The 72089-nt window shown below is 36.7% G+C and overlaps 3 protein-coding genes across 3 annotated transcripts; 2 read left to right on the top strand and 1 right to left on the bottom strand.

Moving 5' to 3' along the window:
- Positions 1-13383: 13383 nt before the first annotated feature.
- Positions 13384-21468, top strand: LOC145103115 (putative methyltransferase PMT2). The gene is made up of 7 exons (XM_079040656.1): positions 13384-13671; positions 14196-14844; positions 16136-16346; positions 17409-17697; positions 19286-19675; positions 20852-20929; positions 21034-21468. The coding sequence occupies exons 2-7, from the start codon at positions 14203-14205 to the stop codon at positions 21263-21265; spliced, it is 1842 nt and encodes a 613-aa protein (XP_078896782.1). The 5' UTR covers positions 13384-13671; positions 14196-14202; the 3' UTR covers positions 21266-21468.
- A 24483-nt stretch (positions 21469-45951) lies between these two features.
- On the bottom strand, positions 45952-46839 carry LOC145099106 (uncharacterized). Its single transcript, XM_079036693.1, has one exon. The coding sequence runs from the start codon at positions 46837-46839 to the stop codon at positions 45952-45954; it is 888 nt and encodes a 295-aa protein (XP_078892819.1).
- Positions 46840-67149: 20310 nt separating this feature from the next.
- On the top strand, positions 67150-68064 carry LOC145099105 (protein PHYTOCHROME KINASE SUBSTRATE 3-like). Its single transcript, XM_079036691.1, has one exon. It carries the CDS (start codon positions 67150-67152, stop codon positions 68062-68064), a length of 915 nt encoding a protein of 304 aa, XP_078892817.1.
- The last annotated feature ends 4025 nt before the right edge of the window (positions 68065-72089 follow it).

The following is a 72089-nucleotide window of genomic DNA, read 5'->3' as shown; positions in this document are numbered from 1 at the left end:
TCCCAAACCTTTGAGTATAAATAAAACACCTTTTATTTATCACCATATCGATTACTCATTATTTGTAGTTTCGGTTAATTAACTTATTACTTGAATTATTACTGCAGTTGTCCCATGCTCTTAGCATGCACACAATGTTTACTTATGGTCCTTAGTTTGTGAAATAGATCAAATGAACACATTTCCAATCATACTCATTTCACAACTCCCAATCCTTATCATAAGTATAAGAATATCAAATTCTTGAGAATATGTTAGATTCTAACATTTTATGCAATGATCCTTTTGTAAAGTCATAGCTCAAAATCATCAAGACTTGGCCAATCTCTATCAGAAACAATTCTATAGATATGATGTCTCTCACTCATAGTACATTCGTTTGAACATCCTTCTTGCATAAAAGTTTCTAATCAAGACATAGATTCTCAATATCCAACTCCCAATATGGAAACATTTCCATATTTACCATATGACAACTCATTCTTAATAGAATCTTATCTATTCATAATAATGTCGATATGGTCCATCCAATACCATACTTCTAACTACTCACAAGCAACCAATCTTCAGCGAACTTTGGATCGTCCTTTGATAGTTGTTTAATTATTTTAGTCAAAACCGATTCTAGTCCTTTTTCCCTCTTAATGCGCTAGACATTTGGAAAATTTTAGAATGGTCAAATATTATAGCATTTGCAATTGATCCTATACCTGAAGCGTATGGGACACGATGCATAATGTCTTACATAAAGATACGATACTCTATCAATCTTCTGCCATAATATTTTATGTGTCACGTTCTTATAATTCGAACTAGGAAGAGGGATGTCGTAATCATAATCGAAATTTAAGAACACACTATGTATCCTTTGACTAAATTTATTAAAATTTCTCAATCTAAGCTTTTAGATTTCGAAACGAAGTACAATATTATCTTCCTTAATTATAGCAAAACAACTTTTCAACCCTTGCGACTTTGCAAAGTATAACTCTTGTTTTCTATAATTAATATTGCTACCTTGCAATACTTGCCTTAATAATCATACAAGCATAACATTTATGCTCCCACTATCATGATGATTATTATCATATAAGCATAACATTTATGCTCCCACTAGCTTTGACATGTATTTAGAAAACAGTTGAACTTCCAGAAAACAATACCTATTGAATTTTTTAAGTTCATATTTCTAATACCTAATGTTTTGATAAGCCTTTATCCAAGCTTCTTAAACTCATACACCTTTGTCTTAGAAAGCTCACATGTGTGTCTAAAGAAAATCAGAACTTATGTTACTAAGTCCCAGATGTTCAGACCAATTGCCAAATCTCACAATTCGAACTATGGAAAGGGATGCCGTAACCATAATCGAACTCGAGAATATAATTTTCACAATTGCTATCTTCTTAAAATCTCTCTTAGTGAAAGCATTTCCTCACAGTCATTTTCACGAAGGATGGAATCTTATGACACTTAGATTTTATGGTGTATATGTTCCTATCCATGTGAATTTTCCAAAACCAAGTTTGCGACAAATCCAAACTCATATGGATTGAACTTACTTAATCTTGATTTCTTGCCTTATGGTAACACGAGTTCCCACCATGTCTTCCAAGTAGTTTAGCAACTTATCCTTACATATCAATGTACTTTCCATCGATCAAGATGCTTTGTCTTTATGAATTCAAATGAGAACTCATAGAACTCACATACATAATTAACTCAATTGGAATGGCACAGAAACAAAATAATGTCAACACGATAGGTTGTAAACCTCAAGTCATGTGCTAGTGATGATCGATAAGGTTTATTCTTGATTTGTTCTTGAAACCTTTCAAGACCATTAAGACTCCCACTGACTCCTTGACATATAAGATTCTCTTGTCAAGAAACATTCCTTGACAAAACAAATATTCAAGAGTTAGTGTAGTTCTTATCAAGACAAAACACCTCACATAATTGGTCCTAGTTGGTCTTTGTCTTATCCAAGACAACACAACTTACCAATTTCAAATGTGCAAGAATAAGAAAACTTTTCCAAATTCCACATTTGTTGAGTGTTATAAACCTTCTTAAGACTTGTCACTCAATTCACAATCTTGGAGTATAACTCTAAGACTTGATATTGGAACAAAGTATGATTGACTTCTTGATTTATCCATTTCCACAATTCTCGATTCCTTTTCTTAGACATACAAATGTATTAAGACTCACTTAGAGGATCAATTGAGATATGGTTCTTAATCATTAAGAATTATCATAAAACACAATAAAAGGTACTCTCCCTTCTTTTTAGAATAGAGAAACTTTTATTTTTCTGCCTACTTGATTCTTCTTTATTAGTTTTGCTATTTATTGAAAGTCTTTCAATCAACTTAGAATTACACTTAATCTTATAATTATAATCATATTTACTAAACCTTAGTAAATCATGACAAATATCTTTGTTACTCTTGTGGTGGACTTGATCAACACACAACCTTGTGTACTCGATTTCCTAGTCCTTCACTTGACACTTTGTTAACGAATTAGTCTAATTTCCAAATATGAAATTTCTCATTCATCACGCAACCAAGTTGTATGGCTCCAAGTTTCTGTCCAATTGAAACTTGGGAAATGAGAAACTCTCCCTATTTGGTAAATTCTTGACATTTCCACAAATAACATAATTAAGAATCAAATCCATTATTGATAATAATAGAAACCTTCAAACATCAATTTTTCATACACGCCATTGCAAGGATAAATAATTAATATAAAATCAAAATTTATTTTATTGCGGAAAAATTTGTCCTTACAATGAAATTTAATTGAAAAACTATGTTAATACATATTTCTTAGCAATCTATTCTAACTCCAAGTAGTAGCTCAATAATCCAATCTTCAATCAATGCGATCGAAATCCATTTCTTCACGATTAGATTCAACTCACTTCTTCCCTTAAGATTCCTCTCTTTTTCTTCGATCCTACAAAACATCAAAATGTAATCTTATCACATCATGTATTAAGAATCTAGAATAGGAACTTAAAAGAGTTAGTTAATGGATTTTACCTGAAGTAGAGTCATACATCTTGACTCTCCCATCTCTTAGATCTCTCAGGTAAATATGGCAGCTTCGTCTCCAATGCCCCTTCTCTTGGAAATAAAAGCAAATGGGCTCTTTTGGAATGACACAAGGAACTATCTCAGAATTTACCTTTTCTGGATCTCCATTGTCATCATTTTCAATGTCCATTGAAGTTTGGGAGTTTTATTCACCAGACAAATTTACTTGACCAGCTCGCCAAATCATTGATGATTCAGCAGCTATAAGCAAATAGGTCAAATCAATGAGGGTCACATCATGATCCATCATATAATACTCTCTAACGAACTCACTATATGATTCAGGAAGCGACTGAAGAATCCAGTCAACAGTCAACTCACCTGAATTCTCGACACCCTACATCCTTAACCTATCAATGTGTGACTCCATCTCTAAGACATGTACACACACAGGTTTCCCATCTTCATGTTTACTTGCCAAAAGGGCTTGAGTGAGCTTGAACTTTTCAAGCCTTCGAACTTGTGGGTTAGGGAGAATAATTGGAGGAGGTGGAGGTAGTGAAGCATGATCTCTTGTTCCTCGATCATATCGTGGAATATCATCTTCATGTGGAAAGTTTGTTCCACGGGATTTGGGAAGACCATAGTTGTCATACTTTGACATCTACAAAACGGGAGGAAAAATTCAAGTTAGTTGATTGATTGAGTCCTAAATAAATCACCCAAATGAGATATTAAGGCTAGGTCCCAACACAATATTCCACAACTTGGGAGAGGGATGTCGTAACCCAAATTGCAGAACATTTGAAGGTAAGTGAATGACGATTCACTAATTTTCCACCATGAAAAACGAAAAAGAGATTAGGTTTTAAATGTATTGAAAATTCCTAGATCCTTTGAGATTCATTGAACTTTTCAATGGCATGTTTAAATCTCGATATGCCCCTCGATTTGTGACTGGGATGCCGAGGATCACAAAACAGGGTGTGAATAACCATGCAAGCTTACATGGTGCCCCCAATGTTACAGTCACCTATTCGATGTGCCGGTTAACCACACACGCTCCACCGAACTATGACAAACATTGAGTCGCCCTTTGCTACCTTTGCTTAGAACCATTTAGTGTGCCGGTTAACCACACACGCTCCACTAACGTCTTCGCAAGGGCACAAAGTGTAATTTCATAGAATTGCATCAATTCACTTTTGCCTAAAGTAACTAAGATTGGGAATTTCGTAAAACATTCAGTTACTTTATACTTCATTATACTTTTAATGAAAAAGGTTTGTCCTATCCTACCCGTTCGGCTAACGACCCTCCACCAATCAAGGAAGCGGTGGGTGAGAGTGGACACCCATTAAACGGCCATTTTATAGGCCATAACCTTATACCCCCCTTATAGATCGACTTCGTGAATGAGACATACTAATGGTAAGACTAGCAGTTTAAGTTATACATATATAATATTAGACTTTTAATGTTATATATAGTATAAGGGTGTATTTTATGCTTTTAAAATACTATGTGGTTTAATTTAATAAATTACACCTTTAATTTGATTAAATATAAACCATATGATTATGGATTTATTAACTCTCTTTTAATTATACTTTTAATTAACTTAACAAAACCATAAGGGTGTAATTTGAACTTTTCAAAACTACGGGTTTTAGAATTTAGACTTTCAAAATTAAACCTTTTAATCAAACAATTTAAATTCCAAAACTTGAGGGCAAGTTTTGAAACTTTTCAAAACATAAGCAAGAACATTCTAGATCAAATTACAAATAATAATAATTAACCAATTAATTAGTATTTATCTAAATATGACCTAATACAATTTCTTGCAAGATAATCTATCAAATAATTCAAATAAATCAAGTTTATCACATAAGGAAATGATTATCTAATTAATTTGACAATTATCTTTTATTTTGGTAAGGATATCTTTTAAATTAAACAATTAATTTAACCTAATCCCTTAAATCTCCTAGAATTCGAAATTTTGGGATGGGATAATTCAAAATCTTTAATTACCAAATTTAAACATTTAAAGGATAATTACAAGATATGACATTATCCAAATCCCTAAGATTTAGGATCTAATCTTTGGGAAGGAGGAAATTTCGAAATTCTAGGGTTAGACAACCCTAAAACCGAAATCTTCGGGACAAAGAAAAAGGTTTAGGAAATCTTACCAAAAATTTCGAAATCTAGGGTTTAGAAACCCTAATTTCAAAAATCAAGCCTCTAGGGTTTATTAGCCATAAACCCTAATATGTCAAGTTCATACATTTGAATAAAGCTAATTGAAAACAAAAACCAATGTCTCTGATACCACTGATGGGTTTTATACAAACAATCCTATGTGTGCATGCAACCCTAGAGTTGGATCTATGTTTTCACTATTAGTTATACAACTTTATGAACACAAAAAGAAACCTGGCATGCTAGTACTATTTTTGAAATCGACATAGAAGAATAGAATACATACCTTTTGTTGTTATATAGTAATACTAACTAGTTCCTTGAATCTCCTTAGCTTTGAAAGCAAGTACCACAAGTGTAGTACCTCTAATGGCTCACAAACACACTAGGTGAAAGGATGAATATGGGAGAGAGGAGAGAAGGGTATCTTGCCCTAGAATTCGTCCCTTTTAGGGTTTCCCAAAGCTTGGACGGAATCTTAGTGCCTTAGGGTGCTATTTATACTTAAGGCTAATTACGGTGCCTTAGGACGAAATCTTAGTGCCTTAGGACGAAATCTTAGTGCCTTAGGGTGCCTTAGCAAGTCCATGGACTCCTTTCCTTAAGCCCTTGGACGAAAACTCCTAGATCCTTCTAGGATTTTCATTCAAGCCTTAATAAAGGTGATCCAATGTCCCAAAGCCTCAACTATTAAATAATTACAAAATAGCCCCTACACTTTCAGTCAGTTCCTTTAAACCCAAATTTAATTCTAAATTAATTTTTGATTAAATACTAATTAATAATATGATTCCAAATTAATATATCATTCATATAATATATTAACAAATCATATTTATACCCTAATTTATTATTCTTAACAATAAACCAGCCTCTCTCCTCAACAATCATCATATCTAGTCACCAGTGTGAAGGCAACCCAAAAGGACCATGCAAAATCGGGTCAAGTACATACCAAAATAGTTATGGACTTAGACACTAATCCAACAGCTGCCACCATCTGCCGCCGCCGGCCACCTCAGGGTGGTTGTGTGTGTGTGCGTGTGTGTTTATTAGTGTTTGTGTCTGTGTTAATCGGATGGTATTGTAAATTGTAACAAGTGGAATAATGAAAGAAAAACTCAAACCACCGCCATAGGGTGGTGGTTGTCGCCTCCTGCCGCCATGTCGGGTGGCGGTGTGCTTTGATTACGTTTAGACCTTGTTTGGAGGATGTTTGGACAATGTGGGATCAATGAAATCCTAATGGGCCCAATAAGGCCCAATGTGACCTAAAAGTCCAACCAATGGACTAATGGGTTAGTATTGGGTTGGAAAACCTTAATTAGGGTTTGGAAAACCCTAATGGCATAAAACCCTAATTTTGAGAATTTATCGGGACACAAGAGATTATTTAATAACTTGAAATATTAAATAATAATCATTGGCAAACTAACTTAAGGCAATAATGGACTTAATGGATTAAGTCCTTAATGGGTTAAGTAAGAAACACTTAACCCTAATCATCATTTCATGTGAAAACCCTAATTTTGGGATTATGGGCTTGGACTTATCGAGACCCACATTTGGGCCATTGGAATGGAATCGTGTATTAAGCCCAATCATAACATATGACTTATTTAGTAAAGTAAGGGACTTAATGGATTAAATCCTTAATGGGTTAAGTGAGAAACAATTAACCCTAATTGTCACCTTATATGAAAGCCTAATTTCTTTTGGGCCTTTCTATTGGGCTTTGGTAATTGGATTATTAATGGGCCATCCAAGAATAATCATAAGGACTAGAATACGTTGATGGGCTTAGGGTAAGGCCTATATGAGGGTGTGGGCCCAATTTGGAAAATTGGGCCATATGTTGGGCTGTGGCCCATTACTTGACTATTGAGCCTTTAGTGTGTGAGTTGGACTTTGGGCTTGGAACCCAATTATTAATTGGGTGTTGTTTGATGTTGATAGTTTGGGAATCTGTCAACCAGCGGCTGGAGTTTTATCGGCGGGACTTCAGCAGTACCAGGTGATGTTGATAGTTTTGGGCCATATGTTATGCTTACTGATTTATATCCTGGTAGTTAGGATGGTGATATGCTATGCTTTAGTGACCTGTTAGGTTGATATCCTGGTTATAGGATTGTTGCTATGCTTTGTGATCTGTTAGATCGGTTTGACTGTTATATATATACATGCTAGTGTTATATGATGTCTATGTGCACACGATTGTCCTGGTTATAGGATGATGCTATGTTAGTGACCGGTTAGGTATGTATCCCAGTTATTGGGATGTTGCTATGATTGGTGATATGTTAGATCAGTTTGACTGTTATATGCAATAAGCTAGCGTATGATATTTATATGCACATGTTTGTTTGATTGGGGGTTGGGTTGAGGCGGTCCTGCTTTGTGCTATAGGCCAACATACCCGGCGAGCGGTCCGGATAGGTTGTAGGCCTTGCGTGGCGGTCCAGACATGCTGAAGGCTCAGAGAGCAGTCCATATAGACTGAAGGTCTGTGAGGCAGTCTAGTCAGGATGATGAATCATTATACATGTTGTTTTGTATTGGTTATATGATATGGTTATGTTTGTATAGCGTTGGTATTTTGGGGAAACTCACTAAGCTTCGGGCTTACAATTGTTGATTTTATTTCAGGTATTTCTTATGATCGCGGGAAGGAGAAGGCATGATCGTGCACCTCCTTATATTTTCATGATTGATTCTGGGGATACTCTGATGTCTAAACTATTCTGAAAACAAATTGTAATGACTTAATGGTTTTAAATGTTTTAAAAAGTTTTAAATTGGATTGAATTTTTGGGATGTTACACTTGTTCCCATCCATGTGAATCTATAATTACCAACCTTTAATCATAAGATAACTTTGAGGACAAAACAAAAATCAAATTTATTTTTCCTTTCATGGACTCAACTTTTCTTATTCTTAATTTCTTGCCTTCTTGTAGTACAAGGGCCTACCAGTGCTTCCATGTTGTTAAGCGGATCACCCATATTGATCAATATACTATCACTAACTAACGTGATCTGCCTTTTGCAGTCAAATGAGAACCATAAAACTCATAAGCATTGCCAACCCAACTGGAAGGTACACAGAAACAAGAATGTGTCAACTTAACATGATAGGTTATCAACCTCAGGTCGTGTGCTAGTGATAACTAAAAGGTTATTCTCGATTGACTCCTAAAAATTTTCAAGATCAATAAGACTTCCACTAACTTCTTGACATATAAGTTTCTCTCTCAAGGAGCATTCCTTGATGAGAAAAAAACAAATATTCAAAAGGTAGTGTGGAATCTCGACAAGAAAAACACTTCATATAATTGGTCTTAGTTTATCCTTTGTTTTAACCAAAACATCATAACTTCCAATTCCAAATGTCCTAGAGTAAGAAAACATTATTACTCCATATTTCAGGAGGTGTTATAATCCTACTTAGTATGAAATAATTTTCAAGATGCGATGTATAGTAACTAGAGCATGGCTCAAAAACTTGATTTGTTTCGAAGTATGGCTCATCTCTTGATTGAACCATTCAACAGTATGTGATTCCTCTTCTTAGTCAAAACAATTGCACTAAGATGTTCTTCGATGATCAATTGTGATATAGTTCCACAATAATGTAGATGATCACAAAACACGATACTAGAGTACTCTCCTTCCTTTCAGATTGGAGAAACTTCTATATTTCTGTCTAATAGATTCTTCTTATTTGTTCTGCTACTCTTTTAAACGTTTTCAAAGCGTCAGAATTATGTTTAATCTTATAAACACAACCATATTTATTGAAACATCAGCAAATCATGACGAATAGAGTTATTGTACTTTGTGGTGGATCTAAATAGTTCATATCAACATGTACTAGATCCATTAGTCCTTCATGTTGACTCACATAAACATGTGATCAATGAATTAATCATAATCTTTCAATGACAAAGATTCTCATACATCACGCAATTCAAATTGCATGACTCCAAATTTCTATCTAATTGAAATTGGGTGATGAGAACTCTTAATCACTTAGTTAATTATGACATTTCCATAAATGAAACAACAAGAATCAAATCCATAATTAATATTGCTAACAATCGAAATCCAACACTTTCATAAATGTCATTGTAAGGAAAGGTAAAGTAAACGAACTAGATAAATCAAAATTTCACTTTTATTAATAATAAAAGAAATTTTTTGAACTTGTCCTTACAGTGCAGAAATGAAAAACAATGTTTCTAGACATTTCCTAAGTAATATATCATAACTCCTAAGCAATAACTCAAAAATCTGATCATCGAACCATGCAACATAAATCCATCTCCCACGATCATATTCAACTTACTCCTCTCAAGCTTCTTTCTTTCTCCTAGATTATGCAAAACATCACAATGTGATCATCACATGATGTATTAAGAATAAATGAATAAGAACTTATTTACAATAATGGAGTTAGATAATGGATGTAGCTGAAGTGGAGTCACACGATTTGACTTTACCATCTCTAAGATCTTTCAGGTAATCAGGGCAGCTTCACAACCATTGCCCCTCCAATTGGCAATAGAAAGATATATAACTTTTTGGATTAGCGCATGGAACTATCTCATAACTAGCCTTTCTCTTTAACGTATGGTCAAACGGTTTGACCTTGGCCGATCCTTTTCCATTAGGAAGAGAAACCTTTTATGGACTACCATTGTTGTCATCGTCAATGTCCATGGAAATATGGGAGGCAGATCCTTCAAACACTTTTTCTTGACTTGTGCTCTTAAGCATTTCTTCTTCAGCAACAATCAACATATGTGTCATATCAATTAGGGTCACGTCGTGGTCGCTCATATAATAGTCCTTAATGAACTGACTATATGACTCATGAAGCGAAAGTAGAACCAAGTCAATGGCTAGCTCCCTTAGGAAAACAACACCCAACATACCCAATCTTTCAATGCATGATTTCATTTTCAAAACATACGCACACACAGATTTTCCATCTTGATGTTTACATACCAACAAGGCTTGAGTAACTTCATATTTTCCAGCTTGAAGAAAACATGACTTAAGGAGAGTCACTCGAGGTGGAGGAGGAAGAGTTGAAGAAGCATGACTTCCAGTTCCACCATTGCTTGAAGAAGGGAACATATTTTCACCTTGATTAGAATGTGGAAGATCATCTTCAGAACGAAGAGGAAAACCACTTCCCAAAGAACGAGGAAGACTATTTTTGTCTTGACTTGACATCTATAATAGGAAAAGAAGAGAATGAAAATAATAAAAAAGTCTATAGTACCCTTATAGACAATTTAATTAGTGAGAATGCGTGATAATGAAAATAGTTATATGAGGTTGAACGTATTCACAATATCAAAAAATATATTCTCTTATTTATTCTCACATAGTATCACTATCTACACATCCGCACAATAAATGTCTATCCACATATGAACCAAAAACTCAAAAAGAAAACTTTCAAAATGTTGGTCGAGCCCTCAGTGTGTAACTAAATCTAGCTCTATTAATCACAGGAAACATACACAATGTGAAATTTACTCTTAAAAATCAATAAAGAAACTATTAAAGCGTTATGCTCATCGGGTGTTGCGCCATACAATGGTGATACTATTAAAGCTTTGGAGGACAAACACCCTTTCAGGCCACCTCCATCCCTATCGAGCCCCATAATTTCCAAACCTCCCATTATAGCAAACTATGATTGTGTATTTGGCTGCATTAAATCTTTCTCTAAATGAACTTCATGCGGAAGAGATGGTTTGAGGGTTCAACACATTCTGGATGCCTTTTGTGGAGAAGGGCCTGCTATAGCCACATATCTTATATGTGCTATCACTGAAGTGGTTAATTTATGGTTAGCGAGAAGATGCCCGCCCATTTTGGCAGAGTTTGTTGCATCTGCTCCTCTCATGACTCTGATTAAACCAGGCAATGGGATCCATCTAATTTTAGTAGGCACTATATGGAGACGCCTAATCTCCAAGGTTTCCATGAAAGGTGTGGGTAAAGAAATGACCAAGTACCTTAATGATTTTCAGTTTGGGGTTGGTGTGTCTGGGGGTGCTGAGGTTGTGTTACACAATGCCAATAGGGTGTTGAGTGAACACTACACTGATGGATCTCTTGCAATGCTTACAATGGATTTCTCAAACGCCTTTAACCTGGTTGATAGATCAGCCTTGCTCCACGAGGTTAGGAGGATGTTCCCTTCTATTTCTCTGTGGGTGAATTTCTTATAAGGGCAAGCAGCGAGACTTTATATAGGAGACCAACATATATGGTCTGCCACTGGGGTGCAACAAGGCGACCCTTTTGGGCCCTCTTCTTTTTTCCCTCGTTTTGCATCCGCTTGTGCACAAGACTAAAGACAATTGTAAGCTCCTTTTCCATGCTTGGTATCTAGATGATGGGACTGTCATTGGGGATTCAGAGGAGGTGGCTAGAGTGTTGAACATTATTCGAGTGAATGGTCCAGGTTTGGGTCTTGAGATGAACATTAAGAAAACGGAAATTTTTTGGCCCTCTTGTGATGGTAGGAAGCTTTGTGCCGATTTATTCCCATCGGATATAGGGAGACCGTCTTTGGGGGTGAAGCTCCTTGGGGGGGGGGGGGGAGGGGAGGGGGGCTGTTAGCAGAGATGCAAGGTTTATTAGCAGACTGGCCATGAAGAGAGCGGTCAATGCTATTGATTTGATGGGTCTTCTTCCACAACTATGTGACCCGCATAGTGAGCTCCTTTTGCTTCGATCATGTATGGGCATTGCAAAACTTCTTTGGTTTAAGGACATGCCAATCGGTGCACATAGAAGAGGCGACTTTGTTCTTTGACAAAGGATTGCACGGGTCTGTCGAGGATATGGTGGTATGTGGAGGCCCCTTTTTTGGAGACATCCAGTGGCGTCTGGTTTCCTTACCTATTCGTTTCGGTGGTTTGGGTTTGTACTCAACATACATGGTTTCCTCCTACATATTTGTAGCCTCGAGGGCCTAATCTTGGACATTACAAGACCACATCTTACGTGACAATGACATATGTGATATGGACTCTGATTACCTATGTGCTTTGACTTGTCTTCGCGATACGATTCCGGGATTCGACTGTAGCGGTTTCACTAATAAGGACACCGCCCCCTAAATCCCAAAAACCATTGGCGTGTGCCCTTTTTAGCAAAATCGTCAAAGATATGGAAGTCGACTTCGGCATGACTGTTAGACAGAAAGCAGTTTTTGAGTGTCTTCGAGCACCTCATGCACAAGATTTTCTGCTAACTATCCCTATTGATGGCCTCGACCAACATATGTCTCCTGTGGAGTACCGAATCATCCTTCATTACCGCCTCATGATTCCTCTATTCCCAATTGACGAGATATGCTCAGTTTGCCGCAAGGCATGTTTGGACACTTTTGGGGAACATGCGGTTCATTGTAGAGAGCCCCCTGATTTCAAGTACCGATATGATGTGGTTAGGGATGTTCTCTTTGATGCCTGTCGGTGTGCTGGTATTTCTGTAAAGAAAGAAGCGCCGATGAACTTTTTGACGGACCTGCAGAATGGAAGATCCATACTCAGACCGACTGACATTTTGGTCTTTGGATGGGTAGGAGGGAAGCACGATTGTGTGGATCTTAGTGGGGTCTCTCCTCTTGTCGGTTTGAGGAGCGGGGGTTTTACAGCAGGACATGCCGATTTGAAAGCCGCTGCGTGCAAAGTGGCAAAGCACGAGAATGCGTGTATAAAAAATCAACATGTTTTTGTACCCTTTGCATTTGATATATTTGGTTTTCTCGCACAAGAGGCGGTGAAGCTCATCAACAGAGTTCAACAGGTCATGCATTCTAATATTATATCTCTTAGATTCGTAGATGTTGTTTTCAAAAAAAATGATTTTGCCATCCAGAGAGGACTAACGATGCACCTTGTTGCTCGGTTGCTTGCCGTTGATACGTATTATCGTCTTTTATGTTATATATTAAATAGAGAAAGAATTCGAACTAAAAAAAAATAAACTTAGAAACATGTATAAAGAAATCTTAATGACCAAAACTATTATTTTAGCTCTTGATTTAACGAATGATATTCGCTATAAAATGAACATGATCTTTATCAATTTAAGGATGATATTGAATCAGAATTGGAGAGAGAAAAAGGCTATCCATGGCCAATCACAACTGGGGTTAAAGAATCCAACAAACGGGTCACCCAGGCCATCATCACCTTCGTAATCATAATCTTCATCAAAAACCCAAATTCCTCTTCATTTATTGAACACCCATCTCATATCCCCTCTGCATACCCCACCGACATCACCATAATCGCTAATCATATGTCACACGAATCTACACTGCCTCAGTCCATGTTTTGATCCAACGAAGTCCTCAAGATCTCCACTATCGTCTTCAAGATCCGTAAGATTCTTCTCACTTCGATCCGCTTTTCTGGTCAATCTATTTCCATATACGTCATACCTAATTGGGTTCAACTTTGTTTTATTCTTAAACGAGTGAATACTTCAATCGGTTCGAAAATGTTTTTATCTGCTTTACACTCCATTCAGTGTGTGGTTGACTGGTCTGTTTACTTGGTTCCAGATCCTTAAGGTAATCATGGATGATGGAGTATTTTCCGAGGTTTACGGGATCGTTTATTTGTGTAGTAGCGCTAGAATGCTTTCAATCACAGAACTTGATCAGCTTCTTCGCTGCTCTGAACACAAAGATCTCGCCTTTCTACACCTTTGTCTCTCTATCCACCTACAAATTCTCTTCTAAATTGCTAAACATAACACAATGAGATATCTAGTACATCATAACAGTAATGAAAACATGCTTACAACGTGTTTGATTAAACGTCTAGTCCTGCAAAGTCGCTTCTTTTTCAGTCGATTTGATATGTATCAATGGCGTTTTGATTTCTCGAATCAATGTTTCAGGTCATTCATGGCAACCAAAGGGAATCCAGGAGACAATAGAACACGAAGATCCTTTTCGATATTCATAGTCGTGGGTCTCTGTTGCTTCTTCTATCTACTTGGAGCATGGCAAAAGAGCGGATTTGGTAAAGGAGACAGCATAGCACAAGAAGTAACAAAAACAGCAGATTGCAGTGTTCTTTCAAATCTAAACATTGAAACACACCATGGAGATGGAATCAAAAACCTCCATGATCTACAACAAACCAAGGTTTTCCAACCATGTGCTGATAGATTCATTGACTACACACCTTGCCATGATCAAATGCGTGCCATGACTTTCCCTAGAGACTTCATGAACTACAGAGAAAGACATTGTCCCCCTGAAAATGAGAAGCTTCATTGTCTGATTCCAGCTCCTAAAGGGTATGTGACTCCATTCCCATGGCCTAAAAGCAGGGATTTTGTCCCTTTTGCTAATGCACCTTACAAGAGCTTGACAGTTGAAAAGGCGATTCAGAATTGGATTCAATATGAAGGCGATGTGTTTAGATTCCCAGGTGGAGGGACTCAGTTTCCTCATGGAGCAGATGCTTATATTGATCAATTGGCATCTGTGATTCCAATTGGAAATGGAATGGTTAGAACTGCATTGGACACTGGTTGTGGTGTAAGTATCTTTAATAATCCTTATTGTTTTCTAGGGACAATTACATGAAATAGATATGTACTTTACTCTTTTTACCAAGGGTTAATCTTGTAAAAGAGTAAAAGACCTTATATTTTGTGTTTTTTCATGATAAAGACCTTGTATTTTTTCAATTTTTCTGATCTGGCCCTTTTAGTCATTTTTTTTTTCTGAAATAAAGGGTTTTATGCAGAGAAGTCCCATTATTTTGGGAAATTTTTTGATAAAGTCCTAATTTTTTTTTCAACAACAAAGTCCCGATAATTTAATATTTTGCCCAAATTAACGAAAAAAATCCTTATTTTTATTTTAACAGGATATGACAGATTATTGTGTAAAATTAAATAATTGAGACTATTCTGCTAAAAAAAAAGGACTTTATCAAAATTTTTCCCAAAATAATAAAACCCCAAAATAAATTGTAAAGCGTCAGGGTTTCTTGGGAAAAACTAAAAAAGTTGAGGATTTATTTGGAAACATTTAGAAGGTTGTTGGTTTTTTTCGAAAAAAATACAAAGTTGAGGGCTTTTTCGGAAAAAATGAAAAAATACAAGGTCTTTTTCAAGCAAAAAATAAAGTTGAGGTTTAATCCGGAAAAAAACACAAAATGTAAGGTCTTTTATGAGATTAACCCTTTTATCAACCATAATTGCAATGTACCGACATGTTTTTATCTATGCATACTAGCATTTTTATTTGAGTAATAAATTACACGAATAGTCCCTATGGTTTGGGGTAATTTGCACGTTTGGTCCCTAACTTATTTTTTTAACTCGAAGGTCCTTATTGTTTGTTTTTTTTTTCACGCTTGGTCCCTGTCTTAACTAAAAAGACTATTTTGCCCTTGATTTTTTGATTTATTTAAATAAACACATCTCCAGCCACACTTCCACCTCACATTACTTTACCTTGCCTACCCTATCTTATTTAAATAAATTAAAAAATCAAGGGCAAAATAGTTTTTTTAGGTAAGACAGGGACCTAGCACGCAACAAAAACAAACTGTAGGGACCTTCCGAGTTAAAAAAATAAGTTAGGGACCAAATGTGCAAATTACCCTAAACCATAAGGACCATTCGTGTAATTTACTCTTTTTAGTTTTTACCCCCATAAATAGAAACTCCTTTTACCACGACTATAAGTCAATAAATTATGCTTCTATTATGGCTAAAACTTAAAAGATAAAGTATTTTCTGCAATTTGCTCTTTAATTCTCTATGGTTGTAATTTGTAAATAAAACTTGTATTTTTTGTAAAATATTTTGGAATATAGGTTGCGAGTTGGGGTGCATACTTATTCAAAAGAAATGTTATAGCCATGTCTTTTGCTCCAAGAGATTCACATGAAGCACAAGTCCAATTTGCCCTTGAAAGAGGTGTCCCTGCAATTATTGGTGTTCTTGGAACTATAAAGCTTCCATACCCTTCAAGGTCTTTTGACATGGCTCATTGTTCTAGGTGCTTGATTCCATGGGGTGGAAATGGTAATTTCATAAAGTCTAAATCTTTATTATTATATGTTTTCCTGTTTTGTGATTTAGCCACTTATACTTTATTATTTTCAATCACTCCATAAAAGTATCAAGTTTCACACATTGTTCCAAATCAACAATTTTCACTTGTTATATTATGTTTCATAGGTAATTTTGTTATATCAAGTTGCACCACTAGTTTACCAAGTGAACCATTTTGAGTTATATCAAATCAAAATGGTTAAATTGGGAAAATGTCTGAAAGTTTTATGGTTTGATCGAGTGTTAATCTCATAAAAGACCTTATATTTTGTGTATTTTCTGGATTAAACCTCAACTTTATTTTTTTCCCTGAAAAAGACCTTGTATTTTTTCATTTTTTCTGAAAAAACCCTCAACTTTTTTAGTTTTTCCTGAAAAGACCCTCACATTTTACAAGTTTTTTTGGAAAAAATAACTAAAAGGGCCAGATTGGAAAAAGGGTTAATCGCATAAAAGACCTTATATTTTATTTTTTTTGCCCGAAAAAGACATTGTAAAGAGTTTTTTTGTAAAGAGTTTTTTTTGCCAGATTGTAAAATGTGAGGGTTTTTTCGAGAAAAACTAAAAAATTTGAGGGTTTTTGGAAGCAGTTAGAAGGTTGAGGGTTTTTTTTCGAAAAAAAAAAACAAAGTTGAGGGTTTTTTCAAAAAAATACAAGCTCTTTTTCAGGAAAAAAATAAAGCCGAGGTTTAATCCAGTCAAAACACAAAATATAAAGTCTTTTATGAGAATAACCCTTTTTTCCCCGAAAAAACCCTCACCTTTTACAAGTTTTTCGAAAAAAAAAAAAGACTAAAAGGGCCAGATCGAGAAAAATGAAAAAAATACAAGGTCTTTTTCAGGAAAAAAATAAATCTCAGGTTTAATCCAAAACAAAACACAAAATATAAGGTCTTTTATGAGATTAACAAAAAATAAACTACAAGTGGTTAAACCACATAATCACCCAATATATAATGATTTTTATATAATTTCCCTTAAAAAATGGTATCAAATCAAACTTTTAATAAAGTAAAATGATATTGGTGTTAGATGGAAAGTACATGATGGAAGTTGACCGGGTATTGAGACCGGGTGGGTATTGGGTTCTTTCTGGGCCTCCAATTAATTGGAAAGTTAATTTCAAGTCATGGCAAAGACCAAAAGAAGAATTGGAAAAGGAACAAAGGAATATTGAGGAAATGGCTAAACTTCTTTGTTGGGAGAAGAAATATGAGAAAGGTGAAACTGCAATTTGGAGGAAAAGAGTCAATCAAGGATATTGTCAAGAACGAGACTCTCGTGTTAATTTGTGTCAATCCACAAATCCTGATGATGTTTGGTACTACATAACTTCTTACTAAATTTAAATGGGAAATCTACAGAAAAAGTCCCAATCTTTTGGGAAAAGCTTCAATAAAGTCCTAAAAGTTTTCTTTTTGAACAGAAAAGTCCCGATTATTTAACATTTTGCCCAAGTTAACGAAAAAGTCATTTTTTTTTTTTATATTTGAACAGCAAATGACAGATTATATGATTTTCTCAAAGTAATAGGACTTTTCTGTTCAAAAAAAATTTAGGACTTTTTTGGAACTTTTCCCAAAAGTTTTGGGACTTTTCTGTAGATTTCCCAATTTAAAATTTTAAAGCTTTAAGTTTTAACAACCAAACACACACACATGGAGATGATGGTTGTTTGAGTTGAAGTAGTTTAGGGATTGTTAGAAGAAGGAAAAAAAGGGTTAATCTGATAAAAGACCTTATATTTTGTGTGTGTGTGTGTGTGTGTTTTTTTTTTTTTTTTTTTTTCCCGGATTAAAACTTGTTTTTCATGAAAAAGACATTATATTTTTTCATTTTTTTACGAAAAACAGTCAACTTTTTTTTTTTTTTTCCAAAAAAAAACAAAATTTTCCAAATAAATCCTCAACTTTTGTAGTTTTTCATGAAAAAACCTTTGCATTTTACAACGTTTTTTAGAGAAAAGTGACTAAAAGGGACGGATAGGAAAAAATGAAAAACTGCAAGGTCTTTTTCAATAAAATAAATAATGTTGAGGTTTAATCCGGAAAGAACACAAAATATCAGGTCTTTTATTAGATTAACCCTAGAAATAAAACGAAAAGAAAAAGCTTGTGGTGGGCCATCAGAAGGATAAGTTAGCTTACTTAGACTAACTTTTCATGAGCTTTTTAAAATTTTTCCATATTTACCCTTAATTATCTATAAAAAAAACATGCTTTTAATTCATTTTGGCTGTGTTTGGCGCGCCACAGCTAGCTGATAAATTTATCTTATTTTTTGAGCTTTTTTAAGTTGTCATGGCTTTTCAAGACCTTTTTTACAATTTTCCAAATATAACCCTTAATTAATTATAAAAAAACAAAATTTTTAAATGCCCTTTTATGCCATTTTATATCTTTCACCTACTTTTTACCAAACGTCATTTTTTTTACCAACTAGCTTTTCAGCTATCAACTAACAAAATTTTTTATCAGCCAGCTTTTCAACTAACAACTATCAGCTAGCTTCTCAACTACCAGCTAGTCTGCCAAACATAGCCTATGGGTAGTCGGAATAACAACCTTTCGGGAAATCTACAGAAAAGTCCCAAACTTTTGGGAAAAGTTTCAATAAACTCCCAAAAGTTTTTTTTGAATAGAAAACTCCCAATTACTTAACATTTTGCCCAAATTAACAAAAAAACCCTTTTTATATTTGAACATCAAATGACAGATTATATAATTTTCTCAAAATAACAAGCCCCTTTTCCGTTCAATTTTTTTTTTTACGACTTTATTGAAACTTTTCCCAAAAGTTTGAGACTTTCCTGTAGATTTCCCTAACCTTTTTACATTATCAGCTCATTAGTTGTTAGAAGAATAACCTTTTTTTTACACACAGTGTAATGAACAAACATTTTTATTTAGGTACAAGGAAATGGAAGCTTGTGTGACTCCTTACATGGAAACAAACAACACAGATGAAGTTTCTGGTGGCGAATTAAAACCGTTTCCAGAACGACTTAATGACATCCCTCCAAGAATCAGTAGTGGCTCCATTGATGGAGTCTCCATTCAGTCATTCCAAGAAGACAATAAATTGTGGCAAAAACATCTTAATGCTTACAAGAGAGTGAATAAGATTATTGACTCGGGGCGATATCGTAATATCATGGATATGAATGCAGGGTTTGGAAGCTTTGCTGCTGCTCTTGAGTCTCCAAAGTCTTGGGTGATGAATGTGATGCCGACTGTTGCTAAAAGGGATACTCTTGGTGTGGTTTTTGAACGTGGATTGATTGGAATCTATCATGATTGGTAATTTATGTCACCTGAAGTCGTGTCTTGTTTTTTAGACTGAAAAATGACCGTTTTACCCTTTGTTTTTTTTTTTTTAAATAATAAGGTCAAATTATTGAAAAAACCTTTATATTTTGGTAAAAAGTCATTTTATTTTGACCAAAATATATCATGACTGGTAATTTATGTACCTAAAGTGCAGTCTCTTCTTTAGACTGCAAAATGACCGTTTTACCCTTTTGGTTTTTTTAAATATAATAAGGTCAAATTATGGAATAAACCATTATATTTTGACCTAATATATATGACTGGTAATTTCTAAAGTCCACTCTTTTTTAGACTGCAAAATGACCTTTTTACCCTTTGGTTTTTTTAAATAATAAGGTCAAATTATAGAAAAAACCATTATATTTTGGTAAAAAGTCATTGTATTTTGAACAAAATATATATCATGACTGGTAATTTCTATACCTATAGTCCAATCTCTTTTTTAGACTGCAAAATGACCGTTTTACCCTTTGGTTTTTTTAAATAATAAGGTCAAATTATAGAAAAAACCATTATATTTTGGTAAAAGATCATTATGTTTTGACCAAAATATATCATGTCTGGTAATTTCTGTACCTAAAGTGCAGTCTCTTTTTTAGACTGCAAAATGACCGTTTTACCCTTGGTTTTTTTTTTTTTTTTTAAATAATAAGGTCAAATTATCGAAAAAATCGTTATATTTTGGTAAAATATCATTATGTTTTGACCAAAATATATCATGACTGGTAATTTCTATACCTAAAGTCCAGTTTCTTTTTTTGGCTACAAAAATGACCGTTTTACCCTTTGTTTTTAGATAAATAAAGTCAACTTTCATGGAGTGATTGGAAATAATAAAGTATTAGTGTTTAACTGCCGAACCACCTAAATATATAATTTTTTTTATTGTAATGTTCCCTACTAATAACTGAAACAAAAATAAAAATTCACATGCTGTCTACATCAAAATATTTTGAGAAAGTAAATTTTTGCAAAATGAATCTGAAAAAGTTAAGAGACTTGATCATAAAAAAGTAAAATTTTGTATTGTTAAGGTAGTTTTTACAACATTTTATAACTCATTCATTCTTGCAAAAACTATAGTATAAAATAAAATAAATAAACTAAACATAAATAAATAAACTCCTATTTCTCTATTTTTTTTAGGTGTGAAGCCTTCTCAACATACCCAAGAACATACGACCTTATCCATGCAAATGGTCTTTTCACCTTGTACAAAGACAAGTAAGTTTATATGCACTTAATTTAATTTAATTTATTTTTGTTAATTCTACATAACTAAACAAACATGTTGTAATATAATAACACTCATTATATATACTTTACAGGTGTAGTTATGAAGACATTCTTTTGGAAATGGATAGAATTTTAAGGCCAGAAGGAACTGTTATAATACGTGACAATGAAAGAGAAGTGATGAAGGTGAAAAGAATTGTTTCAGGAATGAGATGGGATACAAAAATGGTGGATCATGAAGATGGGCCTCTTGTCCCTGAAAAAATATTGTTTGTAGTCAAACAATATTGGGTTGCTGGTCAAAATTTGACTTCTTGGAGATGATGATGATGATGAAGAAGAAAGATTGATTAAGTTGGGTTGTTTTGATCTTTTGATTAGATGTAACAAGATGTTGAATTTTAGTTTGAGATTTAGAGGTGAGCATAGTGTAAAATTAAGAGTGGCCTTGTGTATTTTAATTTTTTTTTTGTTCAATTTGTAGTTTTGATTTAACATTTTATTAATGTTGGCCATGAAAGTTTTAACGGTTTTGTTTGGTTTGATTTTTTATTTAAATCATGAATTGCAAATGGAACCGGCGAAAATTGATCTAACTTGATATTTTTGGATTATTTTAATTAATGGATAAGCCCAATTGGTGTGTTTATTTGAAGAGTAAATTCGAGAAATGACCAAAAAGTGGGGTCGTTTGAAGAAAATAACCAAGAAAAAACACATTTCGGAAAATGACTAAAGGATCCGCAAAACACCTTTTATGGATCTATTAAGTCCTCTGCGGATTTGCTACACCTCTGCGGAATTGAGTTTTTTTTTTTTTTTTTCTTTTTTAATTTGTTTTCGTTTTTTTTTTTGCCTTAATTTTAGTTTATTAATATAACTTTTTGTTAAATACACTAATATAAATTTTTTTGAATGAGGTCTAACTCGGGGATCCATTAAAGGTTAAAAATAATGAACTTATGTTTAATCCGCAGAGCACCATCTGCGGATCCATTAATGGCTCTGTAGATCCTCTACAGCTCTGCGGAATCTTTGATTTCTGATTTTTTTTTATTTTTTTTTCGTTTTCTTTGCGTTCATTTTCGTTTATTAATATTATTTTTTTAAATACACTAATATTTTATGTAATTATGTAAAAAATTTGACAAAAAAAGTTAAAAATAATGAACTTATGTTTAATATCTAACACAGAATTGTTTGGGAATCCACAGAACTGTTATCAGCGGATTAGTGTACATACGTATTCTCTTCTTGGAATCACCTCTACGGATTAGTGTACACCTCTGCATAAGGGAATACGCAGAACTGTTAGAGAATAAAAAAATGACTGACAAACAGCTCTGCGGATCACCAAACAATTTTGCGGAATAAGTAATATAAAATCACTTTACCATGTGTATCCTTTCATCGATTTTGTACCATTTCTTTTTCATTTCATTTTTTTTTGAAAAATTAACCCTCATATTTTCTGTCATAATGGCTTCCATACCATGGAACGCCGAGGATAACCTCCGTCTAACTCGTGCATATATTAATATCCACGAGACCACCAGGGTAAATGATCCAAGTTATTGGACCCGTTTAACTGCCTTCAACGCTGACCCTCAAAAAATATGGAATATTTGTACAGTTTTAATTAGATTATTTATATGCACCGATTTGTATTACATTATTATGTATTTGATTGTATTAGGTTATTTACGAAATAGTTGAGTTAACTTTTACTTTATTCCATAGAACATAAAATACAAAACAACACAAATACATTGAAAACATACATCATTAGCAAACGTATTACATAAAACAATTCATTATTTTTAACATTTTTTGTAAATTTTTTTACATAATAATCACATAACGTATTAGTGTATTTAAAAAATATATATATTTTTAACTTTTTTTTGTCAATTTTTACATAATAATCACATAACGTATTATTGTATTTAAAAAAAGTTATATTAATAAACTAAAATTAACGCAAAAAAAAAAAAAACGAAAAAAAAAAACTTTTTTTCTCAATTTTTTTACATAATAATCACATAACGTATTAATATATTTTTTAAAAAATAATATTAATAAACTAAAATTAACACAAAAAAAATGAAAAAAAAATTAAAAAAAACTCAATTCCGCATAGGTGTAGCAAATTCGTAGAGGACTTAATAGATCCGCAGAGGGTGCTCTACGGATCCTTTGGTCATTTTCTGAAATGTGTTTTTCCTTGGTTATTTTCTTCAAACCACCCCTCATTTTGGTCATTTCTCGAATTTTCTCTTATTTGAATGTGTTGGGTTGTTGAAATATCTTAAGCCCATTGTTATAAAATCCTAAAATCTTTAAACATATTACTGTTTAGGGTGTCTGTTCATAAACTTTTGTTTTTGCTTTTAAATGGTTTATAAACTAAATTTTGTAAGTATAAAATAATGAAATGACCCTTTAATAAAGGGAAAAGTAAGATATTTTTTCCTTGTTAGCAAGTTATTCCAAATAGATGACGTGGAGTCTTTTATGTCAATGTAGGTGCCACCCATAGTTTGTCAGTATAAGCCACTCTTACTGCAACCTCTCTCCTACGCTTCCTCACAACCTCCATTCTTCTTTGGATGTCTCCTCCATGGCCGTGGTTGGTGTCATCTTACTAATCCTCTTCATACACTCACTCGTGATCATATCCAACTTCCTATCGCTCCCTTATCATTCCCTTCCTTGTTCTTTCAGTGTCTCTTTATCTTATGTATTCAACTTATTCTCCTTTGTTGTTTGGCGACTTCTTGGGTGCCATCTTCAAAGAGATGGAGAATGGACTTTTCGAAGATAGATCTGAGATCCGGGTATCACCAGCTACGAGTGCTAGAAGAGGATGTCCCGAAGACAGCCTTCCGAACTCGTTACGGACACACGAGTTTGTAGTGATGCCATTCGGATTGACTAATGTCCCCGCAATATTCATGGACTTAATGAATAATGTATGCCGTCCTTACTTGGATCAGTTCGCCATCGTCTTCATCGATGACATACTTATCTACTCTCGAATTAAGGAGGAGCATAGTGACCATCTGCGACAAATCCTAGAAACACTACGAACAGAGCAACTCTACGTGAAGTTCTCTAAATGCGAATTTTGGATCCGAAGAGTTGAATTCTTAGGTCACGTGGTTAGCGAAGAAGGAATCCACGTGGACCCTTACAAAATTAAAGCCATTGAGAACTGGTCAACACCGAAGACGCCTACAGAAATTCGTCAATTTCTAGGCCTTGCTGGTTACTATCGCCGATTCATACAGAACTTCTCGCGAATTAAGAAACCTCTTACAACATTGACCCAGAAAGGCGTGGCCTTTGACTGGGAAGAGAAGCAAGAAAAAGCGTTTCAAACGCTGAAGCGAGCCTTATGCACCGCACCGATACTATCCCTCCCGGAAGGGATAGAAGACTTCGTAGTATATTGCGATGCATCCAACCAGGGGCTCGGTTGTGTTCTGATGCAACGAGGTAAGGTCATCGCCTATACCTTGAGACAGTTGAAGACGCACGAGGTAAACTACACCATACACGATCTTGAGCTCGGAGCAGTTGTGTTTGCTCTGAAGATCTGGAGACACTATCTGTATGGTGCGAAAAGCACTATCTTTATAGACCACAAAAGCTTACAACACATATTCGAACAGAAGGAGCTCAACATGAGACAATGATGGTGGGTCGAGCTACTCAGTGATTACGAATGCAAAATTTGTTATCATCCCGGCAAAGCCAACATAGTAGCCGACGCCCTAAGTCGGAAAGAATATTCTGGTCGAAGAGTCAAATCATTGACCATGACTATCCATTCGCACCTGTCCACGCAAATCAACGAGGCTCAACTGGAAGCCTTGAAACCTGAAAATGTGTTGGGTGAATCCCTGAGAGGGATGGATAAGAACTTAGAAGTCAAGGGTGGCGGAGCCTTGTATCTCATGGACTGGATCTGGACACCGAAACACGGTGGCTTCAGAGAATTGGTCATGACCAAAGCACACAACACTAGATATTCCGTCCACCCAGGTTCAGATAAGATGTATCTGGATCTTAAAAAGTTATACTGGTGGCCTAACATGAAAGCAGAGATTGCCACCTTCGTGAGTAAATGTCTTACTTGCGCGAAGGTCAAGGTTGAATACCAGAAACCCTCAGGTTTACTATAGCAACCGGAGATATCGGAATGGAAGTGGGATCGGATCACCATGGACTTCATAACCAAGTTGCCCAAGACAACGGGTGGTCTCGACACCATATGGGTGATCGTTGGTAGTTTGACCAAGTTCGCACGCTTCCTGCCTATCAAAGAGACAGGCAAGATGGAGAAACTAACAAGAACCAATATAAGGGAGATCATACGGCTGCATGGTGTTCCTATATCTATTATCTCCGATAAAGATAGTAGATTCACTTCGAGGTTCTGGCAATCGTTACAAAGTTCCCTAGGAACGAGGCTGGACATGAGTACAACCTACCATCCACAAAACGACGAACGAAGTGAGAGAACTATCCAAACCTTGGAAGATATGTTGCGAGCCTGTGTGATTTAGTTTGGAAAGGCATGGGATACTCATTTACCCCTTGTCGACTTTTCCTACAACAAAAGTTATCACACGAGCATAAAGGATGCTCAATTCGAAGCCCTCTATGGCTGGAAGTGTAGATCCCCTCTGTGTTGGGCTGAGATGGGTGGCACACAGTTAGCGTAAGGACGAGTTCCTGATAGCACTCTCACAGGTCCAAAGATCATTTGGGAAATGACAGAGAAGATCGTTCAGATTCGTGAACGATTGAAGGCCTCTAGAGACCGACAGAAAAGCTATGCATACAAACAAAGGAAACCTTTGGAATTCCAGGTGGGAGACCGCGTTCTTTTGAAAGTCTCACCCTGGAAGGGCTTGATACGCTTTGGAAAGCGTGGAAAGCTAAATCCAAGATACATAGGGCCTTTCGACATTCTCGCTAGAATCGGCCCTATAGCTTACAAACTCAACCTACCTCGTGAACTTAGTAACGTACATTCTACTTTCCACGTCTCGAACTTGAAAAAGTGCCTATCCGACGAGACTCTTGTTATCCCACTCGAGGAAATCAAGATAGACGAGAGCCTCAACTTTGTGGAAGAACCTGTAGAGATCATGGACCGAGAGGTCAAGCAAACGAAGCAAAGCCGTATCCCGATAGTGAAGGTTCACTGGAATGCCAAGCGAGGACATGAATTCACTTTGGAGCGCGAGGATCAACTGAAACTAAAATATTCTCATCTTTTCACTTAGTTAATTGTAACCCTAATTAGTGGTGAATATGGACCATGAGTTCTTCCTAAGGCTTGGATAAGTGACTAGAACACTTCCTTATGATTGCAAGACCTTTAATCCACTCTTTGGCACTAAACTTTATGAGTTTATGGCCGTAAACTCATAGGGCCGAAAACTCTTTGGCCGTAAACTCACATAAAGCATACCATATGGCCGTAAACTCTAATGTGTGGCCATACACCCCTTAGATGCAACCCTTTGTACTTCTAGCACTTGAATCTAAGTGTTTTCCATGTCCTAGGGTGTCTTTACTTGCATAATTAGTTGTTTAAACACTAATTGTAAACATATACGTATCATTATATGATAAATAGGATCCTTGTGGGTGCCTAAGTCTTCACTTGGCACTTAGCATCCTATACCACTTGTTCATCCAAAACCACTCGCTACAGGTGAGTTCATACCCCTTAATCTACATTTTAAATGATTTTAAATGCTTTAATGGGGGGGGGGGGGGATACAAGTTGGAACATTATAGTTATTATATCAACACATGTGATTAATAACTATCAAACAAATAGATTTACTATACTTTTAACTGTTTTATCCAGAAAACTACTTCAAAATGTTTATCAAACTATTTTACATACTAAACTCTTTATCAAACTTGTTCTTATATGCCAAACCTTTTCTTTTTACTCTTTCAAACTTATATATTGTCAAAACCATGTCTAATGCATATATAGTTATATAAGTAAGGTTGCAAGGACTTAGGACTGATAACTCACTTTATTTCATGTTCCTTGTTTGGTTGTGGACTTAGAGTACCCTGTTGTTTGTCCGAGTGTCGTTTGATACTTAGTTATATAATATGTATATATGTATAGACATAAAAGCTTTTATCTTAGTTCAATACCTTTGGGTAGAAAAGGTGTGCAAACATGTTTAGTTATACGAATAACTCTACTAGTAAACTATAATAGGTATAGTTTAGGAAGTCACTACTCACTATTTATAGTACAATGAAACATACAACGAGTCAGTTCATACATAAGTCAATACATACTATAACGAGAAACAATACTCACTATAAAGAGAAACAGATAGAGAATACTATAACAAGAAACAATACATACTATACACTATACAAGAGAACATACTATGATGAGAAAAAAAAGAGAACATACTACATACTAGACAGAAAGAACATACACCACACTAGTACATACAATACATATACACGGATACTATAACATAAATGTGAGCCACTACTTCTGGGCATGGCATAACTGCTATGACTCGTTTTGTAACCAGAGTCTCCTGGAGGGAGAGCGTGAATTTGTGTGTAGATCTATACGGGACTGACCGTCCTACACCTTGCTGCTAGCTACAGTGGGACCTGCAGGTCTACGGGTGACGAATGTCATACCATTTCGACGTTTTCGAGCGTCGTGTTTTACTAAGTCGATCAAGTATGGTTACAATCATATCACATTATACCTTAATTAACAATTGGTTTAAGGTAGTTAGTACAACAGTAGTCACTATAATACAACACTACATTACTTTATTATTTTCCCATTGCATTCACATTGTGATATTCTAACATAAACGGAAATGTAAAAACTATATTTTGTTAATAATAGTCACACTTGGAAAAAATACACACTTTTACAATAAACAAACATACAGAACATATGATGCCTTGGTAGGAGGTTACTTTTAGTAGAAAATATAGGATTTTCTAGGAGATACAAACATTTATTACAAATATTTTTCAAACTTATACATCAAAAACTTACAAACATTTTCATACAAACAATGACACTAAAATGCTTATGAACTCACTAGCTTTAAAGCTGATAAACTTTTTTAAAATAGCTTGTATTCTCTGGTCATCAGTAGACAGGTACCGATGCCAGGTTTTGAGAAGACGGAGCTTTTAAGACTCGTCTCTTATTTTTGATTCATATTTTTGGTGTCTTATAAACTATACAGAACACACTTAAATTAAATTATATTATTAATGCAATGGATGATGTTGTTGCTAGTTTACTATTATGCTTTGTTGTGATACTGTACATGACGTCCTCCGCCCCAGAACGTTTCCGCCGTTCCGGTTTTGGGGTGTGATAAAATAGAGGAGCTTGATGTGATTTTGCTTTTAGATCCCCAAGTTTTGGAGTCCACTTTTATATTCGAACCCAAATCGGTTCAGATATGGAGCTTTTGGTAATGGCGAATATCAATCGAAGGCTGCCATCGGTGACTCCTTTTGATTTTATAAATTGTTTCATTTCAAAATTCCACTTTCATCTAGAACCAGTGACCTCCATTTTCAATTGAAATGTTCAAATCTCATAATCTAGACTATTTTCTGTAAACAACGAACTGACCTGATTAGTTGGTTCTTAATCACTGGATATGCATTTTTTGTAATGATGTGTTTGTTTATTGTAACACACAGCTTTTAAATGCACAATACACCCAAAATTTTCCCTTTTTAATTTATAAATATCCTCGATGTACACTAAAATTAACCATGAAGTACAAAAAGTTATCAAAATGATCATATCAGATAAATAAAAATACAATAATCTGAATCGGGCATTACTACCTCTCTTCTATAATTCTTTGTTTCTTTAATGAATTTACCTATAAGACACAACAACAAAAGGGTAAGCTACAAAGAGCTTAGTGAGCAACTTTGACAACAATCGCCAGGTGTACAACTACTCAGGATATATTTATTAATAGTTCACAACATTAATGTTATAACTGTACAATAACTAGATTTTTGTCCTTAGAGTAATGCTCGACCTTCTCCTCGGTTTGCTCGTTGTCACCCTCAGTTTACAACTTTACAGTAACTCAAATCACTATTAAACTCAATAACGGATTTACACTTATACCAACTAACATTTTTCTCTAATAACATTTTCCTCTTCAGAGTAATGTTCGACCTTCTCCTTGGTCTGCTCGTCGTCACCCTCAGCTTCCTCGTCTTCCCACTCAGAGTAGTCGACCTCTTTATTCTCAACAGGATCTGCCTCCTCTACAGTCAGGTCATTTTCCTTGGAGGCCTTAGAAGAGTTCTCAGAGGGCTCATATACTGGATTGTCCGACTCCTCAGGTACACCGAGGTCACCCAATCTATTATCTACCCGATACCAAATTATATATAGCAGTATAAACAAAGCTATTATAAAAGTAATCACCATAGTCAATGTTTTATTATAAGAAATATAGGTTTTCTTAAAAGGAACTCTCCATTAGACATAAAGGAACCATTACAAATAACTCCATGAGTAACAAGTGAATACACCATGGTTACATATGACAACGATCTAACAACCAATGGAATGTGTGCTATCCGCCTAACTCACTGTACCCCGTTGGGTTGTAAGTTGAGGGCAGATGCGCACAATCGATTGTTTGTTTACTCCAAGTATATATAACTTGTACCCACTTAGTACACATAGAAAGGCTTGTAGTGTCATTTTACTTAACTTATATTAAAGTAGGAAATATAGGATTTTCTAGAGGAACAGGCGATCATTTCAAAACAGAACTTACAACTTACATCACTTTTACATATACTTTTTCCACATTTTACAGCTTACTCACATCACTAAAATCTTATGAACTCACCAGCTTAATTGCTGATCAACTCTTTCAAATAACTTGTATTCTCAGGAGACTATTAGACAGGTGCTCGTGCTGGGACTTCAGAAGATGGAGCATTATAGCTTCAAGTCTTGTTTTGTTATTTGTTTATGACTTCTATGTTTTGTGAACACATACATTGTAAACACTTTCTTTCTATATGAAATGGCTGTTCATTACTTGCTTACCATATACATATTTCATGATACTTGACATGACGTCCTCCACTCCCGAACGTTTCCGCCGTTCCGGTTTTGGGGTGTGACAGATTGGTATTAGAGCATTGTTTATAGTGAACTAAGTATATCAACCGATAAAAGATATACGTCTATAAATACAATGGGGCTTAAGTGCTCTGGATAATGATATATTTAGAGTATAACTTCAAGTTATAAAAATATACCTACTTGCTCATACATGTACATAATAGAACTAGGATCACGAGGAGAACAGAACTAAAAGTATTTAGAGGTTGGACACTTTCGTCAACCTGAATAGTTATGTAATCATAGCTAGGATCAATATAGCCTGATCAACTATATTCATTCGAGATGTGACCAACATGTGTTTGGGAATGATGTGGTGTTGCAACAGGGTTAAAACTTACCAGAACACCAATCAAGAGAACGCTAGAACAAGTACAATTAGATTTAGAGTACTATGGGAGTATTCTATGATACTATAACGCGATAACGATTTTAGATCATACCAAGTACATTACGTTAGGATACTATAGGGGTATTTTAGTCTAGATACATAACTTATGTGATAACTTAAAAGACCCTTGCGGATAAGTCTATAATCTTACTGGTAACAGTTATTCAGGAAACAGATATTCATTCGAGGATAGTTATATATATATATATATATATATATATATATATATATATATATATATATGATGTTTGTTTATGTATTTTTTTTTCAGGACTTCAAGACTATCAAGTAAGAATCAACCAGTCAAGAAAAATCTAAAGACAGGATCATTTCGGCGTATAGCTTTTTCTGAAATCCAACAACCCAAGGCGACAAATCCATCCTAGACTCCTCTACGTAAGTAGTGTATCAATAGTGTAATTAATAATAATACTTGTTATTCCTAGACACCTAAACTTTTGAGTTTGTGTTCCTATGGATTTTGTTGTAAGTTATACATATAGGTATAAGTGTTCTCATCGAGGGTCTAAGCTTATATATATATATATATATATATATATATATATATATATATATATATATATATATATATATATATATATATATATATATATATGAGGTTTTTTATGTATTTTTTTAGGACTTCAAGACTATTAAGTAAGAATCAACCAGTCAAGAAAAATCAGAAGACAAGATCATTTCTGCGTATAGCTTTTCTGAAATCTAACAACCCAAGGTGACAAATCCATCCTAGATACCTCTACCATGAGTAGTCTATCAATAGTGTAATTAATAATAATACTTGTTATTCCGAGGTTTAAGGGATAAACCTAATCAGAGTAGTGAGTGTAGCACCTGGTTCCTGGTACGTAAAATTTATCTTAGTGCTTTTCATTTTTAGCCTTGTACTCGGCGAGTTGTAGGTCCGACTCGCCGAGTAGAGATGGGATCCGGAACACGTTTAAGTTGGCGACTCGTGAGTCCATATTCTGGACTTGGCGAGTCCCCGATGTCTGATGAAACCCTAAATTTCAAGGGTTTGCACCTTATTTAAACCCTCTTATCCGCCCCTAAGCTCGCCCCCTTCACCCTCAGAGCCTTATACTTCGTTCAAGCCTTGTTCCTTGTGAGGTTGAAGCATTTTGGTGTGTTTTCTTGAAGATTTGGAGAGGGAAGGAGAGTAGATCAAGAAGAGAAGAAGGAGGCCAGGCATATTTGTGTTATCTCAGTGATTTCCTTGAGGTATAACTCAGTTTCCCTCTGTTTTCATGCTTATTGTCCCTTGTAGCTCCATGAAAGTCCTTGTAAGTCCCTAATCTTTCCTGTGTATCAATCAGATCCGTTTGATGGTGGGGAATCCCAATCAAACGGATGATGTCAGATAAAATAGAAGAGAAAAAGAAGAGGAATAAGATGAATCTCAATGTATTAATGAATAGAATGATGATCTGGATACATGAGATTCACACACACACTACACACAATAGTTCTTCTGTCTCTCTGGCCGTAAACTCTCTAGGGTTCATCAATCCGTTCCTCACACCCTAACACCTATATTTATACAAGGGGAACATGGGCTTGGTGGACATGGGCCGTAAATGGGTTTACGGCCGTAAAAACTGACTGTAAACCCCACCTGACCGTAAACTCCAAAAGTATTACCGAAAAATATATTTGCCTAGAAAAGTAAAGTATAAACCATATTTTTGACCCAACAATCTCCCCCTTGGTTTATAGCTTTCTTTTCTTAAAAGACCCAACAAGCTCCCCCTAAAAAGTAGTTGGCTTTTCTTGTTAATCTTTAGTTGGAGATTGGCTTCAACGTTAACCTTCGATTTCTTCACAACTTCAAGATGTACTTGATGAATCTTCAATGAATCACTTCATATTGAGCACTTGAGCTTTTCTTCAAGATTTGACTCTGAACGCACATTGGGTGAGGAGGCTTCTTGTATTGATTCTTGAAAGATTGCGCTTTCAGCTTGAGAATCTTCAGAGAGAACATTAGAGAGAACAAATCTTTTGGATCACTTCAGCAGGTTTAAGATAGCAACAGACTGATTGAGGAGGCTTCAATGCAATCCGTCACATAATCTTCAATTTCAGCTTCACCTTGCTTCTGGGGTTGAAAGATTGAATTTGAAAGAATAATCTTCATTTCTTGCTCCTGCGAATGAGAATTCTTCGATGCTCACGGACGAAGCCTTTGGCTTAGAAATCTTCAACACAAACTTCATGAGTCTTATCTATATCTGAAATCACTTTTCAAGGCAAAACAAAACTAAAAGAAAACTTAGCACAGAAACAAAAATATTTTTGGATTTTTTTTTTAATTTTCTTGAACAAGAAATAAAACATAAATAACACTATTTTTGGAATTTTTTTAATTTTTTGATTTTTGTTTGGTTTTAAATTTTTAAATCTCCCCTAATATTTAAATTAGAAGAAACTATGAACAAATTTAACAAAAATAAAATGATATCTAACTTTAAGAATGATTTGGGATCAAAGTTTTTTTTTAGACAATCTTTATCCACTTGTCGGTATCTTTCATATTCACATCTTTGTCTGGTCGATCGTCAGTATTGTTGTCCACTTAAACACAAAAAATTATGACAAATTTAGGACATACTATTTGTTACAAGACAGGGTGAACTTAAAATCCTAAAATTTATATCTGATCCTAATTCCTTAGATACTATATCTTAAGGACCATTCATCTGACGACGACCAGGGATATTGTTGTCCACCTAAATTGAGCAGCGAGATCTATAAACAATCTGTATGAATTCAATTTTAAGTGTACTGGAACGTGTTTCCCGCTTCCTGATATGCCCCAGCCATCAAGAACTTCCAGAGTACTCCTTACATTGAGTGAGCAGACAACCATTCAGAGAGAGGATAGATTCAGAATTCTATTACTTATTACTTCAGAGGGATTGAGAAGAAGAAGGTTGCATATGCTATGTACCAGGTCGGATTAGAAGTCACGCAAAGGAGACAGCATATGGCTAACAGATAAGAGGAGTTTCATATATATAGCTTGCAGAGAAATAGAGTTGCATATGTTGTGTACATGGTCGGATTTGAGGTCACGCAAAGGAGACAATTTATGACTAATAGATAGAAATAAAAAAAACAATTTTCTACAGACCTAATTTATCGGAATTTACCAGTCGCCCCATCCAACCAGAATTAAGGATAGAATCCGCACATCGAGGAAAAGTTAAGCCACGGTTCCAAGTACGGGTTTAATTAATGTGACGGGTAGATTTCCATATATATCTCCCTGCTCAACCTATCCGAGCGTCGTATTGTCAGGCTGAACGGATCTAACTAGGTCAAAATTTGTCAAGTCTATAAATTTCCTAAGTTCAACTCTGCCTAGTCAAGTCCATTTAGAATCTTTCGTGCCTACCGACGCATCAAGTCAGAGCGAAGACCCTTAAACTTTGGGTATGTTATGCAGACTCAGGTTGCCTGTTATCACTTGATAATATCACTTCCCAGTCCTTCAACAGAAAACAAGACTATTAGCAACAATATATTTTTTTAATTTTTTTAATTTTTTATGTTTTTGGATTTTTGAAAATTTTCTAATTTTTGTTTAGTTTTTATTTCTCCCCCTAAATTTGTGCATAGGTGAGAAACAAAAGTAAATGCGCAAATTTAAACTATCCTAAAACAAAAATTAGTCTTTAAAGTGAATCAGCTTAAGATAAACTCAAAAGTATAGAGAAGAAAACGCAAACCGTAAATCACCGACTGAATTTGCATCCAGAAGGTCTGAGAACAGCACGCATAATCTCAGAATAGATCCGAAAATTCTTCATGTCATTAAGAACTAACCCCATGAGTGATCACTTTCCTTTCTTCTCTTCCTGCAAAGGACACATACTCTCAAACAAATGTCTAAATGTTGTACAGTTGAGAGATGTCCCCAATCATATGCCAGGAACAACCACTACCAACAAACCGAAGTATGATGATATGCCTCTATGGTTGCTCCGACACAGAGCGGGATCAGTTGGTCTTTGGAACCCAGTCCATTTTGAAATTGGGTCGACCTTTGTCATCCTTGCACAGTACTCTCTCCCATGACATGACCTGCTTATCACAAACAGAAGATGTAGAAATATTAGAGTCATTAGTTGATTTGGGAGAGTGAGCCTTTGGTACCCATTTGTAGTTGGGTTTAACCCATTTCTTTTTCGATCCGATGGGTGCCTCGGTACTTGCTTTGGAACTTGATGTCGGCCGTTGAGATGACTTTGATTTTGGCTTCACGGAAGCATCTTTTGGATTCGACTTCTTGGCCGACATTCTCTTCTTGCCCTTGGGATTTTGATTCTTGTCCTTTGAGGTTTGATTCTTGGCCTTGGGAGTTGAATTATTAGTCTTCATGGCATTCCAGTCGGCATTGTCTGAACGTGACCTTGAGATGTTTCTTTTGAAGTGTCTCCTTCTTGGCGCGTTCTGCCAGCCTTGTGCATAGTAAGGAACGTATGCGCAATTTGGACAATTTCGGGCAATGTGACCAGGTGTTCCACAGTGAAAACAAGTCTTTTTCTTCACTGTGAAGTTGTCTCTTCCTGCCCCTGGTGGCGTATCTTTGCCTTGTCTCTTGTTGTTCCCATATACATAGTTGCAACAGGCACTCTGTTTAGCTTGAAATGGTGGCCTGTATTTACCAACGACAGGTTGATTAGAAGCAACAGATTCAGAGTTCAAGGGGTCGTTTGTTTGTTCAGAAGAACTGTCCTTGTTCTCATCCTCTGCTACTTTACCTGCACATGAAGTAGAAACATTAGTATTTTCAACATTAATAACTCCTCCTGACACAAATCCAACTCGTTTTCCATATCGAAGATGTGGCTCCCTGTCAGTTTCGTCCTGTGTAATAGGGATGGATGTGTAGTTATGATTATAAGGAGGAGGTACACTATCATACCCTAGACCCTTGCTTTGATTTTCTTTGAATTTTAATTGGGTTTCATATAAGGAATCGACTGTCTGACTTGACGCAGTATAATTTTTGAAACTGACATTAGTTTTTCCACACTTAATTTTTAAAGCGTCAAGTTCTTCAGTTACAGCAGCAAGTTGTCTCCTAACATAATCATAATTTTCACACTTGTTGCTATACTCTTCCTGAAGTTTCCTAAAGTCCTTGGTTTTTGCTTCTAATTCAACCTTCAGAGGTTTCTGTCCTTTCCTGAGTTGATATCCTTCATATCTCAAGTCCTCAACTTCTCTTTTAAATAAATCAATTTGTTCCCGAAGAAATTTAATCGTAGCTTCACAAGCTGGAGTACATGTAACTTCAGTAACCGGAATGTTTTCAGAACTCATTGTTTTTCTACACTTCAAAGCATCGAGTTCCTGAATTACATCAACAAGACTAAGATGATTGAGATCTTTTGTCTTCTTGATGATAGCCACGTTCATATCCCACGATTTCGGAAGTGAATTTAGCAGCTTTTTGTTTATCTCCGACTTAGTCAAGAATATCCCAGCTATATTCATCTTAGTAATGAGTGTGGTAAATCGCTGCAACTGAGTTTCGAGGGTTTCTCCAGGGATATAATCGAAAATGTTGAAATTTTGTCTTAACATATCCTGACGACTCTGTTTCATGTTTTCAACTCCCTCGTAGACCTTAAAATCAAATAAAAAGCACAACTAAAAAACCAAAATAAAACTTAAAGGTCAAACCCTTTGATTATAAACCTCAAAAGTCAAATTTAGAAAGTTAAACTCAAAAGTCAAACTTGAAAAGTCAAACTTAAAAGTCAAATTTAAAAAGTTAAACTCAAAATTCAAACTTAAAAGTCAAATTTAAAAAGTTAAACTCAAAAGTCAAACTTGAAAAGTAAAACTTAAAAGTCAAACCGAAAAACTAAATTTGAAAGTTTAAAAGTTAAACGAAAAAGTCAAAGTTTAAAATCAAAGGTCAAACCTGAAAGTCAAAATCAAAATTTTAAATAAAAAAAACAAAAATAAAAGTTAAAAATAATAATATTTTTTTATTATTTTTTATTATATTATTATTATTATTATTATTAATTTTAATTTTTTTTAAAAAGATGAAAAAGGAATTTAAAATTAAAAAAAGTTTGAATTTTGGGCTAAAAGTTTAAAAAATTTGAAATTAGGAACCAACGTAACAGGTAATGTTTTAAGTTTCGAAGAGAGGAAACAAAAGACTTGTTAGCCGAGTTGGTAAGGCGCTTCTGTTCTTGACCTGGAGGTCGTGGGTTCGATCCCTTGCAACTCCGCTTATGGTTCTTATTTTTTATATACGAGGCTGCTGAGTGCGAGGTGCGAACCGGAAACGATGTTGAGCAGTAAATCTCCGAGTCGCAAGCTCGGGCCGTATACGTGCGAGGCCTCGGACCGTAACCTCTGACCGCGAACTCCTCGGACCGCAAACACCGGCCGCAAACACTTCGGAAACCCTAGCTGCTGGCCGCCACCTCCTCGCTGATTACTAGGGGTGTGCAAAAAAACCGTAAAACCGAAAAACCGAGCCGAACCGGCCAATCCGAAACCGAAAAAAGCCGTAATGAAAAAAACCGTAACCGAAAAAAACCGAAACCGAAAAAACCGGATATCAATGGGTCGGTTTTTGGTTTTTATATTTAGGTATCCGCGGATACCCGAACCGAACCGTTTGATTATATATATATATATATATATATATATATATATATATATATATATATATATATATATATATGAACCGTTAAAAAAAGTATTATTTCATTAGTATTGTTTCGATTGATCTACGAGTGTAATAACCTAAGCAAAAATCCATATCGACAAATCCAATTTTGTAATTCTAAATTCATTTGATTTTTTTGTTTTTATTATTGTATTTATTATACAAATTATAATATATGATATTTGAACTTCATTATGTTTTTTTAACTCTTTGACTTACTAATTTTAAGAAAGAGATAAGTAAAATGGAGTTTTTAGTTTCAATTGAATTTAATTTTTTATATTTTACCGGGTACCCGTGAACCGAACCGTGGTTACCCGCTTTTATACGGTTCGGTTCGGTTCGGTTTTTTTGTCAATACGGTTCGGTTTCGGTTAGTGCGTATGAGGTACCCGCCCCGTGGTCACGGTTCACAATTTCATTACTATCCGAACCGAACCGCCCCGTGAACACCCCTACTGATTACGACCAAAAACACCGATTTTTCGACTTTAAAGCTCCAAAACTCGATCAAAAACCATTTTTTATGAAAAACATGAAGAACAAACCCCCCCTTATTTTTCAGAGATCTATCCAAAAATGCAAGAATATTTCGAAAATAAGATCAAATTATGCCCCAAATCTGACAAAATTGACTGATACAACTTGGCTCTGATACCAATTGTAAGTCCCTAATCTTGCCTGTGTATCAATCAGATCCGTTTGATGGTGCGAAATCCCAATCAAACGGATGATGTCAGATAAAGTAGAAGAGAAGAAGAAGAGGAATAAGATGAATCTCAATGTATTAATGAATAGAATGATGATCTGGATACAAGAGATTCACACACACACACACTAACACACAATAGTTCTTCTGTCTCTCTGGCCGTAAACTCTCTAGGGTTAATCAATCCGTTCCTCACATCCTAACATCTATATTTATACAAGGGGAACATGAGCTTGGTGGACATGGGCGGCAAATGGTTTTACGGCCGTAAACCTGTTTTCGGCCGTAAACACTGACCGTAAACCCCACCTGACCGTAAACTCCAAAAATATTACAGAAAAATATATTTGCCTAGAAAAGTAAAGTATAAACCATATTTTTGACCCAACAGTCCTTCTTGAGCCTTTTCCCAAGCTTGTTTGTGTTTTAGGGTTCGTAATAAGTTGTTTAGCCTCTAGATCTAGGCATTATTGAGCTCCAGGAGCTTGGATCTACTGCCTTTATGGAGCCATATTGCATGAAAGCCCTAGATCTACTCTTTTGGTGCATTTTGAGCCCTAAAACCCTCATGGGTGTTTATTTACACGTAAAGTTGGAAACTTTACGTGTTAATCAGGCCCTAGAAACCCAGATCTATGAATGGCATGAGCTGGATTCAAGCAAAATCGCGTGTATAGTATTTGCATGTGGCAGACTCGACGAGTCGTTCATCTGACTCGGCGAGTCGAGTCGCGAGTCCCCGAGTTTTTCCCCTTTTTTGTGTTGCAGGTTGGAGTAGTGAGTCATGGGGGTGTGACTCAGTGGGTCGGAAGCCAGACTCACTCATGAAGTAACTCGGCGAGTCAATGCCATGACTCGGCGAGTTCAAGGCAATCTTCTTGCCTCAAGAACAGACTCGGCGAGTTGTTTATACAGCTCGGCGAGTCTCAGCATAGAGTGTTCTTCGGATGAAGAAGAACTCGGCAAGTTGTTCATACAACTCGACGAGTAGGATGAAGGACTATTGGCCTTTAGTTTAGAAGGAGAACTCGTCGAGTCAATGCTTAACTCGACGAGTAGAGACGGGTTTATGGTTGGAAAAAGGGATAGGGACTCGGCGAGTTGGCAAGTCAACTCGGCGAGTCGGGCCAACTGGCAGTTGACTTTGACTTGACTCTTGATTAGTAAGGGGTAAATGGTCATTTTACCATGAGGTCGGTTAGCAGTATTTGACTAAGGGTTTTGTGGGAATTATAGCCGGAGGATTTCCGGAGCGGCAGCAGCAGCAGACAGTCAGTTCCCACGCAGATCAGTAACTACTTTGAGGTGAGTTACCTTCCAGTAGCGGTGGGTCTACGACCATAATGCCGGCCCACCAGTAGGAGTTGTATGATAGATGATGGTCTCTGTGATATTCATCTAGGGTTGCTACTACATGTGTTATGTTTATGTGCTAGTATGATATGATGCTATGTGATATGTGTTATGTGGTAGCAGTAGGGGGTGAAATAGTCCCCAGTATCCGGTCATAAGGACCGAAGGGGTAGGTCGGGCACCTAGATATGCTCGACAATATCCGGTCGTAAGGACCGAAGGGGTAGGTCGGGCACCCATATATGCCCGACAATATATGTATGTTATGTGATTATATGGTATGTAGTACAGTGGGGGAACTCACTAAGCTTCGTGCTTACAGTTTTCCGTTTTGGTTTCAGGTACCTCTTCTTCGAAGGGGAAGGAGCCGGCGCGGTAGCGGTACATCACACACATTCTTTGTATTCCGCATTATGAGATCTTCCTGGGGATTTGTACTCTGACACTTTTACGTTTTATAAAAATGTTTTCCAAACATGCAATATCTTTGTGAAATGATATGAACGTTGAGCATTTTATTCCTAACGTTTTTCTAAACACATGTTTTAAAAATGAAATTTTTGGCTCGTATTTTGGGATGTTGCAAGTTGGTATCAGAGTCCTGGTTTGAGGGATTCGGACACACCTTCGGGGGTGTTTGAACTCAAATCGTGGGATTAAGAGATTTTAGAAAGAAAAAATGTTTTCTAAAAGGCTAAGTAAAGGGTTTTAAGAAAGAACAAAGTGTGTGATGTGCGCTACTGGCCGAGCTCAAGTAAGTATTCCCCAAAGTACCCATACAAGCTTATGTTATGTTTATCAGTTTCAGTAGAACAACATGCTAGAATAGGACTAAGGATCTAGGAGTGATGCCTTATGTGCCTGCCTTATGTGCTTCAGTGTATGAAAACTGCATGCTAGAATTGAGTAGACAACAGTAGGATAGCCTGTTAGGTTATGCCTGATAGAATGAGTTTAGCACTGTATGCTAGTTCAGTTTCTCTCTATGAGAACGGATTTGCGTGAGATTGTTCCCTTTTTGTCTGAATGTTGCTTGCTTTGTGCTTTGTGGGATTCTGAGTGATGGGAGTTAGCCATTAGGTGAATACGTCACGTCACATGTGATCAGGGTTGAATAATCTTAGAGTGATGGATTTGGCCCTATTGCGCAGCTCTCGTTTGAGTCTAACCGTTATAGGGACGAATATGTTACTCGAGGGATTATCTGAGCCTCATCACATGTGATGGTATTCAGGTAATGGCTAACTGGCATTACAAGGAGGCCTTCAGCAGCTGAGGACCGGGTCGAGTGAAGTTAGAGATTTTCCTGGGGCAAGCCTAGGATGAGTATAGCGGTGATCAGTGGTAGTGATAGGGATCTGGTGGAGTCAAGGCAGTCCTTGGAGAAGGTACGGATAGATGTGGAAGGTAGTATGGGCCCGTACTACTGAAAGCAGAGGATCCATACCCGAACCGAGGAAGGCCAAGATAAGACCAGGAAACTTGTAGTAGGTGTGATTCCTCCAGAGATATCAGTATCACTAACGATTATTATTTATGTATTTCAGAATGGTGGTACTACGCTCGAGGCCAGCAGTTGGCAATACAGGAGAGGGATCGGGTTCGGGATCAGGTTCCGAGCCAGTAGATGAGGGGCTACGTGAGTTCATCGCGTCAGAGATCACCAGAGGCATCCTTGAGTTGACCCCCATTATCTTCAGGTCGATCAAGGAAGGGATATTGGAGTTGATGGAGGATCGCCTCCGGGCATTCAGGAGCGACATGGCATCTGGCCAGTTGGGATCCCGCACACTGTCCTTCAAGGACTTCCGGGGCAGTGGTGCGCCGGATTTTCACGGGGCGAAGGACCCCATAGCTGCCAGACGATGGATTGTAGACATTGAGTCTGCACAGATGATTAGCTTCTGCCCTGAGGGGTCGAAGGTGAGGTTCGCAGCGGGGTGTTTACGAGATCGAGCTAGGGATTGGTGGGAGTCCGTAGGTGACTCGTTGGGAGCCTCGGCTATTGAGGCTATGACTTGGTCGGACTTCGCGACCAGGTTCAGGGCAGAGTTTGCGCCGGCTGTCGAGCTTCAGCAGCTGGCCAGGGAGTTCTTGGATATGAGACAGACGACGGAGACTGTGGCGGAGATTACCACCAAGTTCCGGGAGAGGGCGTTCTTGGTGCCCCAGTACGCGAGTGATGAGGATATGAGGAGGACCCGCTATCATGACATGCTACGAGCTGATATTCGGGAGCATGTCAGTTTTTCAGCTTGCCCTACCCTGGACTCTATGATTGCCAGGTCAAGGGAGAGGGAATTAGATCTGGAGCACATCCGGAAGAGGAAGGCAGAAGAGGGGCATGTTATAGGGGCTTTGTTGACGAAAACGCGTACTCGCAAGTATACGAGGCCGTGCAAGTAATATAGTCGTAAGACCAGATATCGAACCCACAGAGACTATCCTATTCTAAAGAACAGAGAATTAGGCAATTGATTGCAAAAGTGATTGATTTTATTAAATTGAAGAAACTACTAAAATAAAATTAAACTAAATTCAGCAACGTAAAAATGACAACTAGATTAATCGAAAAAACAAGGAAAACAATTAAACGATTTAAAAATTATGAGAAATATGGGGTTTAGTTGACTTATACGGGTTCAATGGTTCTTCTAATGCAACTAATTTGTCAAACCAATTATATAGAAACGAATAACTTAACACCAACAAAAGTTATCAATTACCTCTCGGTCTCATGATTCGATTTAAAAACATTCACTCATATCTCTATGTAGTTCATGATTTTAAAAAGCATTAAGTCCAATGGTTTGTTAAAAATGCCCTAACACACGTCTATGTTAAGTTTAAGCGAAATAACGAAACCGCACATTTATATTCAAACGATGTCACAAATAAAGTTTCTCTCGAAGTCAATATAAGCATGTAAATATTAAATTTAAACCAAGCAAATTAATCCTAACTAACGTTGATCAAGTGCTAGCCAAAATCAAAATTACCCGACAAAATTCATATTTTTAAAATAAGCATACATTTAAATATGTTATCCGATTTCAACAAAATTGGTTTATACAAAATCAGTTACATTAAAATTATCATCTCACCCATGTCAACTAAACCCTAATAAAACCTACTCCATAAAATTAAAACAATGTATCACCGAATGATTAAGCATAAACATTAAATCTATCAAAGCCGATAGTCAAACAATTGATCAAACAAATAAATCTACAAAATAATAATAAATATGAAGTGAAACTGCCCTGATCGCATAATCCTTCTGTTGATTCCACCCCTGTGCCTAGACATTCAATTCCTTTGTTGCCGATTAGAATGCATGCGTCAAAGAAAAAAAATTATCCACTGTGGCAGCCCTTAGGTTTTTTTTTTCTTGGTCTGTATCGTTCGTATCCCCCGTTTCTTTTTTAAAGCACACGTAAATAACCATATATAAAGCATAAGTACAATCTTGCCCCTCCAACTTTCATCTATTGTGCAGCCTTAACCCAAAAGCCTTCAATTTTTCAACCTGGTACAACTTTAGCCCTTGATCTTTCAACTTTAATTCAACTATTACTTTTAGCTTATGATTTTCGTCCAGCAAACTAACTTCAACTTCAACGTCGATTATGAGCAGGAAAATGACCGATTCAGCAAAAACTCAAAACTTCAAACTTGTAGATAATTGTGTCTAGTTTCCGAAACATCTTGAATCACCTAAATCGGAGTCCCGAGGAGCCAGATATGATGAAAACACTGAGACGTGGTCAATCTGCCAAACATCTTTTATTCGCCTTAATTGCTCGTGATGAATTTTTCTTCTTTCAAATCCATCAATTCCTTGCTGAAACCATTTGGACATTATAATATGAGTCCAACTCCCACCAAGACTCGTTGAATAAGTGGTGGGGGCCTAAGAAGCTTAGGCAATCTTGTATTCACAAGATAAAATCCGTTAATTCCTTTTAGATTTTTGAACTTCATAAGAGGAAGTCAAACTCCCACCATGACCCGTAGACTAGGCGGTGGGGAACCCATGAAACACAGGTTGCACTTGCATTAACAAGTAAAATGAATACCGTCGATTTTGATGCAAAGCACAATGTGCTATATTATGGATTTCGTGCAAGAAAACCATCTCCCACCAACCTGTAGAATAGGAGGAGGGGAACTCAAGAAACTCGAGTTGCACTTGTGATGACAAGTGGTGATGAAAGCCGTCAATTCCTTTAAGAATTTTGGACTTCATAAGAAGAAGCCCAACTCTCATCGTCCTATAGAATCAGAGATGAGGAACCCATGCAAGACAGGTCAAAAACCCAACTGAATGGGTAGAAAAACACCAACCGAGAAATATTATGTCGATTACACTCATTAATGTAAATTTATCTTTTTAAGCTCAAAAAATGATGTAAACTGTAAAATCTGGGGACAAAAATAAGTTTTTTTAGTTCATTTCGAGATTGAAAAACGAGCACTAAACACATCCCCAAACTTTAAACATTGCTCGTCCCGAGCAATAAAAATAGAATAAAAAGAATACTCCCTGATGGTATGTCGTCTGACATGATATGATAAACCAAGAACGTATATTGTGACGGCTGATCTCTAAGTATAACTTAAACTTTTTGTTTTCCACGGCTCTGACTTCATCACCAACTACCTGGATAGCAAACAAGGGCTGCACACTCGACAAATTTATTAGAACATAAAAATAATAAGAAATGAAATAAGCAACAATGCAAAAATGAAAATAATTGAAATAAACGAAAAAAAAAACAAAAGCAAAAATAAAGCAAAAATAAAACAAAAATAATAGTACTAAAACTAATAATAATAAAAATTAAAAAAAAAAGAAAATGAAAATAAAAAATAAAAAATAAAACAAACAAATTACTCTTCAACCTGCTTTAAATGAAGCACCATCACTTCCTCTTTTCATTCTCCAAAATGGTATTTGTCTCGTTGTTTGATCACCCAAATCCTTTCTCTCGTTGTCTCTTTTCAAAATCTCCTTGCCTTGCCATTTCTCATCCCCAAACTTTTGAATTTTGGTAAATTCATGACTTTGTATTTTGAACTCTTTATGCCTCAACAAGTGCTTCATCCTTTTCTTTCTAACCTTCACCAAGTGTTCTGAAGGCCACTTCAACTCTAAATCATATACTTTTTCAAGGGATGGCAAAGATGATTCAATCACACTATCATTCAAGTCATGCTTCTCCTTGACCCGACTCACTATGCTTTTAACTGTTGACTCTCTATTTTCCTCCATGTTACGAGTCACCTTGTTCAAGTGGGCCTCCTTTAAATCTACCAATCCATTTGTAACTCGTATGAATGAGCATTCTTCCACATTAGAAGGTTTTTTGATAGCCTTAAACATATTAAAAGTCTTTTGCTCGTCATTTACTCTCAATGTAACCTCTCCCTTTTTGACATCAATTAAAGCTTCAGCAGTTGCCAAAAATGGCCTCCCTAAAATTATTCCACAATCATCTTCAGCTTCATAATCCAAAATGATAAAATCAGCTGGAATGAAAAGATTATCAACCTTGATAATGATATCCTCTATTTTACCTTCTGGATATACCATAGATCGGTCTGCTAGCTGGAGTGAAACTGTGGTCGGTCTAGCTTCACCAAGTCCTAATTTTCGAAAAATTGACAAAGGCATTAAATTGATACTTGCACCAAGGTCACACAAACCTATCTTGTCAAATTTTCCAATTTTGCACGGTAGAATGAAACTACCTGGATCATCCTTCTTCACAGGTAATCTGTTTTTGATTATTGATGTGCAACTTTTTGTCATTACAACAGTCTCAAACTCTCTCCAAACTCTTTTCCTTGTAAGAACTTCCTTCATGAACTTTGCATATGTGGGCATTTGTTTTAAGGCTTCAACAAAAGGGATGTTGATATGAAGTTGAGAAAGGATCTCGAGAAACTTCTTAAATTGCCCATCATCTTCGTTGGATTTACTTTTCCTAGGTGGGAAAGGTAAGGTTGTTGGTGCAACTGTCGCACCAGTTCGAGCATCTTTTTCTTGGGCTTTCTTTTCATTTCCAACACTTGGACTTGAACTTGTTAGAGCTTCGTTGTTCGGTTTCTTCTGCCCGTACTCCTCATCGGTTATGTCCTCAATCTCGACATACTCTTTTTCATCATCTTTCAATTCTTGCTTCTTTTTATGAGTCTTAACACTTACCGGGTGCTGCTCATCATCGGTGACTGGTAAGTCATGATTCTTTGGAGCTAACTCCTTTCCCGATCTAAGTGTGATGGCATTACATTGCCTCTTATCATTGACATTACCTGGATTTTGGGTGTTACTTGGCAACGTTCCAGGTTCTCGTGAGTTCAGTGCTTGTGCTAATTGCCCTAATTGATTTTCCAAATTTCTCATAGCAATTGCTTGATTCTTTTCACGTGCCTCGGTCTTTTGATCTTGTTTGATCATAAACTCCATCATTGCTTTCTCGAAAGGTGACATCTCTTGATTTGATGAAGGCGTTGCTGGTTTTGAACTACTTCCTGATGCCTGGTGGAATGCACCTCCTTGTGGTCTCACTTGCTGATTTGGCATTTGATAAAACCCCGGCGGGTTTTGAGGCCTTTGCTAAAACTGCTCTTGCGGAGGATGCATTTGTTGTTGTTGTGCACCCCATGAAAAATTAGGATGATTTCTCCATCCTGGATTGTATGTTTCAGAGTATGGATTGTTTTGTCGTGGGAAATTTTGACTTCCCATGAAAAATACAGATTCAGGATTCTGTGGGCATTCACTATAATCATGGACGCCTTGACAAACCGCACAAAAGTCAACCTTCTTCTCTTTCATCCCATTGCTTGACATCATATTCTTCATCATGCTCTTGATTGTGGCCAACTCGGCTGCTAATGCATCATTTTGAGCTGCAAGACAAACTTCAGCCGGTGTACTTCCTTTCGAACCACTTGCATGTACCATATCTGTGGGCCACTGGAAATTATTGGTTGCTATTCTATCCAATATCTCCATGCTCTCCTCATAGCTCTTTGTGAGCAAAGCTCCTCCAGCTGATGTATCTACTAGCATGCGTGTTTGAGCATCCAAACCTTGGTAAAATGTCTCAAGTTTCACATCATCAGGGAGTCGATGTGTCGGACATTTTCTCAGCAAATTGTTCCATCTCTCCCACACTTCCCATAACGATTCACCATCCATTTGTCGGAATGATGTGATGGCATTTCTTAGATTTTCATTTCGCGTGGGTGGGAAAAATCTTTTTAGGAATTTTTCTCTTAATTCCTCCCAAGTGGTGATGGAATCAGAAGGCAAAGACTCAAACCAGTCTCTAGCTTTCCCTTGTAGTGTGTATGGAAATAATCTTAGCCTAAATGCATCAGACGTCATGCCTCTTTGTTTGAAATTATCGCACATCTGGTTAAAGGAACGCAGATGGAACAAGGGCTCATCACTAGACATACCTCCAAAGAGACCATTGTTATTGATCATCTGAAACATCACAGGTTTGAATTCAAAATTGTCAGCATTAATTGTTGCATTGACAATTGGCGGGTTTGTTCCTTCGAAACCTCATTTTTCATTATTGTTTACGTTATCTCCCATATCTTCTTGAATCCGAAGTCTCCTCAACCCTCTCAAAGTTCTTTCAATCTCCCAATCAAGCGCAAATTCAGGTGGTCTGAATCTTCGACCGGCCAGAGTAAAATATCCTCAAAATGTTTAAGAGTCTAATAACTACCTAATGTTCTAACTTAAAAATAAAAATAGTCCCCGGCAACGGCGCCAAAAACTTGTTGATGAAAACGCGTACTCGCAAGTATACGAGGTCGTGCAAGTAATATAGTCGTAAGACCAGATATCGAACCCACAGAGACTATCCTATTCTAAGGAAGAGAGAACTAGGCAATTGATTGCAAAAGTGATTGATTTTATTAAACTAAAGAAACAACTAAAATAAAATTAAACTAAATTCAGCAACGTAAAAATGACAACTAGAATAATCGAACAAACAAGGAAAACAATTAAACGATTTAAAATTATGAGAAATATGAGTTTTAGTTGACTTATACGGGTTCAATGGTTCTTCTAATGCAACTACTTTGTCAAACCAATTATATAGAAACGAATAACTTAACACCAACAAAAGTTATCAATTACCTCTCGGTCTCAATATTCGATTTAAAAACATTCACTCATATCTCTATGTAGTTCATGATTTTAAAAAGCATTAAGTCCAATGGTTTGTTAAAAATGCCCTAACACACGTCTATGTTAAGTTTAAGCGAAATAACGAAACCGCACATTTATATTCAAACGATGTCACAAATAAAGTTTCTCTTGAAGTCAATATAAGCATGTAAATATTAAATTTAAACCAAGCAAATTAATCCTAACTAACGTTGATCAAGTGCTAGCCAAAATCAAATTTACCCGACAAAATTCATATTTTTAAAATAAGCATACATTTAAACATGTTATCCGATTTCAACAAAATTGGTTTAAACAAAATCAGTTACATTAAAATTATCATCTCACCCATGTCAACTAAACCCTAATAAAACCTACTCCATAAAATTAAAACAATGTATCACCGAATGATTAATCATAAACATTAAATCTATCAAAGCCGATAGTCAAACAATTGATCAAACAAATAAATCTACAAAATAATAGTAAATATGAAGTGAAACTGCCCTGATCGCATAATCCTTCTGCTGATTCTACCCCTGTGCCTAGACATTCAATTCCTTTGTTGCCGATTAGAATGGATGCGTCAAAGAAAAAAAATTATCCACTGTGGCAGCCCTTAGGTTTTTTTTTCTTGGTCTGTATCATTCGTATCCCCCGTTTCTTTTTAAAGCACACGTAAATAACCATATATAAAGCATAAGTACAATCTTGCCCCTCCAACTTTCATCTATTGTGCAGCCTTAACCCAAAAGCCTTCAACTTTTCAACCTGGTACAACTTTAGCCCTTGATCTTTCAACTTTAATTCAACTATTACTTTTAGCTTATGATTTTCGTCCAGCAAACTAACTTCAACTTCAACGTTGATTATGAGCAGGAAAACGACCGATTCAGCAAAAACTCAAAACTTCAAACTTGTAGATAATTGTGTCTAGTTTCCGAAACATCTTGAATCGCCTAAATCGGAGTCCCGAGGAGCCGGATATGATGAAAACACTGAGACGTTGTCAATCTGCTAAATATCTTTTATTCGCCTTAATTGCTCGTGATGAATTTTTCTTCTTTCAAATCCGTCAATTCCTTGCTGAAACCATTTGGACATTATAATATGAGTCCAACTCCCACCAAGACTCGTTGAATAAGTGGTGGGGGCCTAAGAAGCTTAGGCAATCTTGTATTCACAAGATAAAATCCGTTAATTCCTTTTAGATTTTTGAACTTCATAAGAGGAAGTCAAACTCCCACCATGACCCGTAGACTAGGCGGTGGGGAACCCATGAAACACAGGTTGCACTTGCATTAACAAGTAAAATGAATACCGTCGATTCCGATGCAAAGCATAATGTGCTATATTATGGATTTCATGCAAGAAAACCATCTCCCACCAACCTGTAGAATAGGAGGAGGGGAACTCAAGAAACTCGAGTTGCACTTATGATGACAAGTGGTGATGAAAGCCGTCAATTCCTTTAAGAATTTTGGACTTCATAAGAAGAAGCCCAACTCTCATCGTCCTATAGAATCAGAGATGAGGAACCCATGCAAGACAGGTCAAAAACCCAACTGAATGGGTAGAAAAACACCAACCGAGAAATATTATGTCGATTACACTCATTAATGTAAATTTATCTTTTTAAGCTCAAAAAATGATGTAAACTGTAAAATCTGGGGACAAAAATAAGTTTTTTAGTTCATTTAGAGATCGAAAAACGAGCACTAAACAGGCTTCGGGAAAGAAGCCCAAGCGATTGGGTGCGGGGCCGAAAGGCCAACAGGGGCGGGACCGCTGTAAGAAATGCGGAAGGGCACACAAGATAGGATCGTCAGGCTGCTACAAGTGCGGCAAGTCAGGGCACTTCAGCCGGGATTGTACCGCCCCTGCACCTGTGATGCAGACGTCTGAGTTTCTGTGTTTCCGTTGCAACCAGAGGGGCCACAAGAAGGCCAATTTCCCCCAGTTGACAGCATCAACGACGGTTAAGGCGCCAGCTCCAGCTACCCTGCGGATTATAGATGGCCGGCAGGGCAAGGTAGAGGCTCCAGTGGTGAGGAGTCGGGCGGTTTAGTTGACTGCAGAGGAGGCACGCGCCGCACCTGATGTGGTGACGGGTATGATTCTTTCCCTCTATTTTATTTTTTATGATGTTGTGTTATTGATATGTGCCCTGTGTTCATGCGTTAGGATCGTTCCATGTGAACGGTATCCCAGTTCAGGTGTTGTTTGACTCGGGTGCCACCCGGTCATTTGTTTCCCTTGCGCTTAGCAAGAGATTTACTGAGTCTTTGGACATGTTGGATTGCTCTTTAGAGGTAGAGATTGCCGATGATCGATCGGTACGAGCATCAGCAGTGTTCAGGGATTGTGTTCTGAGGTTATTTGAGGAGCGCTATTTGGTGGATTTGGTTCCCATCCCGTTGCGGGGGAACAAGGTGATTATAGGCATGGATTAGTTGAGCCCTAATGGGGCGGTGATAGATTGCGCACAACAGCTAGTGCGGATTAGGACCCCGAGTGGGGGAGAGTTGGTGATCCACGACGAGAGGCCACATCGTGGACCTGCATTATGTTCAGCAGCGAGAGGTAGGCGCTACCTTCAGCAGGGTTACGCGGGATATGTCGCGTATATTCTAGATACCCGGGAGACAGGTAAAGCGACGGTGAGCGAGGTTCCAGTGGTGCGAGACTACACTAATGTTTTCCCAGAGGAGCTTCCTGGAATACCTCCGGAGCGTCAGGTAGAGTTCAGGATCAACCTAGTTCCTGGTGCGACTCTGATAGCCAAGGCACCCTATCGGTTGGCTCTTCCCGAGATGCAGGAGTTGTCTACGCAGCCGCAGGAGCTGCTAGACAAGGGATTTATTCGACCGAGCAGTTCACCCTGGGGAGCCCCGATCCTGTTTGTGAAGAAGAAGGACGGGTCACATCGGATGTGTATAGATTACCGGGAGTTGAATAAGGTAACGGTGAAGAACCGTTACCCACTCCCGAGGATTGATGACCTCTTTGATCAGTTACAGGGGGCATCTTGGTTCTCCAAGATCGATTTGCATTCAGGTTATCATCAGATGAGGGTCAGAGAGGAGGATGTACAGAAGACCGCGCTTCGGACGCGCTATGGCCATCATGAGTTCGTGGTGATTCCGTTCGGGCTCACCAATGCTCCTGCCGCGTTCATGGACCTCATGAGCCGCGTGTGTAGACCGATGCTGGATCGGTCAGTGATAGTTTTCATTGATGACATCATGGTTTATTCCAAGACGAAGGAGGAGCACGAGGAGCATATGCGAGAGGTTTTGGAGACCTTAAGGAGGGATAGCTTGTACGCCAAGTTCTCCAAATGTGAGTTTTAGTTGTGCGAGGTGCAGTTTCTTGGGCACCTCGTCAACCAGAACGGGATTTCAGTAGACCCGACCAAGGTGGAGGCCGTGATGAGATGGGAGGTTCCGAAGTCTCCATCCGAGATTCGGAGTTTCCTAGGATTAACAGGATATTATCGGAGATTCATTCAGGATTTCTCCAAGATAGTCGTATGTAACAACCCGAAGTTGTTCATCGCCGAAAACCCGTTCTACCCGAACAACTCGTCGGAAATCGAAATGTCCCGTTATCATTTTTGGGCTGAGTTATCTAAAATTATATGTTTATTATCATTCAATGAGGGTCCAAATCATTTAGGAACTCATGAATTTAGCCCAAAACATTTATTTGTTAAGTTTTAGAAATATCCTCGTCGGGTGACGGGAACTCAATCGGGTGCAACCCAAAGCATCGTTTAAGGCCAGTATCGGGTAGAATTCCACCATGTCCAAGTTTTAGGAACTATATAAACATGTTTAAGCACTCATTTGAAGCTTTTTCCTTCTCTCTCTACTCTCTCTCTAACCTCTCTCCTAAATCCAAGGATTAAGTGTCCAAAACTCAAATTTAAGGCTTCAAATCCTTAAGGTACCTTCCTAGCCTTAATCTATAGCATGTTTAGCTTCCAAATTAGACACTTAAGCATGAAATTGGATATTATATGTGAGTTTACGGCCCAGGAGGCAGTCTAGGCCGTAAACACCATTTTGAAGGGTTTTTAGCCTTTAAACTCCTTCCTAGACTCAAATGGACTTTAGATATGGCTAAGGGACTTCAAGATATGGACTTAGAACACCTAAAACTATAATTTTGTGGACTTTGAAGGAGTTTATGGCCAAGACATAAGCTTGGGCCGTAAACTCATTAAAAATGGTGTTTTTCATGTCTTTAAACCCTTCCAAATCACCCCTACAGCTTAGATATGAATTATGGGACTTTGATTCTTGCATTTGGACACTTGAAACATTAATTTTGAGGGACTTAGATGAGTTTACGGCCAAGGAGAGTTCTTGGGCCGTAAACTCCACAAAACTTGGCATAAATCTCATTCTAAGGTGTTAGAAAGCCATCCAACACCACCAAAAGCCTTGGAATAAATCAAGGGACCAACCAAAAATACTTTAAGGGCCTAAAACACATCTTTTATGGGATTTCTAAGAGTTTACGGCCAAGACCTGTTCTTGGGCCGTAAACTCCAAAATTTTTGGTGTTAGAATGCAAACTACACACCCCTAAGGCCCTTAGATGAATTTTAGAAGTCCTTTCATGCATGTTCTAGACCTTCAAACACCTTGGAACACCCCACACAAGAGTTTACGGCCATGAAGGGGGTTTCATGGGCCGTAAACTCCATAAATCCCCCAAAAATCCCATACAAACTCATGTTAGGCCTTGGATTAATTTTACCAATCACATGTGATTTGTTCTAGCACCATTTAGCATCATTTTCATAAAGATTAAGGAGTTTACGGCCAGGAGCCTATGATAGGCCGTAAACTCCCATAAATTAATCATTTTGGTGATTTTAATCCATTCCATGCATTTAGATCAAAGCCTAGAATCATTTCCCATGTCCATGTAAGCCATTTAAGCCATTTAAACACCCAAAACCACACCTACATGAATTTACGGCCGTAAACTCATGTATGTGTGTGTTTTGTGGTTGTAAACTCATTTAAAAGTTTACTCATGGGGAGTAAACTCAAGTCCCAAGTCCCTAGTGTCATTTCCCATCCTTAAACGCCACCCGGGTCCTTCCAAACACTCGTATCGGAGTGTTTTCGCGACTTGAAGCAAGTGTCCCTATCAAATGAATAAACTAAGTCCTAATTAGGTACAAATGTGTATATTTACATTATAATTAGGAACCTCGTGTATTTACAAGCCCCGGATCGACTCTTAGCATCCAAACCGTCTCATATCTCGTCCGGTGAGTTCATACCCCTACGCCTTTTTCACTGTTTTTAACTGTTTTCAGGGGGGGAATACAAGCAAACTAAAACTGTTTTCAAATCAATACATTTATGTGTTTCAAATAATATCTGGCAATCTTATAAATTCTTTTACTCCTTATGTATTATGTTGAGCATAAGGAATGATTTATCAATTACAACTAAATGGATTTTAGTTAAGAAAATAACCAAACTAATCAAATTATTATGGGAATAATTTGGGGTTCTATGTTTCTCTTTATATCACTTACTGATATATGTATTAAGTTATTAGATAAACTATGTCTGATTCAGTTTATCTCCGTATCATTCAAATGTTTTGCCAGATAGTCTCATTGTATGTAACTATTTTCACTGTATCATGTCTTAAAGCCTTTGTATGTTTGTTATCATATGTGAATCCTGTGAATAGTTTAATACTAGTTTGTGAGATAGTCACTACCCTTTATGGATGATCAAGTAAATCCTCTCCGGAAGTGTAACCAGAGTCTCCTGGAGGGAGAGCGAAGAGTTTGTGAACAGATCTATTCGGGACTGACAATCCCACACCTTAACTGCTAGCTACAGTTAGGCGGGCACGCCTGGGGTGACAAATTCTGTATATCATTCGACGTCTGACTAACGTCAAGGAGGTCTCGTTGTCGTATCAGTATGGTTACCCGACTCACAATACGTATTAATATAAACCTATTCACAGCTAGGATCTGTTCAAAATCTATATCTCGTTCGGGATGGTAATCCCATGGTTTTAAGTCTATACCTCGTTCGGGATGATAATCCCATGATCTTGTGTCTATATTTCGTTCGGGATGGCAATCCCATGGTTTTGAAACTAAATCTTATACGGGATGATAATCCCATGATTTTATCAAGCTATCTTATATCTAGTTTCGGGATAGTGATCCCATGGTTATCAAGCTATCTTATATCTACTTTCGGGATAGTGATCCCATAGTTTTTATCGAATTATCTTATAACTGGTTCGGGATGTAGTCCCAAGGTTTTCAAAATGATTTCTATTTACAGTTCATCTAAATTATAGTTTTTGTGTATTAAACTATACTATGTGTTATTCAATCAATCTTACAATTAGGAAAATATGGGATTTTCCTGGGGTTAACTTATAACTTGTATCAGAACTGTAACGAAAGATAACTTAACTACTTTACATAAGAAAATATGGGATTTTCTTGGATATCAAATCTTTTCAGAAAACTAAAGGAAATCGATACATTTTCACAAAACAAAACCGCTTATGAACTCACCAGCTTTATGCTGATTTTCAAACCGCTTGTATTCTCAGGTCCAAGTTAGACAGGTACCCGACGATATCTTTTGGTGAAGATGAAGTACTCCGAAGACTTGTCTCTTTTGTTCATATGATATATGTATAACTTTTGTACAATTTACTTTTGAACCAAATGTAAACTTTCACATATATGTAATGTAATGGTTGTTTACTGTGATTACTATGTACATTGGATTTGATACACAACATGGAGTCAACCCCGGGAACGTTTCCGCCTTTGGTTTTCGGGGTGTGACATCGTACCCCTGACATGGTTGACTAGCAAAGCCGTAGTCTTTCGATGGGGGCCTGAGCAGCAGGCAGCGTTCGAGATTCTGAGGTAAAGATTGTGTGAGGCGCCAATCTTAGCCCTGCCCGAGGGCGTAGAGGATTTTGTGGTGTACTGTGATGCGTCTATCTCGGGCTTAGGTGCAATATTGATGCATAGGGGACATGTCATTGCTTATACCTCGAGGCAGATGAAGCCTCACGAGGCGAACTACCCGACGCATGATTTAGAGTTGGGGGCGGTGGTCTTCGCCCTCAAGATATGGCGGCATTACCTCTACGGGGTTCGATGTACCATTTTCACGGACCACAAGAGTTTGAGGTACCTCATGGATCAGCCGAATCTGAACATGAGGCAGCGCCGGTGGCTGGACGTGGTGAAGGATTATGATTGCGATATCCTTTATCACCCAGGGAAGGCCAATGTGGTGGCCGATGCGCTTAGCCGCAAGGCGGCACCGATCAGGGATATTTGCATGAGGATGAATGTGGTGACTCCCCTGTTAGAGCAGATTCGGGAAGCTCAGCAAGAGGCTATGAATGAGGAACATCGGAAGAGTGAGCGTATAGTGGGTCAAGTCACCTCCTTCGATTATGATAGCCGAGGGTTATTAACACTACACCGTAGGGTGTGGGTGCCGTATCATGGAGGCGTGCGCCATATCTTGATGGAGGAGGCGCACAAATCCTAATTCTCTATTCATCCAGGGGTGACGAAGATGTATCGGGATCTTCGCCTAGACTATTGGTGGCCCTGCATGAAGCGGGATGTGGCGTGGTACGTCGAGCGGTGTTTGACATGTAGGAAGGTCAAGGCCGAGCATCAGAGACCGCACGGCAAGATGCAGCCGTTGGATATCCCGTTGTGGAAATGGGAGGATATTACGATGGATTTTATCACAAAGCTTCCACGGACGGCGCGAGGAGTAGATTCGATTTGGGTCATCGTGGATCGGTTGACCAAGAGCGCCCATTTTATTCCGATTCAGGAGAGTATCTCGGCCGAAAAGTTGGCCGATATCTATATCAGGGAGATTGTGGCGCGGCACGGGGTGCCAGTGTCAGTGATATCAGATCGAGATGTGCGGTTCACTTCCAGGTTTTGGAAGAGGTTTCATGATGAGTTGGGCAGTCGTCTGCATTTTAGCACCGCTTTTCACCCGCAGACGGATGGTCAGAGTGAGCGGATCATCCAGACTTTGGAGGATATGTTGCGGGCATGCGTGCTAGATTTCAGTAGTAGCTGGGATACCTATCTTCCCTTGGTTGAGTTCTCGTACAACAACAGCTACCACGCGAGTATTGACCGTCCCCCATTTGAGATGTTGTATGGACGGAGGTGCAGGACCCCGATATGTTGGGGTGAAGTTGGCCAGAGGGTCATGGGGAGCACCGAGGTGGTGCTCAAGACGACTGAGAGGATCCAGCAGGTTCGAAGCAGGCTTCAGACTGCGCAGAGTCGGCAGAAAAGTTACGCCGACAAGCGTCGATCAGACCTGGAATTCCAGGTCGGGGATATGGTTCTCCTGAAAGTGTCGCCTTGGAAAGGCGTCATTCGATTCAGGAAGCGGGGCAAGTTGGGCCCAAGATACATTGGTCCATTCAGGGTTGTAGCCCGGGTGGGCAAGGTGGCATATAGGCTGGATCTGCCAGCCGAGCTCAGTCAGATCCACAGCACCTTCCATGTCTCCCAGCTGCGGAAGTGCCTCATGGATGATTCAGCAGTGGTGCCGTTAAAGGATATACAGGTTGATGACAGCCTGAATTACATTGAGCGCCCAGTCGCAATCCTCGACCGGAATTCGAAGGATCTAAGGAACAAGAGGGTGGAATTAGTGAAGGTGCAATGGCAGCACCGCAAGGGTTCGGAATGGACTTGGGAGCCGGTGGAAGAAATGATGGAGCATTACCCCGAGCTGTTTCAGGATCGAGTGGCAGACTTCGAGGATGAAGTCTAAAATAAGTGGGGGAGATTTGTAGCACCTGGTTCCTGGTACGTAAAATTTATCTTAGTGTTTTTCATTTTTAGCCTTGGACTCGGCGAGTTGTAGGTCTGACTCGCCGAGTAGAGACGTGATCCGGAACACGTTTAAGTTGGCGACTCGGCGAGTCCATATTCTGGACTCGGCGAGTCCCCGCTGTCTGATGAAACCCTAAATTTCAAGGGTTTGCACCCTATTTAAACCCTCTTATCCGCCCCTAAGCTCGCCCCCTTCACCCTCAGAGCCTTATACTTCGTTCAAGCCTTGTTCCTTGTGAGATTGAAGCATTTTGGTGTGTTTTCTTGAAGATTTGGAGAGGGAAGGAGAGTAGATCAAGAAGAGAAGAAGGAGGCCAGGCATATTTGTGTTATCTCAGTGATTTCCTTGAGGTATAACTCAATTTCCCTCTGTTTTCATGCTTATTGTCCCTTGTAGCTCCATGAAAGTCCTTCTTGAGCCTTTTCCCAAGCTTTTTTGTGTTTTAGGGTTTGTAATAAGTTGTTTAGCCTCTAGATCTAGGCATGATTGAGCTCCAGGAGCTTGGATCTACTGCCTTTATGGAGCCATATTGCATGAAAGCCCTAGATCTACTCTTTTGGTGCATTTTGAGCCTTAAAACCCTCATGGGTGTTTATTTACACGTAAAGTTGGAAACTTTACGTGTTAATCAGGCCCTAGAAACCCAGATCTATGAATGGCATGAGCTGGATTCAAGCAGAATCACGTGTATATTATTTGCATGTGGCAGACTCGGTGAGTCGTTCATCTGACTCGGCGAGTCGAGTCGCGAGTCCCCGAGTTTTTCCCCTTTTTCGTGTTGCGGGTTGGAGTAGTGAGTCATGGGGGTGTGACTCAGTGGGTCGGAAGCCAGACTCACTCATGAAGTAACTCGGTGAGTCAATGCCATGACTCGGCGAATTCAAGGCAATCTTCTTGCCTCAAGAACAGACTCGGCGAGTTGTTCATACAGCTCGGCGAGTCTCAGCATAGAGTGTTCTTCGGATGAAGAAGAACTCGGCGAGTTGTTCATACAACTCGGCGAGTAGGATGAAGGACTATTGGCCTTTAGTTTAGAAGGAGAACTCGTCGAGTCAATGCTTAACTCGACGAGTAGAGACGGGTTTATGGTCGGACAAAGGGATAGGGACTCGGCGAGTTGGCAAGTCAACTCGGCGAGTCGGGCCAACTGGCAGTTGACTTTGACTTGACTCTTGATTGGTAAGGGGTAAATGGTCATTTTACCCTGAGGTCGGTTAGCAGTATTTGACTAAGGGTTTTGTGGGAATTATAGCTGGAGGATTTCCGGAGCGGCAGCAGCAGCAGACAGTCAGTTCCCACGCAAATCAGCAGCTACTTTGAGGTGAGTTACCTTCCAGTAGCGGTGGGTCTACGGCCACAATGCCGGCCCACCAGTAGGAGTTGTATGATAGATGTTGGTCTCTGTGATATTCATCTAGGGTTGCTACTACCTGTGTTATGTTTATGTGCTAGTATGATATGATGCTATGTGATATGTGTTATGTGGTAGCAGTAGGGGTTGAAATAGTCCCCAGTATTCGGTCGTAAGGACCGAAGGGGTAGGTCGGGCACCTAGATATGCCCGACAGTATCCAGTCGTAAGGACCGAAGGGGTAGGTCGGGTACCCAGATATGCCCGACAGTATATGTATGTTATGTGATTATATGGTATGTGGTACAGTTGGGGAACTCACTAAGCTTCGTGCTTACAGTTTTCGGTTTTGGTTTCAGGTACCTCTTCTTCGAAGAGGAAGGAGTCGGCGCTGTAGCGGTACATCACACACATGCTTTGTATTCCGCATTATGAGATCTTCCTGGGGATTTGTACTCTAACACTTTTACGTTTTATAAAAATGTTTTCCAGACATGCAATATCTTTGTGAAATGATATGAACGTTGAGCGTTTTATTCCTAATGTTTTGCTAAACACATGTTTTAAAAATGAAATTTTTGGCTCGTATTTTGGGATGTTACAGTGAGCCTAGAGCTATAGTCATAATTTCCTAAGAAAATACTAGTTTTCTATAACATACCAATCTGCCAGACACCCGACCGGCGGCGAAAACGCCGGGTTGTGCGATGTCGTCATGGTTCATATATATTGATTACATTGAACAATACCCATAATATATAATATATATGTCACTTTTGGTATAAAAAATATTACATCGTAATAAGTTTTCAAAATACTAGGAATTTGTGTACAAATAGTTCCTTGACAAATAGGAATAATAGTAAACAATAACAATAATAATACTCCAATGAGTCCATGAGTGTTTCCCCAATGATTGAACATATGACTCTTAATTCCCAATAGGCAAACCCTAAGTCTACCTTCTAAAAATATAAATTTAACAAAAAGTCCACCCATGCCAAAAGTCAATGAACAATGTTGACTTTAGTTATCCGCCACGTCGTAGCCCTCATGCGATCAAACAGATGGGAAATTCCCAGTTGCCACACCGTTGCAACCTATGGCCACGTTGTGGGAGATGAGATTCCAACAACTTAATGGATTAAACTATTTTCTTCGATTCCAAAAGCTCCAAAGCTTAGATCTAGTCCATACTATGGTCTAAATGGATAAAGTTTCCAATTTTATCCACTAAAACACCCAAAGAGATCAATATCTCAAACCATAGATCCAAATAAAGCCACAATCCATAATGTCTTAACCATTAAGTCCTTAATATGAAAAATTCCTTAACCCAATCACTCCAGAAGGGTTTATAATACCATATCTATCATAAAGGTGGAAGCTTTATAGACATACATACCCAAAACATGTCTAGAATCTATTTTAGGTCATAATAGGCTAAGAATGCACAAAATTCATGCAATGATAATAACTCCAACCAAAGTCTAGATCTACAACATATGTTGCTCTTGGGACCTAGGAGAGTCATAAAGTTGCCAAATTTATGAGTTCTTCCCTCCAAACTCTCTTAAGCATGAAGCACATGGGACAATATTCAAGATCTAACCACAAAAATCCATAAAGTTATAGACTTTGGCACTTACAAAGGTCCATAAGCTATGAGGTATGTTAATGATGTTGCTTCCTTGCAAGATACCACAATAAAGCACCTTCTTCTCCTTTTTTCTTCTTCTCTAAGTTAACAAATTCTCTAAAAAGGCTACAAACAATAATGAAATGGAGGCTAGGGTTTCTATGAGGTATAAGGGTGTTAGAGGATGAAGAGGAACCCTAAGGATAACTTAGAGATGTTTAAATATGAAGCAAACCTTAAAAGAATTATTGGCTTGAGCATTCTAACACTACCATGGTGTACATGCAACCCTAAATACCTTGGATCTATATTTTCTCTATTATACATGAAAACTTGAACTTTCCAAGGTATTACCTTAACTAGCATACAATCATAAGTACTAGTATAACAAAACTAGATAGAATACATACCTTTTTGATGTAGCTTGATTCCATGGAGCTCAAGAGCCTAGTGCCCCAAGTGTGACACCTCAAATGGTTCACACAACATTACCAACATTTGGAATAACCATGAGAAGAAATACATGAACTCTAGAAATTGGCTTGCCCTCTTGTGTGTATACTAGTGCCAATTTCACTAACCAATGGGGTCTTTATATAGTGTGGCTATTAGAGTTACACCATCTAACTCATGACTTTACCCATTCCTTATGCTCGGTTTTAACCTCCATGGAATATCCGTGGGTCACAACATGGGTTAAACCCAACATAAGGAATCATGGATCATAATCCCACATATATAAGAATGAAAGATTTACACAATCAATCCCCATATATCTAATTAGTCACTTTTGATCACTAAATTAATTCCAAATTAATTCTTGATCAATACTAATTAAATAATATCATTTCATATTAATATATTTGAACTTATAATATATTAATATGTCACAAATATCCTCTTCTCACAAAATGTCTACCCAAATGTTCCGATGCCATGCAACCCAAATGGACCATGCCGGGTCGGGTCAAGTATATACCAATTATAGTTATGGACTTAGACACTAATCCAAAAGATCTAACCACAAAAATCCATAAAGTTATAGACTTTGGCAGTTACAAAGGTCCATAAGCTATGAGGTATGTTGATGATATTGCTTCCTTGCAAGATACCACAGTAAAGCACCTTCTTCTCTTTTTTTCTTCTTCTCTAAGCTAACAAATGCTCTAAAAAGGCTACAAACAACAATGAATGGAGGCTAGGGTTTCTATGAGGTATAAGGGTGTTGGAGGATGAAGACGAACCCTAGGAATAACTTAGAGAGGTTTAAATACGAAGCAAACCTTAAAAGAATCATTGTCTTGGGCCAGAACAGCTACCACACCGTGGCAACCCTTGGCTACACCGTGGAGGTCTAATAAAACACACGATCCTCCATATTTTTACCATTTCATGGCCTCATGGGCATACTTTCCCACGTCGTGGCGCAAAACTTCCTCCAAAACTTCATTTTTAGTCCTCGATAAAAGTAAGCTTAACCCATTTGGAATACATGTGTTCAAATTAAAACGGTCAGTTGTAACCCATACACGAATGTTTTGGGGTTACCTTGAGAAGCTAGGGTACTTTTATATCAAATCATTTCCATGAAGATCTATCGCCAAGATGATACAATACACTCTTCTGATCATGGGTAACGTATCAAATCAATTTTTTTGTCGTGTGCATTGAATAGTGAAAAAACTATAGTATGGGATTCACAAGAAATTATCATAAGGTCCTTATAAGCTGCCTTCTTATCCTTTAAGTTTTTATGGACCCACAAAATCTTATTAGAAATAGGATAATTCTGCAATGAATTATGTTCTTTGCAAAAATGAAAACCATCATTTGTTTACACGTGTATCAACTCATAAACTAAACTATTTTTTAGTTTCTTTTTGGCTACATAGTTTGAAATGGGGACCCTATTTTCTTTTGAAAATGTAGATTTCAATAGCTCAGGGTTCTAATTTCATGAAATATCAGTCAGTTTGTTGTTCACCTTGATATGCATCATCTTTGCTAAAAATTTAAAGGAAGAAAAGAAGATACAACTATGATATCATTATGATTGAGCTTCCTCTAATATCTTAAGATAGTCATCATCGACACACCTACCCTCTATATTCGAGTTCCCATCATTGAGGTTGGTATCCTATTCCCTTAACTCCCCCATAACATTGTTAATAATGTTAGCCGTCTCGTTACTTGGTGCCATATTATCTAAAACTAGAGGAATTGTAGTTTCATTATGATAGATCCACTTAATGTAACATTATCATAAACTATGGTATAATTCTAATTAAGTTTCTTTTAATATCTTAAGAAAGTCATCATCGGTACACCTACCCTTTATATCTGAGTTCCCATCATTGAGGTTGGTATCCTATTCCCTCAATTCACTCATAACATTTTTAGTAATGTTATCCATCTCGTTACTTGGCACCATGTCATCTACAACTAGAGGAATTGTAGTTTCATGGTGATAGATCCACTTAATATAATGTTGGCATAAACTATGATATAATTCTGATTGAGCTTCCTCTAATATCTTATGAAAGTCATCATCAACACACCAACCGTCTATATTCGAGTTCCTATCATTTATGTTTGTATCCTATTCGCTCAACTCCCGTTGTTCTTAAAATTAGCCATCTCATTACTTGGGGCCATGTTATTTACATTTAGAGGAATTATAGTTTCATTGTGATAGATCCAATTAATATAATGTTGGCATAAACCATATTAACGTATATGAGATTTCATTTTTATATCTATAGTAAGCTAGAGTTTTGACATTTTTGATACATATACCTGATTGAGCCTTTGTCGTCAACATGTGCTCTGGATGCCTCGACAAAAGACTCAAGTCCTCGTAGGAACTTAGGAAAATTATAGTATTCAATAGCACAACAAGTTTTTATTAATAGGAATGATGCAACTTAAATATAATTTAGGGTTTACTCCATAGAGAAACAAAAATCGGATAAAATATTCATAAAGATAGAGTAAACTAAAAATCTATGATTCGCAAAGCAGCCTCAAAATAGGAACCAAAAAATGAAACAATGAATAAAGTATTCATAATGGTATGCTTTTTGCAAAATTTCCCATTAGTTACGAAGTATATATAGAAATACATACCCGAGAAGCAAAAAGAAAATTACAACCTAATCATTCTTTAGAAAACAATCATTTGATTTGCATTAACATCCTAAATGAGATTAAATATTCAAAACAATCCCAAAATGGGGCTACCCTAAAATTAGTTACTAAATTAGTTTCATGTTGGTATTCTAAACTCATGTTAATTAAAATGAAGACACATACACTAAAAACTGATTATTCAAAGTATGTTCATATATTCATGAAATATATCATCCTAATTTTGTTTTTCTCTATTAGAATATTATACTTTAAATAAATGGTTTAAATGCAAGAATTAACATCTTACATTTATTGAACTTTTTTAATTATAGCATTGTACTTTAAATATTATGTTTTTTATTATCATGTTACATTTTTTTGCTTTGTTTATTATTTCAAAAATTAACAGATTGCATTCATCGATTTTGTTAATTATTTAATGTAATAACGCATTAAGAACCTTCGATGTGATTTAAATTCTACAATGACGCACATATTAAAGTATACATTCGTTTTTGTTTTAGGGTTTATATCTAGTAAGGATTTTCATGCATATATGTATTCATTTGCATCAAGAAAGCCTATATGGGCTGAAATGGTATCTTTTACTCAATCATTCAATTCATGTATGTTTCTTCGAGTCTAAGTATACAAAAATCACACATTTAATACAAGACTCTATTTACATCAATAAAGCATAAATGGATCACACATATCCAATTAGGGCCAGTCCATTGTTTTTTGCTATCCGGGGCGAGATAAAAATTTTATGCCTTTATATATGTACCGTATCATAGAGAAAACTTATAAATAAAAATTTTATAGATAAAAAATGTCATAAACTTTATAATCAAACAAATCATCCAAACAAAAACCTACATAAATCACCTAAAACAACATATTCGTACATTTTCTTGAAACCAAAGCATCTCATATTCTACAATAGTCAAATAATTTGTGAAAAAATCACTTTCGTTACATAAAATTGATATTTCATTCAATTTGTATGCTTCATCCGAAAACGTTTTCTACGAAATTTGCAACTTACTAAATAAACCAATTCCATCAATATCATATTCTTCATCATTTGTCGAATTGAACTCGATATATAGACGAACATTTTTTTAATTAATCTTCAACTAAAAAAACTAATTTGGAACCATTAAACAAAAAACCAATTAAAGATTGAAAAAATTGCATTTGTTCAAACTTTCTTGTTGTTGTTGTTTTTTTATTTTATTTTATTTTTTGCATTTTTTTCGAGCACGTGACGGTTGTTTTAGATTACATATATTTTAAAATCAACAAATAAAGTTATAAAAGCTAAACAAAGAAATATGCAACATGAACAAAGTTTATGTTTTGTTTCCACTTCAAGATGTCAAAAGATCTGAAAAATAAATCATGGAATCTGAAATACAAGTTCATTTGAAAAAACTACTACATAATAACAACGAAATAAATTTATGCCTTCTTCCCTCTAAAAAGTTAGAATAACCTAAAGCTAACATAAAAGAAATCGAACAAACCAACACCTGAAACCAACAAACAAAAACATAGAACATAAATTAGAAATTGCAATGAGAAAAAAAACATAAAGGAGATATCAGAATTCAGAAATCAAACTAACAGAAACCCGATTTAGAAATCCAAAACCTCAAGCTTCTTATTTTCGGTGATTTGTTATTCAGAAGTCACATAAAAAAAACAAGCTCAGTAATAAGAGATACGAGAACTCAGTAGTATGAGAACTAACTCAGTAATAAGAGAAAATGTAAATAGGTTAGAACTAAGAAATTGGAATGAGAAACAGAAAATAAGAGAAAATAAAATATAATAAGAGATATGAGAATTCATAAATAGAACTCACCCGACCCCAAATTAGAAATCGAAAACCTCAAACTTCTTCTAATTTTTGATGACCTGTGATACAAAAATCATATAAAAAAACTTAGTATTATTCAATAATACAAGAATCAGAAGTCAAAACTCATAAATTAGTATGAGAAGTAGAGAATAAGAGAGACTAAAACAGAAATTATGAAGCTCAGAAAGAAAACTCAACCAAAACCTATCTAGAAATCCAATACACCAAAAGTCTTCAGATTTTTGGTGACTATATCAATCTATGTTACATAAATCACAATACAAGAAATCTTACAGTAGAGAAATCTGAGATTAAAATGAGAAGTAAAGAAATTCGCCAATATTTAGTAGCAAGTGAGTTTAAGAGAGTTAGATAAAAGTGGGGAAATTATAATGAGAAATTAAGAATGATTCATTTCAGATGTAAGTCGATTAAAGGCTTTATGATCCTCGATCTCAGCAATGCGTTTTCCTAGAAGTTCGATTGGTTTCTCAAGGTGCTTCACGCCCACGCTTGAGATGATGATTTGTTTCCTCAGTCCTCCTCATTCCTCAAACGCTGCCTCAAACGTTGGTTATCACTGTTGGGCTATTTATTGGATTAAACTTTGGGCTAAAGTTATATATACAGTATAAGAATTAGACCAAATTGATGTCCCTATGATTTTGCTGCCCTGGGCCATAGCCCAACTCGCCCATGTATTTGGGCCGGCCCTGCATCCAATATGGGGTTGTTTTTTGAGTCTAAGCGATTCATACAAACTAGAATCTTACTTTTGAAATAGTCACGAAAATTAGAATAGTCCCGAAGATTTGAAACAGTCATGAAAGCAAAAACAGTCCCAAATCAAAAGCATAGAGGATGTCTTTTACTAGTTTTAAAACGAAATTAGAAGAATAAATGATTTATTCTCTCTCTCTCTCTCTCTCTCTCTCTATATATATATATATATATATATATATATATATATATATATATATATATATATATATATATATACACACACAAAATCAAAATTATAAAATATTCATTCAATACATCTAGATGAAATTAGTAGCATGGCATCCATGGCTAGCTTTGTAGAAAATTCATCAAGAAAGAAGAACATTACATACTTGGTGAAGGTGGTATTAGCCCGATAGCCGATGATGAGTTTTATGGTGTTTCTTTGCTCGACAAAATGAAAAAAAAAATTAGGGCACACAATGAGACAATGATCATAAAGAATGATGAATGGAACAACATTACTGAGCAAAGACACACAAATGGTAAAAAATGACGAAAGAAAAAGTCGAAGCAAGGGTCGGCAACAACAATTGAAAGAATTTTTAATGGATCTTGATCACGATAAGAGAAAAGGAAAATGGTTAATATGATTCATAGAAAGTAGCATCGTCTTCTTTAGCGGTGACTCTTTTAGTGGCAATAAGACAACTATGTATTTAGCGGCCACCAAGAAAATTCTGAGGAAAGTCTCGTGAGTTTTCCTCGCAAAACATTAGCGGCGACAAGTGACTCTGCTATTATCTATTGAGAACTAAACAAAGCAGTTCTCTAAAAGATTGATCTCAAATCATGCAAAAACAAAAAAAACACATGTCATAAGGATATAACAATAGCCACGATATAAACGGTTTATTTTGGTGTCATCGTTATTGCTATTATTGTCCCTATAAAGGTCACACATTTCTAGTAATGATAGGAGTTAAAAATATGGCCATTTGTTGGTATGTAGCCTTTCCACTTATGATCCATTGTTATTAGCACTTTTTATTTTTTGGAATATATAACCATATTTTAGCATCATTAACTAAATAAACAATTATGTATACGACAAACACATGTTTCATATGCTTAGTGGTAAAAAGCCTAACTTAAATGAACAATTAATTATACTCACATTCTTATTTATTGTCATATTATTATTTATTATTTTAAGAATATACATTACTTACATATTTATATATTATATGAAAAAGGTACCGGCTATTTTTTATTTTCATTTACAAATATGAATACTAACACATATATACCTTTTAAATCTTATTACCCGTTAGAAAAGACACATTTTTTTTTTAACACTTTGATATATATGCGAAATCCCCTTTGGTTATAATATATCACATTTAAATCGGAATATTGACTATACTATTATATTCAGATATCATTTACAACCTTCTGTATACAACCGTATGATATCCCAAATGAGAAAAAGATTAAATTATGATCGAGAATTATTAGCATACAGTGTTCAATTGATTGTGGTGTATAGTTTAGTGACTTGTTTCAATCAATCGACGAACATATACAACTAAGAGAGAATGTTTGATCGCTTGTAATCAATGAAATCTACATTATCAACTGCACTTACAGCTCGTGGTCCATTGGAATGCCTCGAGCCTTAAATCCTCGATGGAGCCACTTGCTCACACCATGGCCACCAAGACCTCCCTACCTCCTTTTCATTCCATTTTTCAATGAGAATATATATTTAATTCCAACCCGACCACATTTATAACACATCCACTCTATTAACACATCAAAAATCTTAGCCATACGATCCTAATATACCAGCACAAATACGGACCCATTAGCCATTACAACTTGATGTTGCATTCTTTTTGTCTTTAAAAGGAAAAACTCTACCCATCAACAAAGTACAACTCTCCCTTACTGTAAATCTTTTTAATAACTTTTAGTCCGTTTATCAGAATTAAAACCCTCGATGGGAACCCAAGACAACCTTCAGGATCTTCGTGTCGCTTCGTTTTCTTGTTATCTTAAACCCATCGAAGGCGTGGTTAATATGTTTGACACCGAAGAGAAGTTCTCGGACATGGCGGTTTTGGATCTCCACAGGCTGAATCCAAACATATTTACGGCAAGAACTCCGAGTATTGCTTCTGAGGCGAGCAGTTGGAGTAACAATCAGACGGCGTTGCTGCAACGAAGTACATCTCAGGGGAAGTTGAATGGTAGAGCCTTCGGTAAGAGGTGGTTCCATGGACCTTGTTCGACCAGAAAAGCTGTTTACGTCCAGCAAAGCATCAAACAAGGAGACCAGTTCGCATTCCCAGTTCTGAATCCATCAATGGAGATCTTTAGACCCGAACAGAAACAAGAAAAACTCGACGAACTTCCAAGAATGTCGCTGGAAGTTTTTGGGTCGGGAACCATTATAAACAAAGGTGACATAGCGAGAAACCTCGTGAGAAAAATGTCGATTTTGACATGGGACGCCATTCCGAAGAGCAAAGAGAATGTAATATGTGACGACATGGCGAGTGAAGCAAGCTCTGATTTGTTCGAGATAGAGAATCTTTCAAAAAGTGGATGGCAACCCTCGGATCATAGCTGTGTCATGAGTCCATCTACGCAGTATGCACCTAGCGAGGCTAGCATCGAGTGGAGTGTTGTTACAGCAAGTGCAGCTGAATTATCGTCTGTTTATTCTGGTTATGATGGAAAACACACAATCTACAACACAGCTTCCAACAATCGACCAAGTGCAAAAACGAAGATCGAGCCTACAAAAAAACCCCAGAAAAACCTAGCGAATAGTTTGTTGGGTTGCAAGAGTAACAAATCTGTGCAAGTAGCTGAACCAGTGTATAGAACAATCGATAAAACGAAGCATTAATTAATTAATTAAAGTGGTATGTATGTATAAAAGGTATATTAGAAGGGTGTACGTATTATTATGTGTATTTGGTAATAAACTAAGCTGTGCTTTTCTAATAGATTAATTAAAGCATTTTTTTTCCTCAGAACTGACCACCCTTGTCTAGAAAATATCCGAATGATGGAGTGATGGCTCATATGTGTTTTTGTTTGGTGATAATTACTTTTTAGGTTCAGAATAATTGATCATTTGAAGTATGAAAAGGGCCTACAACCATAGATCAATGATTCAAAAAGTGACAAACACTTTGAGAATGTTGTGTTTTAGTGTTTGTTGATGTTGATCTAACCGCTCCTCCTCACTTTGTGTTAAGGCTTCGGGGTGCCTGCCACCCGTGGCTTTTGGCGGCAACCTCCATGACATTCTTCTCATTAATTCTCTCTTCCGTTTCTTCTTGCTTATTGTTTTCCACTCTTTAACCATGGCAAAATCTGTGACAAACTATAATAATATTTGCAAGTTTGGGTCATGTAGACATGATGGTTTTTATCTTTGAGACATTGAAGGTATGCGAAAGGAGAAAAGGCATATGGATATGCAACATAAAGATGAGACCTTTCGCTTTTTGATGTTTGATGCTGTCTCAAATCTTTATAAGTACCCCTTTAATTGCGGGGTATGTTCACTATGTTGTGAGCACGTACACATCCAATAGAAAAAAAAAAGTATGAAATGTATATGTAATCATTTTAATGGATGTAGATATTTATCTTATAACCAATTTGAGGAAGGGGATAAAATTTTATCTAGGTTTTATTTTTTTATTATTTTTGGAACCATAAATATATATTAATTACAAATAAATTATTTCACTTATCTCCACAACAAGGTTTGAACCGTCGATCTCAAAGAGAAAGGAGAATATCAATACCGTTGGGGTAGAAACATTTTAACTTCCTTTGTACTAATCTAGGTTTTATGTTTTAAAATTTAAACGTTTTAACTTCCTTTGTGGTTAATTTGTAAAATATTTCCAAATTAGTAATCAAATTTGTGAATTACCAACCCAGAGAAGAATGAAAAGAGGAAATGGTGTCGGACAGAGATCAAGAGTGGAAAGGGAGGACTAGAGTCAACTACATTCAGAGATGACAACCGGTCGCAACACAAAGAGAATAATATCAAAATGAAACGGAAAGCACTTTCTTTGTCTCGAATATCTAGATCAATAATTGGAATCAATGTATATATAAGCTACTAGAATATCTAGATCAATAATTGGAATTAATGTATATATAAGCTACTAGTTTATAGTCCGTAGAAACCATGGTTACAAAATTAATTAAATTTTCATAGTAAAAACTCAAAACTATTAATTAATTATTAATTAAGAGATTTTTTTAGATATATACAATTATAATCGTTGATTTATAAATACATAAAATTATATCATATTATAATCTGTAGTAATTTTATTTTAATGTTATTAATTTAATGTAATTACAGTGAAAAATTTAAAATTTGAAATTTAAAATGGAGAATCAATAGGTTGACAAGTGACATGACATTAATTAGGATGCTTAATAGGATGACACATGACAAAAGAAGAATAAACTTATTCTTTTAATAGAATAGAGAGATTTCAAAAACACGAAAGTTGACTCGCTGACTGGACTAAAGAAAGATAGGCACGAGAATAAATTTGCTTTTACGAGATTTGTAAGGGTAACAACTGGAGAAGAACTAGAAATTAAACTTACGCTATAAAAAATAGGCCTTTAATAATTAAAAGGGTACATAATACATGGGAAATCGACTTATTAAACTAATTAACTTTTCAGTTTTTTTAACATCTAGATAACTATCTTTTTTTTTATACATCTAGGTAACATATTTTTTGGAAGTGTTCATATATGATAATTATGACCGACTGTAGCATGTTACATCTGGTCATAACCGGTCATAATGGTCATATGTGAACACTTCCAAAAGGTTTGTTACCTAGCTGTGTACAAAAAAATAGTTACCTAGATGTGAACAAACTGATAGGTAAGAGTAAATTACACGAATGGTCCCTATGGTTTGGGTAATTTGTGCGTTTGATCTATAACTTAGTTTTTTTTAACTTGGATGATCCATACTGATTATTTTTGTTGTATATTTGGTCCATGTCTTACCTCAAAAGAAGGCTGTGCCCTTTTTAATTTATTTTTTTAATTAATTTTCTTATTTATGTATTTATTTTTTTATATATTTAAAAAAATTAATAGACCTTACATATCTGTATCTCATAAAGATGGAAAAGAAATAGAAGTTGAGGAGCATGAGAGATGAGATGATGACTGGTGGGACCCAGCTTAAGTTTCTCAAATGTGGTTTTGATTTAATGTGAGGAGATATAGATATGTGAGGTCTATTAAAAATTTTAAATATATAAAAAATACCAAAATAAGAAAATAAATTAAAAAGGACACAATAGTCTTTTGAGGTAAGACAGAGACCAAATGCACAACAAAAATAAACAGTATGGATCATTCGAGTTAAAAAATAAGTTAGGAACCAAACACACAAAATACCCAAACTATAGAGACCATTCGTGTAATTTACTCTTACCTCCTATCTGATGGGTTTTGGCCATAAGAACATCCTATGTGCTCATGCAAACCCTAATGCTTGGATCTAGGTTTCTCTATGGTACATGCTATTCATCCAAGACTTTAAACCCTAAATCTAGCATATGATAATCAATATTAACATAATAATGAGTTTAAGATATTACCTTGATTGTTATGTAGCAATAACAATCTCAAATCCTCCTTGTAATGACTTTAGAAACCTTAGAGTCACAATTGTCACTCCTCTAATGGCTCACAAACACCAAGAGCAAGAGGATGAAGAATAAGGAGAGAGGAGGCTGCCTAAAACATGTGGAAACCCTAAAGAACAAGTTCAACATGTTTTTGGGGCTCAAGGGTCCTTTAAATAGTGAGGCTATTAGGGTTATCTAACAAGGAAACCCTAATTTGGATGCTTAGGCCCTAAGCAACCAATGAACTCCCTCCTTAGAGGCCTAGGACGATTTCTAATGGGTTTCCCCTTAGAATTCGTCCACCCCTCTAATATGGAGTCTATTAGCCCAATATTCAACTATCATACAATTGACAGTTCTAGTCCCTTAAGTTTAGTTAATGTCTTTTAGCCACAAAATTAATTCCTAATTAATTATTGAATAATATTAATTAAACAATATGATTTTTCCTTTAATATATTATTCTCATAATATATTAATAAATCATAATTAATCATTTCTCTCCATAATTCATCCTATCAAGTTGCTTTGGCGAAGGCAACCCAAAAGGACCATGCACCATCGGGTCAAGTACATACCTAAATAGTTATGGACTTAGAGACTAATCCAACAGTCTCCCACTTAGATAAGTCTAATAACTATTATGCGTATGACTTCGAATCCTGATCTGCAATCGTAGCTTTCCAAAGCCGCTGTCAACTCTGATCTTATCAGATACGCGTGTCCTTTAGATAAGGGATCATATATTCCTCCATTCTAGATATCGTATAAATATGAGACATGAACTTAATCATTCTCTCTATACTATTTCCCGACTTCCGATTTATGACGATTGACAACAGACTACAATTGATCACATCAAATTATTCCCGACTTGGCCAAGCACTTAAGTGCCATCACTAAATCATCGAGGGGCCCAAAGATATCGCTTTTATCCTACTTTGAATAAAAGGAACGGATAAACTTTGACTCAATGCTCGCTTGCACTTACTTACCTAATTACACATAATAATATGTTTTATAACACCAAGTTATTGGTGCGTTTACATATTATCAATGTGCAACCGACTCGCAAGATACAACTCACACATCTCGGTTTCAAGAATATAAGATGTTATCGTCTCACCAATCACTCATGATGAAATTCATGAAGTGATCCAAGTGAGCGTGGGTTTAATCCAATGCTCAAATCATATTCATAAGCACTCATAAACGTTGCAGCAAACAATTGCTT

This window comes from Lactuca serriola, chromosome 4 (genome assembly GCF_051521515.1).
Source record: "Lactuca serriola cultivar US96UC23 chromosome 4, Lser_US96UC23_V15, whole genome shotgun sequence".
Classification (NCBI taxonomy): Eukaryota; Viridiplantae; Streptophyta; class Magnoliopsida; order Asterales; family Asteraceae; genus Lactuca; species Lactuca serriola.
The sequence above is the reverse complement of the archived record's forward strand: the minus strand, read 5'-3'. Positions and strand labels throughout refer to the sequence as shown.

Excerpts from the sequence above, each read along its gene's own strand:
- LOC145103115 (XM_079040656.1), top strand. The coding sequence starts at position 14,203 with ATGGCAACCAAAGGGAATCCAGGAGACAATAGAACACGAAGATCCTTT. Across the intron at positions 14,845-16,135 it reads CATTGGACACTGGTTGTGGT|GTTGCGAGTTGGGGTGCATA; the intron begins GTAAGTATCTTT and ends TTTGGAATATAG. Across the intron at positions 17,698-19,285 it reads ACAAATCCTGATGATGTTTG|GTACAAGGAAATGGAAGCTT; the intron begins GTACTACATAAC and ends ATTTTTATTTAG.
- LOC145099106 (XM_079036693.1), bottom strand. The coding sequence starts at position 46,839 with ATGTTTCAGATGATCAATAACAATGGTCTCTTTGGAGGTATGTCTAGT.
- LOC145099105 (XM_079036691.1), top strand. The coding sequence starts at position 67,150 with ATGGGAACCCAAGACAACCTTCAGGATCTTCGTGTCGCTTCGTTTTCT.